The sequence below is a fragment of the Motacilla alba genome, chromosome 3 (assembly GCF_015832195.1).
Source record: "Motacilla alba alba isolate MOTALB_02 chromosome 3, Motacilla_alba_V1.0_pri, whole genome shotgun sequence".
Lineage (NCBI taxonomy): Eukaryota > Metazoa > Chordata > Aves > Passeriformes > Motacillidae > Motacilla > Motacilla alba.
This window is the reverse complement of record NC_052018.1, coordinates 79,039,246-79,111,334: the sequence shown is the minus strand read 5'-3', so window position 1 is coordinate 79,111,334 and position 72,089 is coordinate 79,039,246.

Here is a 72,089-nt window from a genome sequence, read left to right as displayed (position 1 = left end):
ATACAGAAGATGTCAAACACTCTGTATAAAATTATACCGAATAAGTTTCAGCACCCTTACCAGGAAAAACGAGACTTTGCCAAAATACACTGGGGGGGGAAATCCCACTTTAAACCAGTTTAAGTTAAGAAATTACTGTTTTTCTACAGAAAACACAGTACTGTCATGACAGCATTTCTTTCTTTCCATCATTTATTAATTCTTCTTTTATTTTATGGAGGGACCTTATGTTTAGTTTTTGGATTGTTTTTCTGTTATAATTTGTTTGTTATTCCAGGACTAATACAATAGTTCTGCATAATGAGCTTTTCTCAGCAGCAAGTAATGTTATACAATGCTAAAGCATTTTCTTAACACTGAGCACATATCAATATTTCCATTTCTTGTTCATGCCAAAAACCATGACTTTGTGGTAAATGTGAATGTAACTGCAAATATATATCTATTCAAGTGTTACCTGGATGTGTCAGAGCTGATACCATTACTGGATAATGTTTTATTAATTGATAAGATAATGCCGTACTAATTATCAAGCCACAGCTTAGAAAAATAAAGATACATCATATGGGAATATATTGAGACATTACTCTTGTCCTTTGGCATAGAAATCAAAAATGACAGCTATTATTATGGCTGTGTACTAACATTTTTAGTAAGTTTATCTTAAATCAAATGAAATGTGATAAAAAAGAAAGACACAAAGCTAAACTTCAGTGTAGAAAATGGTCTGATGATCAAGATAAAATTTCATCACTGGTTCATCAGTTCTGTAGTTTCAGCTCTTGAGGCCTAAAAGCCTCATCTCTGAATGTACTGTCTCAGTCGTCTGTGGAAGCTGCTATTTCACACACCAGAGGCTGGATTTCCCTCTGGTGAGAGGAAAATCAGTTTAACTGAGAGATCAGTTTAACTGCAAGCAGTTTGTGACTTCATCTGTAAACACAAAATACACTGTAATGGGATACTCACATGAAATTATTTTTACCTTTCCTGTGGCCCATCTAACATCAGAACCTTCAAGTAGCTCTTAGGAAGAGGGTGTAGCAAAGCAAAGACAAAGGTAATGTGGTGATCTGGGCCAGCATTACAAAAGAAAGGTATGCAGATTTAGAGCTTGTTACAGCCTCATCTTGATTTCAGCTGTAAATCCAGCTGGAATCTTTGCACTGACTTTAATATCTGATTAGTGTTTAATTTTTTGATGAAACTCAATTTAAACATATTTTGTTTATATATATATATATATGCATATACACACATTAATATTTATGCTATTTATGCTTTCATACATTTGTATATATATATATATATATGCTGTAGAGGAATAAAAAGACAAATTTATAAATGCACTTTATAAAATAAAATTGTATTATAAACTGCAGGAAGATAATAAATAAGCCTCCCTTTTTCCTACTTGAATTCTATCAGAAAAACACTCTACTTGTACTTATATATATATATATATATATATATATATGTTCAGTGCTTACAGCATGCTGTTTTCATTACAGATTGCCAGTGTGCTGGGAATTAAGGCCATGTTACACACAGACAGATGTTGTTTTATAGAGTGTCATTCAGTGTAATAGTACCAGATTTTAGCACTTAGCCTGCCTCCAATTACCCATTAACAATTTGTGTAATTGGGGAGCAGGAAAATACCTACTCTGCATTGTAAAAATTATTCCAGGTTATCTGCTTTCCAAACTTTGGGAGGTCTTTCCTGTGAGCAGTAACCATTGTTTAAAAGAAAATGTTTTAATCAGGAAAGGAGTGATTGAAAAGCATTTGAGTATTTCTGCTGGGCCAAGCTCCCCTTCCCGCTTTCATTTCAAACCCGTAATGAAGCAGAAGTCTTGCCTAAAATCCTGTGCAAATCTTTCTTATAGAAGGAAACTATCTGCTACAGAATATTCTGATGGCGCAGTTTGCTGGTTGTTTGCATTCACTTCTGCTTTCTTAGTGGGTTAAGGAAAATTTGTGTATGTAGACGACTTTTATTCTATCGTAAAACACCCACACATCTGGAAAGCCCTTGCATTCAGCACATCCTTTGTCAGTGATGCTAAAGCAAGCATCTGCTATGTGCCTCTTCAACAGCACGCAAAATGTTATTGAGTATCAGGCAATGATATGTGGTTATTGTTCTCTTGACACATTTTTTGGATCCCAGTTTGTGATGGTACATATAGAGATGGATGGTGTTTTCTGAGTAGTTTTAACAGATCCATAAGCAAGTTTACAAGAAAAAGCTGTATGTGTTGGGCTGTAATGGCTCTTCTGATACAATTGGGAAAAATCTAATGATGCCAAGCTTGGTAGCCCAGTTTCTGGTGAAGAAAATTCCAGGCTCCCCAAATACACCTTCAGCAACAGGTTCTTATTTTAAGACCATATTCAGAGTGCTGAAGCCATGAATATCTTCTAGAGGAGTGCTTTTCCAGTGGGTCTGAACTGAAAGCAGGTCTGCACATTTATTCCTGTTTGTTGAAATGCCCACCCCAGGACCTGGACAGTGGTTACCTCTAGGACAGCCCAGTACCCAGGGTTAGCTTCTTCCTGGCAGCAACCATCTGCACCACAACTGGACTCTTTACTCTCACTTTTGGCTTGTGAGCAACGACTTTGTTGGAAATTGTCTCTTTCCACAGGTGGAAGGAATAGTTGTGTGTGCATGCATGCGCATATGCTTGTAATCAACTCTGAACCCCATGTGAAGAAAGACATTTGCTGGAGAATAAGTTTATTTTTCCTTGTTGGGTACTCCTACAGTCTCTAAATTTTGGAAAAATGTCAAAAGACAGTGCACAACAGGATCATCCTTCTTCATTAGACATTTTTTGGTTTTTTTCTAGCTTGCTCATGTTTTCCCTTTGTGGAGCATTTTTTGGCATTGAAAAAAAACAGAATTATCCAAGTATGAGCACAGACAAAGCCTATCAAGGGTTGTACTCACCAGCTATTCGTAGAGAGCAACAATGGCATTGTGTGAAGAGTATGAGCCATGCTGGAGAGGCCCACCAGGTATCTAGCTATACTCAACCGCGTTCTTCAAGATCGAGAATCAACAGAACAACTGGCTGAAAGGCTGAGGAAGGGCTGGTACACTGGGGGAATAATTTGAGACACAGAGCCATAGGCAATATGAAGACTGGACCAAGTGATCAGTGCAGTCCCTGCCATGGGCAATACCAAGGACAAAGATGGATATACTTATGGAATGATCAGCTTTAAGGGAACATTGTTTTTTTACATAACATGTCCTGATTCCCAGAATAAAATAATGTTCTGACTTGCTCCAGTTAACAGCACCCAAATATCTCTGGCAATGACAGACTGTTGTCCCTACCTGTGGCTCACACAAGTTCAGTTGCCACATTCAGTGTTCCTTTCTGAACATTGAATATATCCACAAACACAAGAAGGCAGCATTTTGCACCCTCAGGATCTTCTGCCATTTGCACCTCTTGACTACTGATCCTAAGTTAGATTGGGTTAGACAGCTGTACAGCACAACTGAGTGTACATCTGATGCTTTCTGGCACAGACACCAGAGTTTCCTTAATGATAGGGAATCCTTTATAAAAAAGTCAAAAACATACTGGATAAAATGCAGAGGTAAGTTTTCCTCTTCTTTCCCTGTTTTTCGTGATTTGCCTTCCCTGGGTTGTAAGTCAAAAGGGGCAAGGTTTTATAGAGTCTTGTCACTCCCTTGCAGTTACATTTTGAGGACCTGGGTACAGAGCCCAGGTCAGAGCAGCCTTGTAATAGTTCTAGTACCTGTGAGACAGCCTGTTCATTCCCTCTTCAACAACAGCTAAGTGGCTGGGAGAAAACGTGAACCTGAGGCTATAAAAAGAGCTGCACAAAACAAACAGAATCAAACAGACAAGGAACACAATTTATATAACCAACAGACAGTTTATGTTACAGATTCACTTATCTCAGATGCTTTTTTAAGATAGTATTCAAAGAAAACATCTTTGTTGCAATAATATGCAGATCCATGATGTAATGTGTCAAGTCTCAATATACTCCAATAATGCATCTGTAATCTTTACCACTTAATTGTGGTAGATCTCCTGATTCAGCCTTTTGAGACATGTTGACATTTCTAGTGGTAACTTGGCTCAAGAATATTGAGTACTTTGAATTGTGATAAACATCATATTGCATGTGTTGGGTTTTTTGACTATTTTTAGTGTCAGCCAAGTTTGTGGATAAATGTACCAAATAGCCTTGCAAGAATATGCTTCAACTTTACTCAAAAGCCTGGACATTTTTGACATACATTTCTCTAGCTTTTGATTAAGCTTCATAAAATATCATCATTTCTCTCAGGAATAACCATCCTTCTTTTGGAACAAGTATTCTTGTTTTCGTCAAGCTGTTTTGTACAACAGCTCCTAAATCATGAGTCTCTCCAGTCCATTGCCAAATCAAGACAGCATGTCAAATTCCAGTCCCAAGTACAGTGGTGTTAATTTGGGTACTAGACACAGAGGATATTCTCCTCCTGATTTGTGCCTGTGAAAGGCAGAGAAGTCTCTGTAATTCTCTGAAGAGGAATTACAGAAAAGTATGGCTGCATCAGTGGGAAAAAACTAGTTTCATGTGAAAGAACGATTGTTTTGCCCTATCAGAAGTCTAGTCTGCAGGACTTACCAGATAAAATGAACATTAAAAGATTTTTAAACCCCAATAAAACAAATAGGGAATAACCCAGGCATTTCTCTCCCTTTTGTCTTGTCCTCAAAGCCCTGGTTCATCACTGTATTCCTCTCCCTGACTTTGGTGACCATCAAGGTGGTCAGAAGGCAGCAGGCACATGCTGGCATGCTCTCCTGCCATACTCTTACTGAGCACACTCCTCGGGACCTTTATCTCTCAAAAGGGCATGGGAAATGTGCACATCTTGGCATTCATGATGCTCAGGTGACTGCCAAAATGCAGTAGAATCGTCTGATTTGCTAAATAATCTGAACTTCTGTCATGTCTTGAAAGTAAATTTTAATGGTCCTTTGCAAATCTGTTTATTCCACTCTTTAGGTTCTCAGCAAAGCAAAGTAACCATCTTTTCCTTCTTTCCCTCTCTTTTTTAGACTCAAACAATTTGATTCACACATTAGGCTCACCTTTTTTTTTGTGGATCATTTCTATTTTTATCAGTCTATTTCCATTTATTTTTTTTCAGGAAATGGGCACTGCTGATTGTCAATGAAGACCTGTTGATTAAACATCCCAGATCCTTAAAGCATTTATCATATTATGGCAACTCAAATTTCATTATCCACCTTCTTTTTGACAGTATATTATAATTTAAGAAGCATCACATGTTGACATTTATCAAACAGAGATAGAGGTTAGCTGTTGTTTGGCAATACTCTTCTACGCTTGAATTTGTTCTGAACACCCATCTTTTCAATCTTCAGTTTATCTCTTGCAAAGCCATTTTTTGACACTGGAATCCCTTCTTCCCTGAGCAATGGCAGAAAGGATTTAATAAATAAGGTAATTGTGACAATCATATAATTCCCTCCAGCCTCATATTTCAAAGATCTCAGCCTCATGCAAGAAACAGAGTTCTCCATGGACTCACCCTGCAATAACACACACATTGCGCCTTAAATTCCAGTTAGATCATGTCCAGTGATTCAGTTTCAGTTTATGTTAGTACTCCAAGCCATGAAGCAGTGTGTCCAGGGAAGGGCTGCATGCCTTGTTCATCTCCTCTAAATCCAAGGGAAAAGCACATTAAAACTCAGGCAGAAAAATAGGTAAGAAGCTGATAGTAGTTTACATTATCCAGGGTTAAAACAGCCCAGAATGATTAGCTATGTCCTCAGATAGAAAAAAAGCATAGGATAAAAAGGTTTTTGATAAACAGCATTTTTTCCCCCAGATCTTAAGATAGTATCACCATGAGTATAAGGTATTAATACCAATCAGCAATCCTTACTAAAACCAGTAGCTGAAAGTTTGGTTTCTCCTAAGGTAATAGAATAGTGTGTGAAGTATGACATACATGAAAAATAGCACAGCACAGCAGGCTGGACACTGAGCTCTGCACAGCTCACCAGCAGGGTGTTGGGGTCTTTTTTCTTTCATTTGTTCCCAAGCTGTATTTCAGATCAATTGTGATGAATGTAACACAGAACTACCTTATGAGGAGCTGCCGAGGTCGTTTGGTTTGTTCAGCCTGAAGAGGATGAGACTGAAGGGAGACCTCATTGTGCTCTTCAATATTGTCACAAGGGAAAGCAGAGGGGCAGACACTGATCTCTTCCCTCTCATAACCAGCAACAGGGCTCAAGAAAACAGCATGAAGCTGAGTCACAGTAGGTTTAGTTTGGATGTCAGGAAAAAAGTTCTTCACACAGAGGGTGGCTGGACTCTGGAACAGGCTCCCCAGAGATGTGGTCACAGCACCAAACAGCATTGCAGCATTTGAACAACATGGTCAGGCACGTGATAGGTTTTTTGGAATGTCCTGTGCAGGGCCAGGAGTTGGACTCGATGATCCTTGTGGGTCCTATCCAAATCAGGATACGCTATACTGTGCTATGCTATGATTCTATACTATAATCCTGATGGCTCCCTACCAGCTCAGCATATTTCATTCTATAAATTTGGAGGGGAGTTAATTTCATCATATAGAATTTGGTGCAGGAGGTATAATTGCTCAGTTTATCCTGATGATTCAAATAACCCACAGAGAAGCTGTAATTTTGTAAGTGATTTAATAAGTTTTTATGATAGAAAAGATATTAGCAAAGGAAAAATTAACGTAGAATATCAGGAAAAACTTCCAGATGGCAAGATGTATTAGTTGGTGAATAACTTCCCAAGGGATGAGGTGGAAGTTGCATTGTCTGGAACCTTAAAAATAGGCTCTGACAAATATAAGCAAACCTACAATAAGCAATGATCTTGCAACAACAAGAGGAGGAACTGCTCAGTCTTCTCCTTTAACATTTCTTCTTATTTCCAGTTCTCATCCCCTTGTTCAGGGACTGTCCTCTCTATGTGTACTCAAGCAGCTCCAAAAACCAAGAACAGTGGCACTCCCCTTCATCACCACATTAGGCACTTCCAGTGTCAAATCCACAACTAGCAACAGCTTAGATGGCAAAATACTACAGTTGGAACTAAAACCATCATAACCTCTACACTTCAGCAAAGAAGGTATCTAGAATATTAACTGACTTTAGCCTTAAATTACATAGAAAAAAAAGAAGGCTGTGTACAAATTTTTTTAGTACATGTAAATGAACCCTTGAAAGCAGGTGTCAAGGAGGGTGAGGTGTGGAAACAACAATTAGCAAAAAGACAGATGTGCTGTGTGTCCTATAAGAAAAAAAGGTAGTGCAAAAATATGAAGCAGTATAATTGCTTGTTTTTCATGAGTACAAAAGCATCTCGGCTCTCAAATACTGAGAAAAATTGCAAGGAAAAGAGAATGGGTAAGATTATCAAACATCTTGGTGAGACTAGAAAACAGAACAGTTTAGTGCAGCACACAGAGTTAATATTTATTGTTTCACTTGTGAATGACCTAAAACATGATATCTTAGACAATTATTTATTCACTGTCAATACAGATGATGCAAAAATCAAGCTCAATTTTTAAAATTACACCTTATTGCAAGGAAAAAATAGGATCAAATACTTAGGGACTGACTCCCATTCAGACAAAAGAATTCACTATATTTTTTGATGTTGTAGGACCTATGAACGAATGTATTTTCAAGGTATTTTAATATTACCTAACTTAATTTTCAAAACCAATAAAGACATCTAAGAGCTTGCCTTTCAAATACCCCTTAATTAATCCAAACAAAGAGTTTGTGGTGGTACAGGTGCTTTCCTACAGGGGTGCCATCACTTGGATGCTTTGCATAGATTTTGCTGTCAGTCTGAAGAAAATTATGGAATAACCACTTCTTAATGAGCTGGCTGGTCATCCATTTAGTGGATTGTAGTCCTTGATGTATGAATTGGCAGTGGAAAACTGAGCTAGATGGTCACTCTAGAAACTGGCCTTCGCACAACATGCTTGGCTTCCAAACTAGGCTGCCTAAGCAATCCCAGAGCACCTAGGCAGTACACTTGATGAAAATTAGGCTGTTGCTAAACATACAGTGTTTAAGAAAATCAAACCAGAAATACTTTTCTATGAATCCTTTAAAATTTAAAAATGGAAAACCAGCACATGTCCACTGCTTTTTAACGCCAGTTTCCAGAACTCCTATTTCCCACATTATGTCAGTGAGGTAACTGAGGCTGATCCTCTCCTGTACCTGAGAAAGAGAGAGGGGAAGCATTAGCTGGCTCTTGTTTGCTGAATTTTTGAGTCAAACATATCACAGCCAGAGTTAGAGCCATGTTCAGTCAGCTTCAGCTTCTCTTAATGACCTGCAGCCTAAAGGTTGCAGAACTTGCACAAATGGAGGGCTGCTTGGACGCCTCTTCTGAGTTTGCCCTTGTGTAGAAACCTCTCCCTTAGGAAAACCTCTCTCCTAGCCAGCTGTGACCTCTATGACATTAGATGTTTCAGCTTATTCTGCTCCAGGAACTATTCTGCTGCAATGTTGTGCATTGTATTTGAGTTCAGATGAAACATTTCACTTTGTTCTGCATCTGCACCCAACCCACCTTCTTCTAGGGAAGGAACATCTTCAACAGCATATATTGGTTACCAGGTCAAACATATTGGATTTAAATCACAGAATCATTTATGTGATTCTGTGACCTCAGGCATAAGCTGAGGGTACTTCAGAAACCTCATCCTTCCTTGCAGAATGCACCAAATGGGACAGGCTGCAACTCTGAAAGAGCAGATCCCCTGCTAAGGCACTGGGTGACTTGGTGAAAGCAGGTCCTTGTTTAAAGACCATTCATTGAAGGAAGCCAGCCTGCCTCTTCTTCCAGCATAAAGCAGATGTGCTGGACAGCAAGGCATGCACAAAGCTTATCATCCTGCTCTGGGTGTTCCCACAGGATTCTTGATTTGGACTGGGGATAGAAGAGAAAATGTATTATTCTAGAGAATTGCTGCAGTCGGCATATGGGAACGAGTCTTGTGCAACTGAATTTTTATTTTTTTCTTACCGCTCATGCATGGACAACTCAGAGCAACAGATTGTCATTTACATCTGCTGAAGTGCTAAGAAGAGAGACAATTTTGCAGGGCCACAGTCAGTTCATATCCCACATAGCAATGAGCAGCTAAAGCTGAACATTAAATGTCATAACCTCTGTGGAAACCTCAATGAAGTAAAAAATCAATATGCCTCAGTGCTCAGCAGAAAAGTTATCATGCAAAGGAAGCACCTTGTGTGTTTTCTGGAATAACACTGAACAATTACAAAAAGCTGCCAGGGTGATTCAGGGTGATCTATAAGAAATCTTTGTACACAGAAGATGGTGAATTGCATCACATTTCCTAGTCTGTCTGACCCCTCCTTACTGCTTTATGCAGCAAAGAAAAAATTGCTACCCCTATGAATTTTGTGTGAATTTACAGGCTCCTTTCGTAACAGCTGAAGTAGAGAGCAGGCAGTTTCACAAGGATTCACGCTGTTAATGGCTAACATTCTGGCAAACATTAAAGCTCCCTTAGGACTAAGCCATGTTCTTGCTGAAGTTAACAGAGCCAGTTCTCACCCTTCCTGCCAGGGTAGGCAGGAAGGGCAGCTGGTATAAGTATCATGCGAAACTCTGGTTGGGAGCTGGGACACCTGAGGAGCCTGTTTGGCTCTGGCCTCTTGTGTATGTAAGGAAAGGAGAGCTGGAACGGTCTGTATATTATGGATGTTCTCATTCACCACTCCCACAGTCACAAGGTGAGCAGTGCTTTTAGGCCAGTGACACTAAAAGCGGAGTTTTTCAAACTCTTCCTCTCACAGAAAAAATATCTGTAACTCACCTACTATTAAATAGCATCTGAGTCTGCAGCTATTCTGCTTTTCTATCTATAATTCACTATGGATTTAACTGCCATTGTCAATAGGTTTCCACTTGGGAGACTATTTGTGATTTAGGAGTGCACAAGAAACCTCTTCCATTGAAAAGAGCACAGTATTTGTTGACCAAAAAGCACACAACCATTAGAACAAGAGTTAGAAGTTTACATGAACATTTAAAACACTGCACATTCCCATTACCTTCCATATATTTGTTAATTCCAGCTTCAGCTGCTTCACTTTACCCATCCCCTAAAAAATTGCCAAGCTTGGAAAGACTTATTTCATTTCTAGAAATTATGTCTCCTCCAGCTGATATTTTTTTGCTTTCTCCTTTAAAATTCTTCCTCACCATATCTAGGTTTATTTTCTTTTGTGCTCCTACTCAAATTCCTTGGAGGCCGGGAACCTTCAGGTGAACCTCACCAAACTGGTTTGCTCTTCTCTCAGAAGGGGAGATGAGCACTGTTTTAAAGAGGTTTTCCAGATTTTCTGCCTGGAAAGAAATAACTTCAAGTTTGCAGAGTTCTTCAAATAGTTAGATATGCAGCATTCATGGAAACATATGTGGATGTTGCTGGGCATAGGCAAGACAGGCAGTATCCTATGACAGAAGACTGTCAGTAATAGCAAAATGTATGGTTTTAGCCCCAGCTGGAAACAAAGCACCACACATCCTCTCACTCATTTTTCCTTGGACTGGGGAGATAATTAGAAGGGTAATAGTGAGAAAACTTATGGGCTTGATAAAGACAGTTTAATAGGTAAAGCAAAAACTGTACACTGAAGCAAACAATACAAGGAATTCACTCACTACTTCCCATGGGCAGGCAGGTGTTCAGCCATCCCCAGGGAACCCAGGCTTTGTCATGGGACGTGGTTACTTGGGAAGGAAAATGCCATCACCGTGAATATCCCTGCCTCCCTCCTTCTTCCCACATCTTTATATACTGAGCATGACATCACTGTGTGGGATATCCCTTGGGTCAGTTGGGGTCAGCTGCCTTGGCTCCGTCCCCTCCCAACTTCTTGTGCATCGCCAGCTCATTCACTGGTTGGATGGGATGAGAAGCAGGAAAGGCCTTGGCTCTGTGTAAACAGTGTGCAGCAATAACCAAAACATCCCTGTGTTATCAACACTGTCTTCAGCAGAAATCCAAAACACAGCCCCTTACCAGCTACTAGGAAGAAATTTAACTCCGCCATAGCCAAAATCTGTGCAAAGAGGACTGCACTGCTCTCACCGGATGTCTATGACCTGACAGTTTATTGCAAGGGAGCAGAAAAACAGAATAGCTGCAGATACTTTCAAGGGAGAAGTTCTGTGTTTGGGATGGCAAACTTTCCTGAGACAGAGGGTCCTCTCCAGAAGCACCAGTTGCTGCCTTCACTTCACTCACACCTTTAAAAAGGGAGATTCAGCCAGTTGCCCATTCCACACCATAAGAAGTTCAAACATGGCCAGCCCTCATCTCCTCATCCTTAGGGCAGGAAAATTCAGTTCTGTGTCTCTTGAATAATGAACATACACACAGTGACTGGCATTGGTCAGGCCTGCAGCAACAGAAATTTTGTAAATGACTCTTCCAGATAAGCACAGAGGATTTTCCCCACACCAGTTAGTCCTCAAGACATACCACTTATTTCCAGATAACCTCAGGCTTGAACATAAGTTATTTTTTCTCTGAGAGCTACTTGGACTATTGGCATGCACTAATCTTCTAAGAGGAATCCTTAGCAAACAGAGAAACTCCTATTGTTTGTTTTGTTTTTAAGTAATGAATGAAAACTCATTTTTGCTAGACCTGTAGCCAAATGCCTAGACAAGAGCATGCATTTCAAAACCCACTAACACATTAGGGAATCACAGCTTATGTTTGTTTGAGTCTGCATATTTGAAGAGAACTTATAAACATTTAATTCACAATTTTTTGAGAGAAACCTTGTCAAGGGCATATGAAATAGAAACACTGGTCTGATGGTGCTCAAGAATCACTGGCATCAGGCCTAACTCATTATGTTATGAAGGATCTGGCAGTGAATCAATGGGAAATTATCTGTTCTGTATTGACATAAATCATAATTGGTTTCCCTTGAATGCCATGCCAAATCCTTAACAGAATGAGTTACTGTATGCTTTATACAAGTTTTCTTTCTTTATCAGTTCAGTTTAAATCCATCTTTGAATGCAGACGAACAGTGGCAACCCCAGCAGAGCAATCCCTTGGGATTGAAAGAACTGCCATACCTAACCCAGCATCCTGCATCTAACAAGAGATAGTATCTGATGTCTCAGAAGCCAGGGAAGTGAGAAAGAAAATGCATCTGTTCAATCATGCACTGGGATTATAGGAAGCAGGGTTTTAAGAGATTTTAGAGAGTTTCTTCTCTAAATTGGAAATGTGGCTGCATCTCTTTTTTCCCTTTCTGCAACTTCTCATTTGCATATATGTGCCTATCAATATAATATCACATTCACATCCTCAAATTTTGCTCAGAAGCTGATTTCATGCTGAGAATGACTTTTTTTCTTACAGCCTGGAGGATGAGCATGCAAAGCCGTACTTTTATTTTCCCTCTGGTTCTCAGCTGACAGTTTCTTCTGTGGGTACAAGAGTTACTACAGGTCATGGTATCAAACTTTCCTTCCAATGCTGCTTGTCTCACTGTGCCCAGCTGATCAAGTGTCTGAAGGGACCTAGCACAAAATGAAGGTAGCTTTGCCTTGAAGACTTGCCACCTTGCAGCAGTGTTTCCTCCAAGAGCACTGCTAACACAAGGGCTGCCAGACACTTTTTGAAGTCTGCATCTCTGACGATCAATACCAAATGAGGCTAACACCAGCGTCTCCTTCTCTGTGGCCTTGTGTCCCCCAATTAAAGAAGGCTGGAGAAGCAGTGCTGAAGATTAATCTCTGAAGCCCTGCTAACTTCCTGTTCTGGGACAGAAAGAAGGAGAAAATGAGAGAAAAAGAAGGAAAAATGATGGATATGGCAGGGTTTCTCATTCACAACTTTCTGATGAATGGGAATATTTTCCATCACGCTACAGTCAATGGACCAAATTCCATCATACCAACTGGCCTCTGCCTTCCTCTGTGAAGCAAGTCTCAGGGCCTGGAGCAGACCTTGCCTTGCAGAGCTGCTGCTGAAAGGGTCAACTGAGCTGCTGCGGTCACATCAAAGGAAGAGCAGCTTCAGTGAGTTCATGGCAAGTGAGAGCAAACATAGACTAATGAAATACTAACACTGCAGTAAATCTCTCCTCCTGATTGCTCTCTTTCCCCCCCGGTTGTTGTTCCTGTATTCATTATACATATTTTCCCATCACAGACCGGCAACTATTGTACTTTTAAATTCTTGGTGAGTTAATAACCCTTAAACCAGACAAACTGGCATTTAGAAACTTCTTGTGTTTTTTCCTATATATATATATTTTTTTTTTTTTTACTTTTCCTTTTTTTTTTTTTTCATCAAACTGTTCAAAGTTGAAAAACACATTCCAGGATGTACTTCCACCAGCCAAAATAAGCATACTTTGTATCTGTTCAGGCATGAGGCATACATCTTAGATGCACTTGTATTAACTCACTAACCAACACAGACCCAGGACTTAAAATGGCCTGTAATTTCTTGGCACCTGAACTGTGTACTTACAGTAATATCATAGGCTGACAGTTTGTTGATTAAAAGCAAGCCAAGTAAAGCACATGCAGATGTCAGTGCTTGATTTAAATGATTATTCACATGCTCTCCTAGGTTAGATAGGAAAAAAACCCACAAGTCTTTCTGCAGCATAACAAATTAATGCATAATCTTAACAGGAATTTTTTCCCCTCTTTAGTAAAATTGTTTTTGCTATAGGTCTGTACAATACCTACATCAAATTTTATGTGATCTTTTGAATATCTTTCTCCAGTATTGCATTCCCTGGAGCTATTCTCAGCTTTAGAATGACATTCTTGTTTTAAAAGAAAATAAACAAACAAACAGAATTGGGTTTAGATTGCAGTAAGTTAAAAAAATTAAATAGATTATTTTTTCTTTTGTAGACCTGCAGGAAATCTCCAGCCATATAAATGCATACTTTGCAATCATAAGACACAGTGGCCTTGAGCAAGTTAGCAAAACTTTCTGATCCAACAGCATTTCATACAATAAAACCAGAAATTTGAAAATATATTAATTATGTCAATGTATGACAAGAATCACGTATGCTGCAATCAGATGACAAGATAAAAGATAATAGAAAAAGGTAAAGAAATACAGAAAAACATTGTATTTCATGCCAAAAATGCAGTGATCTTTTCCCCATGAAGGGGAACATGAACCTAAAATGCAAAAAAAACCCAAAACATTTAACTTCCCTAGGTAGGTATGAAATAATGTCAGCATAGGAGACATCGAAACTGTCTCAGAAAAATTCCCAGGCACAAGGTGGGAGTGCAAAGAGCTATGAAGAGAAGAAAATGGATAAAGATCATAAAATCACTATGCATTATTGCAAAGTAAGCCTAGGGAGAAAAGCTATGTGAGCAGGTGAGTGGGTGATGTGCTGTGATGACATATACTCCAAAGAACAGTTAGTAATAATTATCTCTCTCTTCCAGATATGCAATCAGAGCAGGTCTTCATTCCAAGATGCTAAAACATTCCCAGAAAATATCTGAAATAATAACAATAGAAGAGGTACTGTAAGCAGCAGTAGGAAATGATACAATACAAAAACATACTTTCAGCACCATTGCCAAAACCTCCATTTTATATCAAAAGGTTAATAACATTTTCTTTGGTTTTTTAATAGCAACATAGACAGAGACATCCTCAGAATAATTTCATGCACAGCTAACTTTGTCAAGAGGGTCTCAGAAGAATGTCTGAGAAGAAAAGGGATCTGTCTCACTCTAAAGAAAAACAGCATCTTGGGACAAAAGCTTGATAGCTGGGAACAAGTGAGAGAAGTAAGTGTAAGCAGTGCTGACTTGGATGGGGGACAAGAGTAACAGAGCAGAGGAAAACAACATCGTAGGAAGAAAAAAAAAAAGGCAGAGAACAGACTGCATTTCTGAACATCTCAGATGCCTGTGTATTAATACAAAAAGCATGAGGAGCTATCTGGCAGAGCTGGATGTCCTTAAACAAGAACAAAATTATGAGTCAACTAGAATAGGGACCTGGTGGGAATAATCACATGGCTGGAATACTTACCAGCTTATTCAGCCAGGGAAAGGCAGGGAAGAGGTACTGCTGAGTGGCAGAATGTGAAAAGATCTATAGAGAAACATCTTGATAATAATGAAGAAAAAAGCAAAGATGTTATCCAGGCAAATGTCAGCCATCAAACCAAGGGATCAAGTGGAAGACACTTCTGTGAGAAATTAGCAGAAAGCCCTCAAGGTACAAGGCTTCGCAATAAGAAGCTTGAAAGCTCCAAGCATCTCTTGGGAAAGAGGAGAGCAGGCTCTCCAGAAACTTCCCAAAGAGGAAGTTCGATAAATTTTTGATGCAGAAAACTGTGCAAGCAACCAGAAGGGAAGTAGGTCTGAATCTCAGAATAGCCTGTAGGGAAAAGTTATTTGAAAATGTCAAAGTAGAAGGGAAAAAATAGGAGGAAAGCTGAGCTGAGGAAATGAGAGTTAAAGAGCCTCCACAAATTAAAAAAAGCAAAGACAAGACAGTGGGTTGCAAAGAGGAACTTGAAGACCTAATAAATAAGATCCCATAGGAAACAGGGAAAAGGAGTTCAGAATTGTTGACCCCTAAGGAGATAATAAAAGAAAAATTGTGGAATATTCTCATCCTCGGGAGGAAATGGGTAGGAAATGCACCAGGAATGCAGTTTGATAAATCATGAGGATGTCTGAGAGAAGAAAGAGATATATCAGAAGTGGAAATAAAGTTTGACTACTCAGAATTCCTACAGTCAGAGAGATCAGTGTATGAAACGAGATACGACTCAAAACAAGTCATAGGGATGAGAAAACAATCCGGAAGTCCACAACAGCAGGTTAAACAGAGAGAGAGAGAGAGAGAGAGAGAGAGAGAAAAAGTTCAGAAAAAAGGACAGAGGAAGCAAAAAGGCTGAAATGCTTGGTATATACCTTTGGTTAAGTCTTCATTAAATTCCACATTAAAAGAAAACCTATCTTACATGAGGAAAAACAATCTAGGTTACTTAAGGGAGAGACAAGCTACTGAGAACTTTAATTTGGGGTCTTTTTTTTTTTTATTTTTTCCAAATTGCTTGGCCTAGTAGAATTCACCTTAGCTGCTGAAATATGGTGAGGAAGTATCAGAGTCATTAGTGATTGCCTTCATTAAGGTTTGGTCTGGAAAACTGGAAAAGATCAAACAAGCCACCTGTTTCAAAAGCTGTAGATAGTTAACATCAGCTCCCAGGAAATGCCAGAAAATTAGACAAAATATTTGTAAAGACTAAGTCTCCAAAGGAGCAAGTAGGAGGCCAGGTTGGTCTGTCAAGCACATATCAACCTGAACCTGTACAATTTCCCTCTTTGATAGGGAACAGGCTTTGTGGACAGAGGAAAACATGTCAAAAGTCTTCATTTCTTAAGGTTCTTGACATTGTCTCAAGTAATATAGCAAAGGAACTAGAGAAACTTGGTTCAGGTGAAACTACTAAAATGTGGAGAGGAAAGGTGATCAGATGGGAAGAGGAAGGTTTATAATCAAAAAGGAAGGCAGTGTCAATCAGAATTTCACCACAGATATATCCTGAGCTCACACTAGTCTTTATTAATGGCCTAGAAACAGTGAAGAAGGTATGGTTATTACATTTTCATATGACACAGTAAATTAGAAAATGGGTAAGAATTCAAAAAGACCTTAGCAAACTGAAAAAATGTTCTGTAGAAATATTCACTTGGCATCAAATCTTCAGGAAAGGAACTCTGAAACCTACAGACAGTCAAAGGTTAAACATAAGTTACCAATCTTATATTGTTGCAAAAACTGTAAACATTGTGCTGGCACATGCAAACAGAAATATTTCATATGAGACACACAGAAAGTTTCTTCCACACGATTTTCTAAAATTATTTGTCCCAAGAAGGTATTCTTTAAGTAATATTAGTTCAGTGGCATAAAATCATATCTAAATCCTCTTTACAAGGAATAATGATACATCAAATGAATTATTCCTGTACTGAATACTAATGTGAATTCACGCTGGCAAGAATACAGAGATGCTATCAAAGTCTGTAACTTGAATACTGTCTATCTCTGTCATGCATAGATTTAGCATTTGGAAGGATACACAAAACTCAGACTTCAATTGATCACCAGGAGAAGGCAGCAAGATTAAAATCAATTAACAGTAAAACAAAAGCAGCTCCTCTCTATCATCTTCTATCCCCTCATTTTGTTACTGCTGCTTTTTACAAAGGCAATGACAACAAATTTATTGCAATTTAGATCTATATTCATAGTCATATTTTGATCATTGTGCACTGTCACATTTTAAACCACAGCAGAACACAATTTCTTGTTTTAATTTCTTGGTTTTCCTTTTTTGAAGATGAAAGCAAGAAGCATTTTGTAGAAATGTGGAGAAAATCCCTTATCACTGTGTTATTAACTGAAATTCAGTATTTTTTTCCTCCAGTCAGTCTGAGATGGCTTCCAGGTCACCCAGCTGCCAACGTGTAACAATGAGAAATAAATCACCCAGCTGCCTCGTTATGGTTTTCCCAGCAATGTTAGAATCTTCTCTGCTGGATTTCAGAAACAGAAACAACCATAAAGGTCCCCAAAAAATCCACAGTCTTGGATGGGTTTTCTGAAGGCTTCACACTCTTTGTTGGCATAAGACACCTTGTTCAAACCTCCAGCTCTGGCAAACACCTTCTAGACCCATGGGTTACAATGACTGGAACATCTTCTCCAGCCTCTTTACTGGATGTTTCTACATTAATGAGTACTCAGGTCTTCAATATAAATGTTAAAATAATGAGACACCATGCAAAAAATACTCATAAAGACAATTATAGGTTCTTATTTTAAAGGACCCTGATCCCAAGGAAGAGAGAATAGAGGTGCCTTTGAGACAATGCCCATATACAGCCACCTCAAATTGAGCAAGACCATAGCTAAGAGTGGTTGACAGTAGGCTGCCATCACTAATGACATGCAGTTGGCATGGTAACACTTTCTTACCTTTTTTTCCTATAGATCTGCATCATTCCCAATACTATGCAGCACAGCAATTCTGGGCTACTGATGAGAACATAGGAATTATTATACAATCTTTAAAAGTATTTGCTGAATTTTGTTAAATAAACTGACCCATAGTTCTGCATGTACACAGTAAGAAAAAATGCGTTATTTTTAAGGTTACACACTGCAAATTGTTATATACAGTATAGAGCTCCCTAAAGTTTTTAAACATTTAGAGAAAACAAAATTTGGCAGAAATATGTTGTAAACAATGTCTATCCATATACTCAATGAATAACTCCTAATAAATATGTCATAGGTAATTTTAAAAGGCCTTTTGAGACATCAAATTATTTTGCTGCAAATAATGAAATATTGGTTTGCAATATTTTAAATAAGTGTGTGACTGATGAGCTGAATTCAAATCCTTGAAATCAGTTTACCTCCATTTTATGTTGAAATATTTTCCAAAGCAGATAAATCTACCTTCCAATCCCTGTATTTTACTCACTCAAATTGTTCTCATTTTTAATGTTGCTCGTATACTCAACAAAACTCCCTCCTTAAGTTGTCATCTGTTCTGTGACAAATGGAAGCCTCCATTTTCATCAGCACCCCGAAGAAGGTAAAACTACTATAAGACCACTTGGAATAAAATAGTAACATTTCACTTTGTCATCTCACAAACTAAAATAAGCTGTTATCCAAACCATCTCAGGTTAGCTGCAGCTGCCAAACTAAATTTATGAGTTTAGATACTGGATACATTGAACTAGTTTCAATAGTTTCTACTTCTCCCTCTTTCCCTTTCTATTTCTTCAGTTCTTCCCAGTTTCTCACTCTTACTGTAATTCCTAATAGCATTCTTTTGCTTGTTCTTATGTGCAGACTGAGTTAAACCTATATGGTTGTTTTAAGCATCCTCTCAGATTACACATTTTGATATCCTTTTAACAATCTGAAATCTGGATTTTTCGACTTTTATAATGCTGAGATTTGTGATAAGGACAATATATCTCGTGAAGTTTTAAAAATACTGCCAAATTCCCAGCTTCAAGAACTAATTTAATGGGTCCTTTTAGGCTTATCATATAGCACCCCATAGAGTTTTAGGAAGCTACCAATGCAGATCAGCCGTAATCACTCCCTTGGAAGTTTTGCATCAAATATGTCATAATAATAAGGTCCAAGAAAGTGAAGCAAGGGATTATAAGTTATCACTGAAGCAATGAGGTTGTTCAGCCAAATTTATTCAGCTATTTATCTATAATAAATACCACAGCTGTTTGCTTTTGGTAAGAGTTTGACTGATAGGGAAGTAGTGCCTTGGAGAATATATCCTATATCCAGGATGGACAGAGGATAGCTGAAAGCCAATAGGCAGCTGCTGGACATGTACAAAGAAGCTGAAGTAACCAGGGAGAGAGGGAATGGGAGGTAGGGCAGCTGTGGAAGGCAACAGCAGCTGAAGCCCCTGAAGGTGTAGAGGAACCAGATCTTGAAGTTAAGAAGTAGCTGAGAAGGGAGCCAGCAGAATGACGGAGTGCTGGGATGAGACCTCCAAGTTCAAGAAAAGCTTATTCCTTCAGAAATGTCCAGCAAAGCAACTTCTAATGAGATCTGTCTCATGTTAGTGACATGCCATGCGTTACATGGCATAAATACTCCAAATACAGATAACAATGTACTAAAGACCATGGGCTTCCTCGAGTATACAGCCTTTTACTGGTATAAACCCTAATAAATGCTACTAGTAACTTCATTATGGACACAACAGCTTACATCATTCACTCAGTAAGATACATGAAAAATAATAAAAAAATCTTTAATGCTTCAGAAATGCATCCAGGTGGAACTCTCATGGTAGCTCCTAGCCAGAGCAAGGAGGAAATTGTCACTATTAAGCATCCAATTAATGTCTATTTCCAGATAGAGCCATCAGTCCTCAAGATTTGGGTATAAACTTCATGTAAAACTGTCCCAAAATGGGTGTCACTGTAGACTCCAGCTGTCTGGGGATGTTGTCTGGGGCTAGGATTGCTGCTGTGGGCAGTGAAGACCAGGACTGCCATCCAGCAGTCAGGATATGTTTTGACTGGATTAAATACACAATGTAATAAGGTACCTGTTGGCTGAGTTTAAGTCAAACTGCATTTTTCTCCATTTTTACTCGGTTCCAGTCTTTCTTATCCTTAAATATTTTAGAGATATCCTTAAAGATTTTAAGACTCTGATTTAAGTATGTCTGTCACTTGTGGAAAGGGATGAACGAGAACAAAAGTGTCCCACTGCAAGTGCTCAGGCTGCAGGGTGTCAGCAAAGCCATTAAAGCTGCATGTGTGGGCAGCCCTGAGAAGGGCCAGGGAAATAAGGGGACAGAGCAAGGAAATGCAGCATATGGGGACAGTTTCATAGCAGCAAAGCAGCACTGCACAGGCTGCCAGAGCCCTGCCTGTAGCCAGGGTGGACAAACCATTCCTCCCACAAGGAGCAGCAGCCTGAGATCATCACCGCTGTTGAGACTGACACACTGGGAAGGTGTTCCCAAAACTGTGTTTCACACAGGTGGACAGGCTTAGAATCCAAGATTTGAGGGACAGTGAGCTTGCAACAACAAGGCAGGAGTCAGTTCTGGCTGACTTATGGCAAAGGAGATCCTGGCACAGAAACTGAGCTGTCTGGGCTCTGTTTGGAGACCAGGAGAGGGGAGGAAGGTAGGAAGAGGTGGGAGGCTCCCTGTTCCCTTGAGTGAGGAAAGTGCAAGTGTTTTGGGTAAAAGATAAGGAACTCTCTTTCTCCTGGAGGCTGTAAAATTGAGTTTGCTAATATGATATGCTGGGACAGAAAAAATACAGATAGTTTACTTGGAACTTTCCCTACAGTTGATAACATTATAGATGACTATGTAAACCTAATGAAAGCCCAAGGTGGACTGAGTTTTCACGGAAAATGGTCTACACAGGGCACCACAAGGTGTTTGTGCCAATAATTCTGATGACTGCATAGGTAGAGACATAAATGACTTTATGCTTTTCACCTATCACAGACACATGCAGTTTCAATAGTTCATGAGAACATTCAAATATATGAGTCATGAATATATTTATTTCAACCAGTATATACACAGACTAAAAATGTATATCAATTTGCAGTACATATAATTTTTCCTACATCCCAATTTCAATTGATATGGAATTGAACATCACTAGCTTTAGCTGTATTTCTCTTTCTACAGTTGAGATGAAGTATTTACAGTATTATCATTTTGCCTATCTTATGCCTCCTCCATTGCACAGTTGAGACCTGGTCCAGGATTTATCATTCAAAAGCCCAAACATTTGTGCTAAGGGTCACCACTGCTACTCCAGGATGAGCTTATAGTATGAAGTTTACTGTCTTCCATGCTGAAAGCTGATCAGATAAGAAAACATAACTAAAGAAAAATATTTACTTTAAAAATCCATCTCTCCCTCTGAAAAAATACTTGCTATGCAGCCTTGAGTCCATAACAGCAAAACCTGCATTGTCTACAAGCAAACACAAAAAGTGATGTTGTTTTATACAAAAGCCATCTTGTAAAGATTCCCTACTACCTAGTAATTTTTTTCTGCATTTTATGGCATTCTTCTATGGGCAGAGACCCCTAACCTATCTTAGAGTACCCAAAGCTGAATAAAATGTGTCTTATCTAGACATTTTTAAAAGGTCATGAAGTACTTATACATTTTGCCTGGCTTCCCAAGTAGAAGAAAGTCATTTTGTGGAGTTGCTGGTCCCGCCAGTGGCAAAAGAAAATGTCACTGCATCTTGGTTTTCCCTGCCTCAGCAGTAGCAAACAAAACTTGTTTTAACATCCTGTGTTTGTTTAAGCACAGAAGCTTTGACAAAATTACTTCTTATTCATGGAAGAGCCTCCCAGGAAGTCTGTCCACCCTTTTAGGGAGGCACTGGGTAAATACCCAGGATTCTGACTTCATTTTGGAGCTCTGCAGTGGGCTGGGATGATAGGAGTTGGTCATTCTGGTTGTGTCCATCTGGTCAAGATGCCAGGAGCTGCCCACTGATTTACCCATGTGTGGCTTCCTAAGTACAGGCTCAATCAGCACTTACACAGACTTCTTTTGGCCTTATGTTCTGTAATGTGTAATATTTCAGGTCTCCATTAGCACCAGACTTTCCCCAAGTCCATCTTCTCCACCTCCTGCCTGTTCTTAAGTTTGGGCTGGAATACTGGGACCATCTCCTTTAGTACCTGTGCATTTCAGCAAACACAGTGGAATACTGCCCCTGTTTGAAGAATCAAACCCAAATGTTGCTGATTTTTTTTTTTCCTTTCAGTTTTTCTTCTGTGTTATCATTTCTTTGCCGTTGTGTCATTGCGTAATTGGTTTCTTTTGTTGTGTTTTTTTTTTTTCCCTTATGTCCCCTCTGCTCTGTATGGAAATATGTTAAAAGCTTAGAGCAGAACTAGAAATGTAAGAGCTGATTTTCAGTCATTTGAGGTTCTGGCCATGAGCAACCAGGAACTGCTAACAACACTTCCACAGGTCAGGAGAATAAATTCTCTTCGGCTTCTCAGAAGTCTGTTTTTTCAGAGGTCTCTTTGGTCCCTGCTGAAGCTCTTGTAGAAAGTATAATGGATGGGAAATGAAAAAACAAACCAGTTTTTCTCATCAGTTACTGATACATCAGGGCACTTCTCCTAAGATTTCTGCAACTAAACACATTAATAGTTGATGTAGCTAAGGTTAGTTGAAAATTGCTTAAGTCAAAGCAAGAGATGATGCTTGGTACAAGAATTAAAAACCAATGCTCCAGAAGTTTCAAATTTGAGTGTGAATTTCTGCTGTTCATGTATTTCAGGAGAATTATCTCTGATGTCAAGAGGCCCAGCTGTAGAGCTGAAGAATGAAAGGCTGTCTCCACACCACAGCCCCTCTGTCAAGTCTTCTGTGTTTAGGCACACAGCAGGCTGTGCCTTAGCAAGGTCTCTAATCTGTGCTGAAAAGAAACCAGCAAGACGACTGATGCTCTGTTTCAGCACCACATTTTTCTATCTGGCTGCTTGTTTTGAACTCTTTTAGAGTAATAAGCAAGATTAATGCTAAGATTATTACTGGTAATAATTTAAAAATACTGGTGAAGTGATAACGTTTTCCACTTGGTGGCAGATATTCCTTTTAAAAATAAGCACAAAGCTCAAATACATATTTAATGCCATTTTTTAGTGAGGAAGAACTCTGTGGTTTCTGATGAGCACAGAACCTGTGGATGCAGGGCTGAGCTGCAGAGATTTGGGGCAAGGACTTGCCCCAAGAGCCAGGTATGTGGCAGGCAGTCGTGCATGGACACATTTCCTCATGTGCTTCTGAATCCACCCATCCCCACGAATGTCCTCAAAGGTAGACAGGAAGATAGTGGCTGTATTATTCCAGGAGTCCATGGCACCCCATGAAACTCACAGGCCTTGAAGAATGTCAAAACATGCAGGTTTTGGGTGTGTCAGCAGAAGTTCACCTTCCTGTAGGCTGTGTAATTGAGAGAAGATGCTCCTTCTGCTCCTGCTTTCTCCCATTTACCTGCAGGCAGACTGCTGCTAAAGGATGCAATTTTTCTCCATTCTCTTATGCAGTGCTGTGCAGAGCACCCAATAAGGACATTAAATGCAAGGACACTATTTCTAGTTTAGGGCACCTGGAATAGAAGCTGCTGGGAGCTGGAGAGAGGTCTAGGAAAGTATTGCCTGGCCCTTGCTTCATGCTCTCTTCAAACTATCCACTGTCATTCCTCTAGGAAACTAGGCACTGGACCAGCTGAAATGTTACCCTGCCCCAGGACAACCAACATTTTTCCTTTTCCTTCTAAGATCCCACCATGGTGGGAAGGTAGAGAACAAATTTTACCCTGATGAGCTAGCAATGAACATCTCAGAATCATGTGAATCCCATCTACCTGAAGGTAGGACGTGTGCATTCAATCAGTTTGCTGACTAGAAACAAGGTCATTATTCTAGCTGGCAAGCCTTTAATCAATTAAGTTCATGAATGTCAATGCATTTTTGCATGAAATCTTTTCTTAAAAAAACACCGCAAAATATTTAGGGTCTCACTCTTCCTTCAATATTCAGCATGATCCTGAAAATACAGCCTTTTTTTTTCTGGTGGAAGTCAATGGTTGTCTTCAAAACAAGGCCACTGCCAACTCAGTAGTCTGAGAATGCTTCTCTATTGCTGTTCTGAGAATGCTTCTTGAAGTAATACTATGCCAGCTAGGGAAAAAAAAAGCAAACATTGCAATGAAACCTCTTTCTTGAGCAGAAGGGCGTGGTGGAAAACCACTCTGTTGCATAGTGCTGTGGACTGTCATGTCCTTTCTGCAGCAGGACCCCTCATTTCCAAGGTCATGCCTTCATCTCTAACATAGTTGCATATTCGTTCAAGAAAGAAAAGGTATCTTGAGGCCATGACGTGCACTTCTGTAGCTGAGATTTATTTTGAACTGTGTTTAACAAGAACACATAGCAGTGCATCCTCCCTTAGCACAAAACAACGCTCTCAAAGTTCCCTTCTCTCGCCACTGAATAGGAAGCTGAGTGCTTCTGTCTAATTATTCTGACCTTTCCACTCTCAGGATTTGACTAAGACTATTCAAGGAGCAGAGAAAGAGGCTCTGTTTTTGCCTCAGTAATGTGTAGCTTGGTGGGATCACAGCCGTCTGACACTGTACTGTCTGTCTTCAGCATTCACTTCCTCTTGAGCCTCTTATTTGATAGCAAAAAAAAAACAAAAAAAAAACAAAAAAAAACCAACCACGAAAAACAAAACAGCAGCAGAATATAAACCATTCCCATCAATCCAGCATCTCTCCTGTGTAAGTGTGGCTCTTTGCCATTGAATTTTAATGCCAATGAATCCCATCCCAGAAAGGGCATGGGCCACTGCTTAGTGATGGTAATGAAACCTCCCTCCCTCTCTATTACAGCCGTATCTGCTTCAATAACTGATGGTAGAAGGAAGGTGGCTTTCTCTCAGCTAAAGGGTCATATGTGGCATGGACAAGCAATAGGTCCCACAGGATCTGTTGGGAGGACCAGGTGCCAGAAATTTCCTAGCTCTGCCTCAAAACAAAAATTACATTTATTTCCACTTTCCAGATAAGTTGGCATGATGCTGCCTTTGTGCTAAATCAACCACATCATGTCTCTACACAGGGAATTTTGTGAGGGCTTGCAGTTATAGCCTCACATTTTCTATCTCATTATTTTGTCTCTTGCTTATCCTGACCTTCTCACAGGGCTTATTTCCCCCTTCCTGTTCACTTTTCCATGTCCCCCTCTCTTCTGCTTATGACAGTGACAAGGTACAAGAGTGGCTATCTAGATTTACTTTTCTTCTTACTAATTACTTTTGCATTCCCAGAGGAAAAATTTTAAGAGTAGGTACCATAGTAATTGAACATGAAATTTCACTCCAAATTTTCCCCCTCCATGCTTTTGGTATCTTATGTTGCATGGGACTAGGCTGGTTATTATCATATAGAAAAATAGTTACAAGTGAAAAATGACCAAGATCAGAAATGTGGAAAATGGCAACTAAGTAATTAGAAGACTTTGCCCACTTATCTGTTTTTTATTATTTATCTGCTGACATTTTTGCACAGCATTGGAAAATTCCCTCTTCCAGCCAGGTGGACTAGTGAATACCCATGCCATCTGCTTAAATGTCTAATTTGCAGTATGCCATCTATATGACCTTCAGTTTTCAAATCATTTTATAACCCATCAATCTGTGCATCTGGCACAATATCCTCTCTGTGTACCTGATAACAGATTAGCACATTTTAACCTCTCTCATTGCAAACAACAAATATTTTCTATACTCATCACAGTTTTCTTCCTTCCCATGCCTTTGTGGGACAACATAATGAATTTGTCAAGATCAAAGTCATTTTCATCTGACGTTTTTCAATAATCCATTTGCTCTCAGCACTCAGATTTTTTTATATATTTTGGCTGGTTTTACCTGTCCTGCAGAGTCTGTGAAAAAATACCAATTCTGCATTTTTAAACTGGAAAAACCGTGCAACTCAGCACAGAAACTGAGACTACAAAGAGCATGTAAGACAAAATGCTGTGGACTGAGAGCATTATTCAGGCAGGTGCTCACAACCTGGTATTCTTTGTAAAAATAGTATCTGGTGCTGTCGTCACTGGAATTGTCCAGAAGGATGAACAAAATCAAACAGCTTGCTACGTGCTCTGTATGGGGTTAAGTGAATGCCTGCCCCTTAAAGCATTTTCTGAAAAGTTTATATGTCATGTCCTTCAGCTGCCTGGCCATCAGTGATTTTTCAAATGCATTCACTGTTTCCTTCCTTGCTCCCAGCCAGCCAGATGCTGCTGATGCGGCAGTACCAGGAATGTGACTTATGTTAGAAGGGGAAATGCTCACCCAGCACATGTTGAACATGTGTTGCAGGGAAGACACAAGCCCAAACAGATAGCAAGAGCCAAAATATGCCTCCTAGTTCTGGTCACTGGCAGAGTGAAGCACAGAAGCTCTCAGGAAAGCTTTTGTGTGCAGAAGGAAATAGGTTCACAGGACAATGCAGGGCAGTTTGATGGGAAAAGGTTTGCACCAAGCAACACAATGGAGCAGAAATGGAGGGAAATGAAGTTTGCTATCTTCTGTGGGGGGAGTAAGGAAATTGTCTTATGGCCTTAGCTAGGACACTAAGTAAAGAAATTTATGCTCCCTTTGTTTAAACTGGAAAGTATGGCTCATATTTCCAGTGGTCCTGTTAGGTTTTGGCATTAAACAGATCAAAACAGTCAGGGTGAATGTGTCTTAGAGATGCCAAAATGATTATTGGTGGGTCTCAAACATAGGCGTGCTTCCCTCATCAAAAGAAAGAAGGAGGACCCTCAAGACCATTTCCCTGCAAATCAAGATGACAGCTGGTAATTGGCATCAGAGCATTTCTTCTGTCACCTCTGATGCCTTGCTTAAGCCTTGTTAAGTCTGCTAGGACTAAAGTAAACATTTTCTAGTCTCAGCAAAATGCTGGCAAACAGGACTTGACACTGTGAGTGGAACTGGCCAGGAATTTTCTGGCTAGTTCCTTTATTGGAAAATATGAATTTGTAAAAACTGACACTTTAGTCCAAATAACGTTTCTAAGTTAAGAGACAGAGAGAGGTGTTTGCCCCCACAGTGATATGAGGATAGCAAGTAGGATATCTTATCCTTGCTTTATCTTACTCAGCTCACAGATTTTGGTCTGCTGGGTCTGCTTATTGAGAGCCTGGTCCATGACTGCAGACACAGGGATCAGTCTGACATCAGCACCTACTTGATACCTGTGCAACTGTTGATGACAACAGCTGATGTAAGAAGAGAGACAGATTTTCTATAAATTAAGGCGCATACCCTGGATGAAAGAAAAGAGCAGAGCTTTTTTCCTCCAACCTGCTGGAATTACACCTATCTCTAATTAATGGTCAAAGTGTGACTTTCTAGAAGAAAATATTCAGTTTCATCCAGTTATAAGAAAGGAGGGATGCTGAAATCTGAGCAGAGTTTGAGCACAGCCCTCACCACATGTGACTCACTGTCTTTGCCAGCCGGCTGAAACCCACCAGTGGTAACCTCACTCATCCCTTCTGCATTTTACTGGTGCAACTCCCACCTTTTATGAAATATCCTCTCTGTTCTCTTAAGCCTTGAAGATTTTAGCAACCTGCTGTCATCTATGAAACCAAGATCAAAGGCAACAAAAATGCCTGTCTAATCTTGAATGTAATCCTCCTTACATGCATTTGTTCCTGAGCTGTGGGTCGGTGCCAGCAGCCTTTCTATCCCTGTCTTGGAGCCCAGGGATTAAGACTGGGGTCACTCACACTGTTGCCACCATGGATCTGACTATTTTCCAGCTGTCCAGTTTTGCTACTATTCATGGTGTGTTGTACATAAAGGCATGAGCAGAGTTTGTCAATAGTCCCACAGCATATGACAAAGCTATCAGAAACTGGCCTGGCATCACACTTGTCATACCTCTTTTCAAAATGAGAGTTCCTGTCATTAAGCAGCCACTGACCCCTTGGCAGCAGGACCAGACAGGTGGGACACTGCAAACAACCTCCCCTATAAATGCCAACACACTGTCCTTATCTGACACTGTACAGCTCCAGGTGATAAAATCACAAAAAGTGGAAGCTGGGAAGCCTGCATTGCCAGACCTGTAGGAAGCTGGAAAAAAAAAAAAAAAGCATCAATTTATTTTTTTATTGTTCCAGATGGATCTTCTTTTAGCTTTCATTCATGCTGTATTTCTCACATCTGCGTGAATTTGTTAGCAGTGAGACAGCACATCCAGCACAGGCCACAGATCTCCCCTTTTGTACATCCTTTCAAAGCCTGGCCTGGCTCTTCCTTCCTTGACAGGGGATTTAACATCACCCTTTTAATATTCCCAAGACTTTCTTGGGCTTAAGTACTCCAAATATTATGTAGTTCTAATTATTCCAGTAAGACTGCAAAATCTCAAGAGCTTTCATTCCCCTAAAAGCTGGCAAGGGATGTGTAAGTTCTCTGTGTTTTTGTTTCACTTACTACACAGTTTGTTTTCTCATTCTCTCCCACTTGCCAGTGCAAAACCAAAATCTGCAAACTTCTCTCTAAACCACCCCATGCCAAATTTTCCAGGAAGTAAGCTGCAGTATCAAGTCCCACAAGGAGTGGTTGTTCCCACTGCAAACATCTGCACCGACAACAGCATAAGGAAATATGATTAAAAGCTACGCAGCTCCTATATTCTTTTCATCTATATGGCTATAACCTATTTAGTAAGCAAATTTCAAAATTTCAGCTGTGATTTTTAATTTCATCTATGATTGTTGCATATAGGAATTATTTTAGCCACTGTCTTAAATAAATAATTTACCATTTTTATCTAAGATTACATTGAAATTAACACATTGATGCTACCTAGCTACAGTGCATTTAGGATAATAATTTTTAATTTAAATAATAATCTTTTCCTAAGCTTTTAAAGAGAAAGAGTTGATTAGCTTTAAAAGGTGTATCTCTTAGGCAAGCAACATTAGTCATTGTTCATTGTGAGAAACATAGCCACATATTTTCTGTAATGCAGATTTCTCTTGATTAATTATGAAAAATAATATCAGTTTTTCTTCCCTGGAGTTAAGAGAAAGACTTCTATTTAAAAGAAGGACTCTTGAGAAAACAAATTTCATTTCAAAGGTTATTAGCAAAAAGAAGCCTTTGTTTTAATCTTAATGGAATCATTCTCTTAGGATGACACAAATATCCATAAAGCACCATGATTTCATTTGGGTTTTAAAAAAACAAAAACAACTTTATTTTCCCTTGACACAAAACAAGATTAGCTGGGGTGGTTTTTTCCTGCATTGGGTAATACAATAATGGCTAGGTTGTTTGTCTCCGGCCATCGCACGGGCATGCAGGGAGCAGGGATGAGGACATTCAAGATTTCCTCTGCAGAGCCGCTGAGGAGCAGGAGGCGGTGTGCCTGGAGCACAGCCTTCTCCTCCTCCACAGCTCCCGGGGCTGCCTGCAGCATCCCACGTGCCTGCCGGGCACAGCTGGCTCCCAGAGCCATGCAGGTTCACCCCTGCACACTAGCAGCACAGTCATGGCCAGGAAGGGAGCCAAGAGGAAGCTGGGCTGGGGTCTCGTATTCTCCCGACCAGCCAACAGACCCCATCTGGCCCCAGCACACGGGATATGAAGCTGCTGCTTCCTCCGCTGAGCGAGGTGCGGATTGTCCTGCGGTTTGCAGCTGTGGGGGAGGCTGTCCTTCCTCCAGCCAGAAACTGCCAAGGGCTCTGTTTACATCAGTGCAGCTGTGAGGTCCCCCAAATGCAGCCCAGCTGTTAAAAGCCAAAATGAGCTCCAAACAGTGTGAACTAAACTGTCCTCCTACATCTGCGCCTTCAATCCCATCCAATAAATTGTCCACTAGGAACAAAACAGAATGGGGCTGTAAGATGCAGAGCGCGTGCTGTAACATTACTGCGATGGTCGGTGGATATATCCTACTGTGCCTCCATGGAAAAAGAGCTATCCCAGCCCCTGGAAAGGCTATGGAGAGGACCCCTCACCTTCACAGAGGGTAAAGTGAGCAAATTGCAAAATATTTGCCTGATTTTTACCCACTCTCATATGAGAAAAATCTCCAAATATAATTAGGCCAAGAAGAGCAACTGAGTTTACTTAATTTGCTTACAAATCCTTTCTGTTAATAAAAAAAAAATCAAAAAAATAGGGGAAAGTAATAGGGGTTTCCTCGAACAAACACTTTGAGGTCTTTAGACTCGAAAATGTGTTCATTAATCAGGGGGCAAGCCCATGAAAATACTGGAAAGGTCCAAGTGCTGAAAAAATATTCTGTCCCCTGCTAATAAATTATCTATAAAAGCAAGACGCCCAACTAAAAAACATTGCAAAGCTGGAGAGGATCAAAATTTGCTCATACCCTGTAGCATGAATCTAGAATCTGGCTGTACCTAGTAAAAATCTCCTCCTTAGTACATATTTCCCTATGAGAGATTGTGATTCATAAGTTCAGGGGGATTTTTCTTTCTTTGAAAGCATCTACAGTGAAAAAAAGACACCATCAAAAATATTTTCGGGCACAGAAAGAAAGAGATAAGTGTGTTTGTAGCAGATACCTGCTAGAAATTCTGCTCCAGTTATCATAACCTCAATGTGTTCTCAAATTAAACTACTAAGAAAGTCCAACAAGCAGTGCAAGGTTTGTTTTCTTCATGGTTCATTGTGAGCTTAGGTACCTTCTACTTCCTCAAGGCAGAGCCAGTGTCACATTTGAAAAACATGTCATGCTCCAGATTTATTTGCACTCACAAGAGTATTTTGTAGCAGAGTTTGATAAACAGTTTTTAAATAGCAAACGTTACAGATAAAAAACAAGAGGGAGGGTATTTTTCAAGACAAAGGTTTTCTTTGTAAACAACTGAAAGGAGGGCATGTAGAAAGCCTTGTACCTCCTGGAGCCCTCCTGGAAGTAAGTAGCACTCTAAACAAAGGCATTATCAAAGGAGTCCTGAGCATCTAGGAAATTAGCTGTGCTACCTTAACCACATTTGTATTCAAATCCATATTAACACAGGCATCAGATCCATGCTACACTTTCATGATTTTGAGGCTACAGCACAGACGTGTGACAATCATTTGCATTGTATGCTTTGGAAAATAGTGCTCAATATAATAATTTTTTTTCAGAATGTACAAGAAAGAAAGGTTTCCTTTCTAAATAAAGAAACCATTTTCTTTATTTAGAAATAAATTTCAGGAAATGCAGAGTTTCTGTCAAGATGTTAGAAAATAATTTTGATAAAGCATTTGCAAAATATTAGAAAATAAAAAAATAGTACAGTAATTTTAATTTCATTATAACAATAGAAATGTTTGCTTTTAATAGGGACTTTCCCCTTTCAAAAGGGCATTTTTTTACCAGTGAGCAGCTGATGTTTTGATCAGCGGGAATAAGAGGAAAAAACGTTGTGAGTAAATGTTTCTAAATGGACAACTAGCTAAATATGCAAATAATCTATGCAATATTCATTTCCTATTATTTCCTAAGGAAAAAAATACGGAACCGTTCCATTGGATTCTTCAACAAGTCCTGAAGGGTTGTTGAAAAATGACCCGTCTATGCCTACATCTGCTTAATTAATGCAAGTGAATGTGTCAAATATCCATCCTGGTAATGGATTAAGAAATTATCTACAAGCAGCTTTGGAAAGCTGTAGGCAAACAGAATTTCTCAGTATCACTATGCAGAACATCCTGCCCTACATCAAGGCATAGCTGAAAAAGTTGAGGTAAAGTGAATGGGCTACAAAAATATGTACAGCTTTAAATTTTCTTGTAGCAGACCAAAGCAGCATTACCATAATAGTTACATCTATCACATATCCTGTCACATAATTTCTGGCTCTCCCACTCCAGGTTTGCCAATCTTGAATGCATATGTCTCTCTTTTTTGCTGGTGTATCTGTAAAGCTTCAGGCAAATTTCCCTCACTAATCCCTTCGCACATGCTCCCTGAATCAAGCCAGAAAGATGCTTCTTATCTCCTTCCTCAAATTCCTCCTCATGACATGCATATTCTGGGATGCTGACAAGGAATGAAAACCTGTAGCAGCTGGGGTGAGCAAAAAACACCTAGGAGCCACTTTGAAAAAATGCCTTTTTTGAAAAAAATGTTAGTTGATAAAGACATGTATGATTTTATTGCCCATGTCTAAATTGTTTCCTCCACTTTGTTGTATCCTGGCCTCTTTTGATGACTTCTCTGTTTGTTGATATGAACAGCATAATTTTTACAGATAAGGAGAGCAGAAGGCGAAGGAAACATGGCAGATGGGCTTTGATAAGAACATTGACCTAGAGCAAATGAAACACTATCATTGAAGGAAGTCACTCTTTCACAGTTACAGAGAGATTGTATAGGACATTTTTCTGCTAAATATTTAGCCAGCAGACATGCAGTTTTAAAACAACTAAAAGCCTTTTCAAAATTGAAGCCTGGTTACACAGAGAACAAATTTTTTTTAAAAATGGACTTGACGAAGCAATTAGTATCAACATTTACCATATGAGGAGCTTCTGTTGTGGGTGTTAAACTCACAAGAGAGTTTGGAAAATCAGTGCATCTGGTTCTGTTATATTGTCACCTCTTGAGAATAGGAGGACACAGTAACTGATGTCCAGACATGTCTGGTGCCCAGGCTTTGAGATGGCCTTGCAAGCAAACCAGCTGAGCCATGCAAGGTACCCAGTCCTGAAGGGATGGGTCAACAGCTGAAGGCCACAGTTCCTTATTTAGCACTCCTCTGAGGTGCTTCCTTGTTCCTCAGGGACCCTGGTCAGTAATGTGGCCCCAGCACTGCACTTCACCGAGAATCAGCTCGAGATATTCTGGCATTTCTAAGAAATTTGTAGCTGTGTAGGTCCTTTGGTGTGAACCTTCCTCTTTTTTACAAGAATAGAGCACAGGCTGCAAGAGCTGGCCAGAGCTCTGACCTGTTTCTAAGGGCTTATCCGTGTCTTTGCTGTAACTGCGCGCACCTGTCTCTCCTCTCTATCATCTGTCCTCTCTAACCTAAGCAATTACAGATTCAAAAGATTGAAATATGAACTTTGACCATAGCAGCCAGAGGGTCTTCAACTACGAATTGAAAAGCAGGATACTCTCTGTGCAGCAGAGTGCCACTGAGCAGGAGATGAAGCAGTCTTCAGAAGGCAACAGGACAGATTGTTTCTCTGCTAGCTTCACCGCCTGGGTAAATGCTGGTTTCTCCTTTGTGTTTTCAAGAGGTGTTGAAAGAGAGGAGCAGATCTTAATTAGCATGGTTGTTTCTCCCAGCCATTAGAGACTGGTACCTTGCTGACTCTGGGACTTTGACTAGGAGAATCTTGCAGCTTTCCAGGGAGAAAAACTTGCTGTAAGTAGCCTAATTTGAAAACTCAGTTAGGAGAGCACCACAGCATGCTGCAAATGGGACAAGAAAGTTCTTCCTGGATGGGAGAATACCACATCATTCTTCCTGCCCACAGGCTGCCTCACCCTTCCCTGTCCTGTAAAAGAAGGAGCCTATGCCTGGATATAAAAACTCGAAACATGGGGCATTAGAAAACTTCAGAGAACTGCCACAATCAGGAAGAAAACATTCCAGCTAACTGAGGAAGGAGACAAGAAGCAACACTCCCTACAAGACCCACAGATTTTCTTTCAGGAAAACTACCTAAAAGTATTGTTCCCTTGCCTTGTTCCAAAAGAGACAGTTTTGGTGCGTAAGCCTTGAGAAAGGATTTATACGATGAATCCCAGTTTACAGATGTACTAAAAGGAGGCAAGAAAGAATGTTTTGGACACATCTGTTGTTCCTTCTACTAATTACCTTTTTGTGTTCCCCTGATGAACATCATGGCTTCTATGCAGTTTCTTCTTAGATATACAAATGTATAATTGATCATAAATGTCTATAGTGCCACTTCACTCTACGAACACACAATAGGAGTCTACAAAGCCTGACACCTGAAAGTTAATTCAATTCCCAGCCTAATATTTAGGCATCATGTTATCCGTACATATTCTGGATCTCACTCCTTGGTCTTGTACATGTTCTGTTTTTCACTTCCCCAGAAAATCACTAGCCTTATCAATATTTAAATATTGGATTAGTCTAGTGTGAATCGCTCTTTGGCAGGTTTTGTTGAATTCTGTCCCCTGTTCTATTCACCTCTATTTTTCATTATTTCAAAATCCTTTCCTCCTCTACTGAATGCTCCTTAAGTTTTGTTTATGGAAGGCTACTAAATGAGCCATTAGCCTGAAAGGCTAGCTATTCATCTGCGGTGCCATCATTTTATACTCACAACACTGGGTAGGCTACACCTTAAATGTATGTAGTTAAAATACAAGAAATTCAGTACTTCTGCTTTCTTTTTTCTGCTGAGTGAGACTAAAAGATTGGCTTTTACTGGCAAATTTCAAATCCTGCCTTTGTTTTTTGGTGCTGATCTTACACAGAAAAATCACAGAATATGTTGAGAGAGCAGAAGAAACTCCAGGACTGTCCTCTAAGGCTCTCTCTCCTGTGACAAATTCTTTGCTCTTGCCTGTGGTGTGTGCCCAGTCTTTGTATTGCATCCTCTCCTTCAGCTTTGGCTCCATCACCTTTCACTCAGCCCTTGGCCCCTGATCTATGTTCAGAAACCAGAGCCCTACAGTGAGAGCCTCAACCACACCTGGGACTGGGGAGCACGCAAGCTCCATCTCTCACCTTTCACCTGCTTCCAGGACCAGGGGTTTCTGCTACTGCTGCAAAGTACAGAGCAGCTCCACAGGAAGCACCTTCTTGAAGCTACACCGTCTGGAAAGGGTCTGAGATTGGATGTTCCAAGACTGAGTTTCCAGCTGCTCTACTGAAACATCCCATAGGGTTCAGGGGCACATGCTCTGCTCCCTCCATGTCTAAAGGAGCAGATGTGCTATTTCAGGGGTATTTCATGAATATGGAAAAAATTCCTACTGCCAGCTGATTTTTTTTTCTCTCTTCTTATGCCTTCTGCTGCCACCCCTGATTCCTAGGAGCCATTTTCCTTCTCTTTCTGGATAAAAAAATAGTTTTGAATTTGAGCTCCTCTTAGTCAACTTGAACTTCTGTTCCATATTGAATATATTCCACCTCTACCACTTTTTTTCAAGCCCATCACTTAAAGGCTTAATAATTTTCTCAATATATCTTAACTTCTTTTTTTTAGAAGGCTTATTTCACCCTAATATTTGGTGGTTTTCACTTTTTCCTGTGCTTTCTGATCTGTATGAAATGACTTCTTTCCCAATATGTCCCCATAATAATTTTTGTTTGCTGCATATGCTCATTCCTACCATCATTCATAGGCAACTGTTGACTCAAATAGCTTTGGGAATATTCTCTTATCATTTTCTCCCTCTGCTCGTTTGGCAAATTCCTTCTAGATTTTGTGATTTTGATTAGAGGAGAGTTCAAGCCTCTAATTCAAACCCCCAGAACACTTCAGTCCAGTTGACTTTATGAACCACTTCATTCAACTTCACAAACTTTGCCTCCTGAAATGACTCTATTTACTTTAAAATTAATCTTAACTTCTGCTCATACAATGCAAGGTAATTTTCTACAATCAACCTCATTAGAAGGTCCTTAAGCCTACACAAAATCTAGCCTGAAATAAGTGCAAATTCTCTTTGCCCTTTTGTGATTGTGACAGAGAAAAATGAACAGTAAGGACTCTGCACTTTTATTATCAAAATGAAGCAATAAGATCTATAAATACAGTTTTCATGTATAATGAGCCTTAAATTTGTACATTTCATAAGGAAAACTTTTGTTTCGCTAATGAACAAAATAACATATTCTGGAGGCAAAAATCTTGGCTTTATGGGAATAAACAAGAAATGGAGTTTAGTAATGTTAGAACTTTGCCCAGGAGTTGTGAAAACACTATCAAGTGTGGGAGCTCTCAGCCCGCTTTTAGAGAAGCTGGCTGAGCATCACATCCAAAGTGTCAGAAAAAACAGGCTGATAAAAGGCATGAGGGAGCAGACTCATTATTTTTCACTTTTGCATGTACCCTGTGTATTTTTGCAAAAGTTCTAGGTAATTGTTAGGAGTCCAATGTGGTCAGAAAATGTTGACCTAAAAGTGAAATGTGAAGCCCAAAATTCAGGCCCAAACTAAATCATAGTCATGTGCACTGGGGCTTAGATGTTATCCTCACATGAGGGGATACAGTTTTTTCTTTTAGCTTAGTCTGATTTTGCTTTATTAGTCTTGTAACTAAAGATGGATAAAAAAATCTAATAAGAAATCATTTGAATTTTCCTTCCACAGGCATAGACTACCCTAATTTGTAGCTTCATGATACTCAATATTCAAGAGGCATTCAGGTGCCTAGGCTGCACTCTAAATATCCTTTCAAGTCTTGGAAATTCAGTGCAACTGTTTACTCCACAAAATATTCCAGGCATTCATTACCCTGTTTTGCACAAGAGTTTCCATAATTTACTGAGGAAACCGTTAGAGCATGCCGCAAGCAACAGACAGAAAAATCCCAAGAGCAGGTAGGCACGAGGCCATCTTCCCTCTAAGACATCTATGTGCTTGGGGGATGGTAAGAATGGAGTGAGGCTGGAGTGCAGGGGGCCACTGTCCAAGCTGGCAGCGGTAATTTCAAGATAGCTTAGATATCCTTACAACATACTTCAGTCCAGCCCTGGTGAGTGGGATGTCACCAAAGGACCGAGGAGGTGTTGGACCCTGTCTCTGTGGCAGCACAGAGTAGACAGCAAGGCAAACCATCCCACCAAGGCAGCTACGTGGGTACCAGTCACACAGCTCCCTGCAGGTGTTGATCGTGTCCCTGCACCAAACTTTCAAAACTTAGGAGCATTGAATGGCATCAAAAAGTACTACGTTCCTATTTTCCAGTAAGGTTCTTTTTGCAATGCAAAATTGTTTTTAACAGTGTTATTATCATTAGGCATTTCAGATTCTGTGTTCAATTAGAAGTGAAATTCAAAAACTGGACTTGAAGTCACTTAGGTTCTTGTGAAATTTTCCTCAGAATAAATTATCCCAGTGTGGGAATTATGTGAGAAATACCTACAAATCCTAATCACTTGTCCCAAGGAACAGGTTCTTAATATTTGTTTTATTTGAAGCACTCATAATATGTTTTTATTTCATTTCCTAAGTTCCTCAGAGAGATGAGCACAGGGTCTGAGACACCTGAAGGAGCAGATCTGTACCCAGCTCAGCAGGTTTTCACATCCCAGGGGTTCCGTTTCGCCCATCCACTCTATACCATGTTGCCTATTCTTCTTTGCTACTTCTCTTGCATCTGAAAACAAATATACATGAGATAGGAAACATGAGCAGGAGGAAAAAATCAGAGTGGACCACATATTGTAATGAAACATACAGCTTTTCTTCTTCTCTTGTATTTACTAGAGAATAGATATCAGATTTCTGACTGACCAAACCAACTGCAGCAGGCTTTGTAGATAAATGAGGTTTTAAAAAGCCTTTTAGATCCAGGTTTCTCATGATTCCTCCTGGCAAAGAATTAATCAGTTCAACATGTGAGGGGGTGTTTTGGTCACTGTTGAGTTGATGTCTGAATTGCATGTAGACAAAACAACCTGTTTGTTTTTCGTTCAAAGAACAAGCTTTGTTGTTTCATGAAGGACTACAATTCATATTTCTTCCTGAAAGGAGAAAAAAAAAAAATCTGTATTTATATTTTTGTTCCGTGAATGTATTATTTTTTACTTGGGTGGTAAGCTAGCATTGTGCTTAATAAATTGTGATCTTTCTAAAACCTGCCCTCAAAAACATAGTAGCTTAAGCCAACTATCAATGCTGTCAATACTTATGTTTTACAATTTCATGGTTCTCGTGTAAGAATTCAGATAAGTAAAACAAGAATGACTAATTGCTGTGGCAAAATGTTACAGACATTTACAAATAATCAGTCGCTGTAATGAATTACACCCATGTACTACAGCTAATTATTAATGCTTGCTTAACTTTGGGGGGAACAAGGTGGTAGTTATTTGATTACTGATTATAATTTTCTACTTACAGCTGACAGCCAAATATTTTTCTTTCATTCCCAAATAACAGCTATTAGGCTAAAATGTGTCTGGGCAAATCTCCTATGTCTTTGCACAGCTCTGCAACAGGAGCCCAGCACAGGGTAAAAGCCAAGGCTCAGGCTGGGACACTGTTCTTTCTCACCATGCAAATGCATGTTTTCCTGAACACATTTCTCTTTCTCCCTCCTCTTACACCACTTGCAGCATTCACTCTTAGATTCTGAGGTGGTTTCTCCTAGGAATGAAACTCAGGGAGGAAGAGTGAATGTCTTTTAGCCAGTGGCAGTCAAGAAGATTCACAACAAGACTGTGCAAAAGCTGTTTGTGGCCACTGCCTGAAACACAGGGAGTGCAGGTGCTGGCAACACCTCTGCCAAAGGCTGCTTAGAGCAATGGACCAAAGACAGAGGTGTGTGCTCCACAGGGAGAACTATTGTTGCGTTAAGGAGAATTGTAGAGAGGCAGGTCTTTAATACACCCTTTTAATTTTGCATCAAAAGTGATGTTAAGGGAGACTGCAAATCTCTTGCCTCCTCATTTGTTGGTTAGAGGTTAACTTCCAAATAAACCTCCAGGTAAATGCAGCATGGCACTGCTCTTTAGTTTTCAATTTTTAACAAATATCTTGCTGTATATCAGAGCCCTCAGTTTTTTTTTTTAATTCTTAACATCCTGTCCAAACAAATCCAGTGCCATTTTGTTTATATGTATGCACCACATTGCTTTGCCAAATCAGCTTTTCATCCTTACATTTAATTCTTGTTGTCAGACTCCAGCTTCATTATCTTTTGATGCACCATTATTTCACCTCTGTCACACAGAATGTTATTTTTTATTTAAAGCAACCCTGGCTTTAGAGGAATCACAGCTTCTACTTCCTCTGATGAACTGGGGAGTTCATATACTCCTTTTAGTCCTCACAGGTATTAATTTTCATAAGGCTTTTTGTCTTCTGTGTGTGGAAACCCCTTTGTCAATTTATTAAGTAGCTGAACAATACATGAAACATAACTGTTCATGTTCTTATTCTTTTGCACCCTGTGTCACTCCAGACCTTCACTAGGGCAGCTGAAACACTTCAAACACAGCCACTGTATACACCATTATATAGATGTATAGATAATCCTCAGCTGTACTACTGAGGATTCCAACAAATCAATACTTACTCAATTCAGTAAAATCAGGACCTTGTTCTGATTTTTTGTGCAAAATGTTTACCCCTCCATTTCAAAAAATAATAATTAAAACTACTGTCCATGGACTTCCACACACTTTGTGGAACTCCGTATAAACCTAAATAATGCTCTATCCTAATGCAGTGAAGAGCAAACTCCCACAGCAGAGGGGCAGGTCCATGGGATGCTCTTTGGCCACTGTGCTGGGTCAGTAGCTCTGGCAGAAAAGTGAGGCCAGCAGCCAGGGGACAACTTTCATCTCCCTAATAAGAAATGTTGGAGCCTTTATATCTGAATGCTTAGTGAACACTCCCCTATCCACTTCAGAGATAGCTGAGGCATGAACAGGAATTATTTGCTCAGTTTTGGAGTGTGATTTAATTACAATTAGAACCAGTGTCAGTTATGTAAATTTCTGAGTTATTAAATTCCTTCAGTAGATAAGCAGACTCCCTTGCTTAGCTCTTTGACACTCTTTTCGTGATTTTAATGTCTCTATTAAATTACAGGACCATTTTCCATCTAAGAGAGGTTCAGCCATGAGCATAAGAACAACTTATTGGATTGAAAAAAACCAAAGTTTAATTTAATGGTGGTATTATCAATCAAATTATTAGCTGCCTTCTCTAGCTTTACCTTGAGTACCAGAGTCCTAGAAACTAGAATTGTAATAATAATAAATAGAAAGCCCAAGAACAATCTGAGTGCTAAGGAAATGTGGCAAACTTTGAACAGAGCCAGAAGGAAAGCAAGATAAAAAGTGTGAATTAATCTTAGCCAGAGAGAAACTTAGAAACTCAAAAAATACTGCCTGCTGTCTCTTCCCATATACCTTCAGCAGTAGGCAGCTACCAACACATCAGTCTGAGTCTATGAATACATGTAAAGATAGCTGATATCCCAAGGCATCTGAAATAGATGCCACCAAACACAGAAGTAGTCCAGAGGATTCAGTAGGGACCCTGGCAATAACAGATAACAGTGAAGGGGAGGGGAAAGGCTGCAATTCACCTGTATTTTCACTCATTTCATACCATTTTTCTCAAGAAGATGACTGTCATCCCCCAACTATTAACCCTTCAGGCTATGCAGATATAGACACTGAAAACTTACAGCAGCGGCAATTCATCTTTACTCTTCAGCAAGTACTTCTAGGCTAAAAGGCAGCTTTTAGCAGACTGATACTGAAATCTGTGCGGCATTTGAAAGTGCTGAAGTATTAATGGGTGTGTGGGGCTGAAAAGGAGCCAGGTGGGCTTCCCGAGGGGCCTCCTACAAAACACTGGCAACTAGCTTCTCACTAAAAGTCATCTTCTGCTGAGCAATGTATCTGAGTGAAATTAAACTCTCAGGAAGTGCCATCTGTAATGCTTACAGAACCAAGAAAACATTAGGAAAACATGCAGAAAATGAACACATCATCTAATTTGTCTCAACTGGATCTCGTTGTGCAGCTGAGCAACAGGAGCATATGGCACCCACCTTCCCATACAGATCCACCTCACACACTGGCAGAGGCCCTGTGCAAAACCTGAGTACCTGGAGCTTTGGTGGATTCTGTAGTTTCTGCAGGGTATCTGTCCATGTTGGTGTTCCTGTCAATCAAGAGAAGACCCACCAGGCAAAAGGCTAGGAGTTTTTGCAGCACTTTAGGCCAAAGGAGAGCCACTAAATAGGGCTTGACTCCAACCTAAGGGGAGGCTGATCCCACTAAAGGCAGCCCTCTGCCAAAAGGATGGAGGTTTTCTTCCAGTTCTGAGTTTTCTCCATAGTTTATACTGTAGCCTGGCCATCTACGAAGCATCAGATTGTAGTTGGCTGTGAGTGTCTTCATCTGACAGGAAGGTGTGAAAGAGGATTTTGAAAGAAGCATGCACTGGAATTTCTGTTATTTATGTTTTTTTCCTATTAAAAGTCAAGGGGTTTTGTAAGTATTTAGTGAATTGATTTTTTTCTTACCTTCTTATCCCTTCACATTTTAATCTGCTCAATGGAAATGCTGAGAGGGAGCCCATGGCCTGTGGGGAGAGGGGGGAAAATCAGAAACACATTCAACATAAGACTCTGTGAGAAATCTTAAGGATTATTTTTTTCCCTGGGAGAAAATATTTCTTTAAAGTCATCCCTAGTTATACATGGAAAGGGGGCTCAGTTATGTCAGGTTGGCCCAGAAATTTTACTTTCATCAAAGCTTAGACTGAGCTAAGCTCTTTAACGTTTCTCTTCTCCTGATCTTTTCCCTAAAGGGGGACCAGGTTGCTAGTGCATTTAAACTTTGCCAAATACATTTTCATACAATTTTCACCAAATTTCTTCCTCCTTTCTACAGGTCCAGTTACTGCCATGATGCAGGGTTTCTTTATAAGAAAAAATGCAAAACCTCACAAAAGACATTTTTGTGCCCACCTTGCGGTCAAACTAGGTCTTTTATGACCAAAACCTCAAAATTTCGAGTATAAAAATTAACATATTTATCTTCTGTTAAATAATTACAATAAAATACCAAATACACACATCATATTGAATTATCTCCATGTCATATAAAAATGAAAAAAGGTTCCCTCATCAAGTTAGGTGTTAAACACTTAAGGATGTAGTGTTCTTTGGAAATATGATAAGCAAAAGAAATCATGTTTTCAAAATGCAAAATTACCATTGCCTAACATTATTACCAGTGCGTCACAGAACAGTTTGGCAGGAATTCATTGTTTTTGTTTACAGAGGTTTCCTTGCTCCCAATGGAAGGAATTCGGTTTTTTCCTAAAAGATAAGTTTTCCATTAAGCACAAAATACTGAAAACTCCATTACAACCCAGAAGATGATGGTGGCTGCTTGTATACTATAAGAGACGTTGTATGGGCTGTGTATTTTGCAATGTCTCCATGTGCAATTGCAATGTTCATGTCTCCATAAATACTGTCAAGTTACACATCAAGCTTCTCTTCAACCTCAGCCTCCCCTTCACAGCACAAGAGTAGAACCCTTTTTACCCAATATGGGCAAGTTCCTAAATCCCTACTGCTCCCTGCTGGGCTGCAGTTCCACTGGCTGTGACCAGGAGAAAGTGACGCTCTTCAGGCAGAATGTGGTAAGATGTGGCCCTCAGAATCCTTAAGGTCAGGAAATATTTAGGAAAAGCCTCTTCCTCTGAGGTTCTCACCTTTATGTTCCTCACCAGGTTTCTCCTGCTGCCTCTCACTCTTAACATGAAAAGGAAGGGAAGAGTTGTTCATGTGATGGTTTGGATAAAAAGAACTCTAAAAAATTGAACAGGAAAAAGGAAATGTAGGAGAAAAAGAGACTTTACACTGAGAATTGTACAATTGTATAAAGGTAGCTGGTGGTACAACCTAAAGCCTCTGTGTAGTTGAGATATCATTTAGGAAATTACATTTTTACTCCACAGACCAGAAATGTCAGCCTTTGGTCTTATCGAAATACCTTACTTTGGGGTATTTGTGATTTTTCCTCATCCTTCTGAGTTTCTCTGAGAAAAAGAAAGTGATGTAGCAACTGATGATCAGCATAAACAAGCTCTAGACTTTAGTGAATTTTCCTGCATAAACAGCAGGAGATCTCTCATAGAAAGAGGCCTTCTTTTCCTGGATGTCAAAAGGCAAATATGCATGCAGGATTTATTTGTAGTACAGTAACACAAAGAGGCTCCAGCTGAGATAACAACATTGCTTTTTTCCAGGTACTCTTTACATAGAAAAATAGAAGTCCTCGTATCTGAAAGTTTGCAATCTGTCTGCAGGAAAAAAAGGAGGTAATATTGCCCCTTTTCTTGCACAGATGGCATTAAGACACTAAGAAATAAAATAATTACTCCAGAAATCACATGGGGAGTCCAGAATCTAAATTTTCTTGGGTAGAGTGACCTAAATTTTTCTTGCCTCCTGCTCTGGCCTGTTGGGTTTGATCAGACCCGGTGAAGAATGTGGCCCTGCAGAGGGTGAATAGAGCAGGCACAGAGCCAGGGGCAAACCCATAGCCACTCATGGACACTCCAGGTCACCGCACAACCCTCCCACTGCAATGTCTCCTACTCAAGGGGAGCCAGAGCTGTAGAAAACAGTGCAAGAGGCCCCTTGAAATGATCCATGTCTGCAAACAGCAAGACTTCTTCCTTGCTCCCAAATCAGAGATTTCCTTCTACTCCAAAACATAAAGTTCCAGGCCTTGTGGGATCCTTTTATTGCCGCTATTAGTATTACTTTGGATGATCTCATCATTCATGTAAAATTCAACTCCTACGTAAGAAATATATACAAATGGAGGGGTCAAAGAAACTCACAGGGATTAGCCCTCTCTGATCTCCTTTGGGAAACTGAAAACTTTTTTATTCATGTCCTGTTTTTCAGACCAATACCTTTCTGTATTTATTGAGTCTTCTGAGAATTTTCTCCCGGCTTTGAGAAATTTAGCCAAACCTCTTTCCTATTCCCTATGGATATCCTGGCTTTTCTTTTGGTCACCTGTACAATATGTTTTTGTTAAACTAGTATTGACTGCCACAAAAGCCCTCAACATTTATTAAAGCACTATTAAAATTTTATCTTGTAGAGTGTTAATTTATTGGAGAGAGATAGAATACTTGAGTTCCTTCATGCCCTCAGTAGACAGCAAAGTTGAATTACCTCCGACTCTACCCAGCAGAGCTGAAAGGCATCAGCAATATTAAACATTTACCACAAAAGGTCGCAACCATGCACACAAAAATGGGCTTATCAACACCTTGCCTCCTTTCCCCTCTTCTTAAATACACATATTATCTTTGTTAATATCCAGCTTTATGATAGGAACACATTTTTATAATTTTCTAGAAGAAATATACAGTTGGACAAGCAAATTCATGCAAATGTTCTGCCAAAATCCTGGGAAAGCATTTATCCCTTGTTGACTACAAGAACCCCTTGCAGTTTTACTTCTGCCTTTAGCATCCATTGCCAGATGTATTCCTGCTATCAGTCTTGTCTTTATCTCCATATGCAGCCTCGGTTCATCTACTGCAAAGAAGTTGCAGTATTTATTTGAGTTTTGAGTAATACCTGCCTATTCTGAATTGGCATCCACTTCACCTTCTCTTTCACTATTTTCATTAAAAATATGCAGCTGAAGAACTTCATGCCTTTTTTTGAGTGTTCTTTCTGAGTTATGAGTCAGCTTGACTTAGCAATTCTCACCTCAGCACTACGATTTTTCACTTATAACACACAGCTCTCTTCACCCACCACAAAATTTTTCTTTCTTAGAGGTTTCTCTGACTGCACAGGCTCAGCATCAATAAGGTAGTTATTTATCTGTTTACATCCAGTGCTTCTTTTCAAAAATCTTTCTGTGTCACTTCTGATACAAACTCTTAATGACATAAACAGCTTCGTGACCCTCCTTTGCACTGAGGCTTTATATTCTCCAGTCCAGTCTCATGAAAATTATCTGCCACATTTAATCAAATTTAAGCTTTTCAATTTATTAGTCTTAGCTGTCCTATTTGTGTCTCAAATGGGATTAATTCATGTTCACTTGGTTCCACGGTTATTTTTTATAATGTCATTTATTCTACAACTTCACTTGCTGCTTACCTAAATCAAGTCTAATAAAATACTCTTGTAGCTTCAGTGATTATTTAGTGAATAGCAGTTAGTTATTATACCTTTGAATATCTGAGCACAATTAGTAGTATTTTTTCTCCTATCAATTAACTTACACATTAAGGCCATTGAAAATTATATTTTCCATGCTCAGATAAGACTTTGGGGTCTAAAAAGAACTGACAGTGCCTTGCTAATAGAACTTTTCTTGCAAGGCATCTCAAAATTTACAGTTACCCAGTTTCTTTTTTAGCCATGCTTATTTCATTTTTCCAAGAAACACACAATGAGGTATCTATATAATATCAGACGAGTTACCTGTTTCAAATTGGTTGACTAGGGATTTTGTTTAAAAATTATTTGGTGCTTTGTGGAATTTTTTCTTTGCTGAGAGGTGCACAATGACATATTTTATTTTCTCCTTAGCCAGATTAAAACCAGATAAAAAGATTTCTGCTCATGCCTTCAAAAATATGCATTTGGGTGGAAGCCAAAAAAAGAAAGAAGGATCTGCACAGATGAATCACTCTTAATAATTTCTTAGTCTAAGAAAACAGAGTTTATAGCAGAAACCCTTCCGTATTTTTAACATTTGGTGATAAGGCTCCATATAAGATAACTATAAACTATACATAAGGTTTCCAAATTAATTATTGTTGAAAAATGTAAATTCAATTTATACCAGTGATAATCCAATACAACTTCACACTTTGGGAAATATTTTTTTTTTCAAATAAAATTTAAACACTTTATTTTTCAGATACTATTTTACAGTAAGACTTGCTACATAAATTTTATGTTCCTATAGAATTTTTTTTACGGGAAAGCCATAAAACATTTGCATTTGCATTTATGTCAAAAATGTGGCTGTCACTGATCAGGGAGTGAATGCATAAATCTTTATTTTAATTAGTAACGTAAAACAAAGGAAGCCTTATTTAAATTGTAGGTGTGCTACTTGGAAAGCTGCACCTGACTGATATCTCACTACTCTGCTCATCAGAAACCGAACTTTTTCACAATAACACACACTTGAACTTACTTTCCCTGAAACTCATAAGCAATGCAAGTGTAAAACCTAGGTCTCAGTATAATAGTTGTGCTGCTTATTTTAACCTCTGGAGAGTTCTGTTCACTCCTGTCTCTCGGGTGCCTTTCTTAAAACCCCAGAAAAGAAAAGAAAATCTGACTTTCTGTGTTCCAAAGGCACTTAACGTTACATCATGTGTCTTTATAATTAACTTTTTTTTATAAAGATGGGATTTTTTCCAAAGGCCTGTTTTCTCTCACTGTTTAAGAGAGTGGCACCCAACTGGGAAGTCACACGGAACGGTCATAGGGTCTTTCAGCTCTCCCATTAAGACCTGCCTATTTGAGTGTTTTCTAATGTGGCTGTTTTTATTCACATCAGGCTAAATCTTGGCAAATGTGTCCCCAGCTCAGGAGTAAATTGTTTGTATGGAACTGAATTGATCTAGCTGTTGCTCAGTGAGAATGACGCCAAAAACCACAGCTTCTGAGGTCAACTTCCACCTCACAGGCAAGCCAGAGGCTAGCTAGGCGTTGAGCAAACTTTGTTTTGGGACACCTATGCCCTCGATCCCTCCCATTTCTGTCTTGTCCTCCCAGTCAGTTCTGTCTTTACACTTTCTGCAGGAGCCTAAGTGAAAGCCCTTTCTTTCCTTATCAGACTATTTGGAGAATATCTATGTTATTGTAAACCAAAATTTTGCCATTTTGCCAGGAACAAGATGGACTCTAAGGATTATCTGCAAGGTTCATCTGGATGTTAGATTCAATATTAGATTCACAAGAAGTGCAGATGAAGGTGTGGAACATCCAGGCATGGATGGTCCTTGAGAGGCCACGGAGCTCATCCCCAGCAAAGCTTGCCTCTGTCTCCAGGACAGTGTTTGGGCATCAGGGAAGGGAGCATCCCAGCCTCAAAAACCCCCCAGAGGTCTCCTGTGACAGGCTGCAAACCACAACCCTCAGAGTAATATCACTTCACTGCTCTCAGGTAGCCTAGATTATATTTCTAAAATTAATGCATTTTAATTTCAACAGTTCTTTTAAATTATTATTTGATGCCTCTCAAAGTGGGAATTATACTGTCTTCTCTTCAGAACATACTGATTGCATTCTAAATACATTGCATTCTATTACAAAGAAAAAGAAATAGTCTACTGTTGCAGTACTTCTTTCCACTGTTGTTTTTATCAATATGAACAGCATATACAGGTCTTAGGGTGGTTCCTCACTGTATTTTCCTGTTTAATTAGGAGGCCCACTTTCATTTCAACTGAAACTGAGATTATTTTCTGAGTACTAAGTAAAAGCTAAGGTGTTACTTAATCCTACTAGCCAGCTCATCTTTTTATTATCTGTAGTTCATCATGGAAATTTCAGATGTTCTCTTGTGTCCTGTTAGACTTGTCAAAAAATAGAATCAGGCCCAGTAGTGCATATTTAACACTAAATTGTGTTGAACAGCTAAGCTGGTATGTTGCTCTGTGTTTGATTATGTTGTTCTTTTGCTGCCTGAATTATAATTTGAAAATTTTAGTTTCCCAGTTCAACACAGTTAATAGACAGATAACGTTTGCATATTTCCTATGTAAGGGAGTATATGAAGCTTAAAGTTTGCTGTCAAATGGCAAGTAAAATCAATTATTTTTTTAAATGCAATGGCTTACAATTGCTTTCTCTACTTCAATGTTTTTAACCTTCATCATTTGGAAATCTTTCTATTACTTGGCACTACATCCTCAACAAAGTAAATTAAATCCTATATTATTTTATGCCACTTCTGTCTGCACAGATATTTTGTTTTTTATGAAGAAGTGGTATAAGAAAAAACTATTGTATTTTTCTTATTATTTTCCTGTTTGATGCAAACTTTTAAAAATGCTTTTGATCAGTGGTGCTCTTTGCTGAGAAACTAACTTTTCCATGTTTGCTCAGTGCAGGTAAGTACCAAATAGCGGTAAGCTTGGTATTATTTATTTTCAAGTGTTACAGTACTGACTGTAACTATCTACAGCATCCCAAAGAGTTCAATAACCACATAGAGCAAAGAACAGCTAGGTCATCTTTTTCACAGACATGGCATTCTAAAATTAATCTAAAATTAAAAGTCTGTACACAATTTTTTTGTTAAATTTAGTTTTAAATTACCAAAGCATTTAAGCTTTTGCAGTTCATGATGGAAAGTGCTCTGCAGAAGGGTGGACCTCAATATCAGAATGTATCTTCCGGAGGCTTTAATCTTCCTCCACTTTTCTCACCCTGTCCCAGCCAATAACTATGTCAGGGAGGCCCTTAGACACGGCCCTCCTTTTGCCTGACCTATTTGCATGCCTGACACAAAAAAGATGAGATACACTGGGATGCAAACACACACCCAGCATCTGCTGCCAAGGCAACAGGAACAGGACGTTTCAGATAAAGAAAGGATGATGTTTTGGTCCTGCCAACACCCGCCGTTCCCTTCAGGAGAGGCCAATTTTGCCAGAAGATCTAGAAGTAATCTAGGATAAACACTTTGCAGTTGGCTTACCTTGAGTTCATCTGACTGAGACAAGTACAAAGCGTGACTTACAGCAATGCTATTTAGAAACTGGAATCTGGGCTCTTCCTTCCACATGTATATATATATCATGAAAACATTTCTCGTGCCTTCTTCTTGCACCATGGCCTGAGAAGACATAATCTGATCCTGAGAGTATGTGTCTTCTGCATAACACAGGCACACATCTTTGGCCACTTGAGATATTACTTCATTTCAGCATTTTGATTAGATTTATGCACTTAGGCAGGTGTTATGCTGAAAGGCAATAGTCTAAATGGAGGTGGCTACTCACAACCTGTCAATGAAAGTATTTTGCATGCAAAATTAGAAAAGGAAAAAAAAAATCTCTAGCTGTGGATAAACACAAGAAAAAAAATTGGGCAAGTTCAGTTAAATTATTTTCTTATCCATTTTTAAAATTTCACTAAATGAAATGGGAGGAAACATTTTATTTCACAGCAAACAATTCTGCTGTGTGATGTTGGGCATGGAAAACTCCTGCTTTTACCTTCCCGCAGGACTACACATTCCAGCAGAGTAGTAGCTGGGAATGTTCTCGGGAACACTAGAACACAGGAAAGAATCTGTTAATTGTCTTTTGGAAGCCTTTTTATGAACACAGGAAGGGAGTGCCGTGTCCATTTAGAGAGAAATGTATGCCTTTGGAGCACAACACTCTCTATGAGAAGTCATTGGAGTCTGGCAGTGCAGAAAGCCTTATGCAGCCAGCTCACACGGTGTCAGACACTGGTGTTTTTCAGCCTCTCAGATGTCCTCACAGTTCATCAGAAAACAAGTAGAAAATCCTCTCTGTGTGCCTCTCTAAATGTACATTAAGTATTGTTGAGGCACGTCTGCTGAAGGACCTCAAACCCTCTGAGCTAAAGCAGTTTCAGAATGCAAGGGGAGCAGTTGCGCACAGGCCCCACTGCCCGAGACAGGAGACCTGCCTTAAATTGTGTCAGGGGAGGTTAAGGTTGGGTGTTTAGGAACATTTCTTCATGGGAAGGGTCGTTAAACACTGGAACAGGCTACCCAGGGAAGTGGTTGACTCACCATCCCTAGAGGCATCTAAAAGACATGTAGATGTGGCACTTGGGGAAGTGGTTTTATGGTGGACTTGGCAGTGCTGGGTTCATGGTTAGACTTGATGATCTTAAAGACTTTTTCCAGCCAAAATTACTATGATTCTAAGAGGCTCTCTTCATAATCTTCTGCCATCTCCAGCGTGCTTAAAGAAGACACAAATTTTTATCTTATGGCCTTAGAAACCACAGTGGTTGAATACACACAGGGTGTATTACGGGACAGGCTACACACTGTCACCACAGGTGATCAAATCTCTGATGGTGAACCAGATTTAGATTGTCTCACACTCCTTAAAACCAGTGGCATACACCATTATAACATCACCATAAATCTTACTCGCATATTTAGAGATATCAGGCAAAAATGCAACTTACTATGATGATGATGATGATGATGATTAGGCAAACTTCTAGTTTGATTTGCAAAATCAGAATTTTTTTCCTTAATTTTTTTATTAATTGGTTCAATAACAGTAGTCAATAACAGTAGTTGATGCACCACAGAAGAAGCATTTGATTATCTGTTTTAGTAAACCACCATGGAACCTATGAAAAGTTGTAGTGGTTTTGGAAAGACTGGGGCAATGCTATAGGAAATATTCATAAAAGCAAAGGAAGTTTGAAAAATTATTTCCAAAATTTAAGTTACAGTTACTTGAGATATTTTAGTGATCCTCTGTCTCTGAAGAGTGTTTAAAAAAAAAGAATATACAAATATACATTGTACCTAACTATAGTAACTGTAAAGTGATTTTAGAAAGTTTTGGTTTTTTAAATGAAGTTATAGTTCCAGGCAATTTTTAAGAGACTGAAATAGGAATTTCTGGTACTACATGCTTACCCTGTTGCATTTTAAAACTACAGAACTATTCAAGCAGCCTATCTAAATGTATTAAATTTAGGAAGATAATTGGCTTTACTGGAAATACAATTATGTATCTGCATATTCAGGTATTTTATGTCCACTGTCAGTTATTTTCCAGCCATGGTGTTTTCATTTTACCTAAGCACTTATTTGGAAGTTTCATTTAGGATAGCAAATAATAAAGGTTGGTGTTAACATTCTTGGCTTTAATGCAAAGGAAATCCTCCTGAAATATATCTCACTGTACCTTGAATCTTCAGGATTTATGTATCCCCATGCCCAAGTTTATATCATCTAAACAGCAAGTGGCTGTTCCACTCCACCCTTTCAAAAGCTTTCCAAAAGCTCTCAGCAAGTGAGAGGGTTTTTCCAATATCTTTCCTTTCTTCTTGTATCCAACAAAAGCATTTTAATACTACAGCAGACAAAGCTTCTCTTGTGAACTGGCCTCACTTCCACAAAACATTAAGCACATGATTAACTTTCAATGCGCTTTTTAAATTTAAGCTCAAAATGTATCCCCATATGACAAATATAGCTGATATATCACATATGTAAAGTAAATGCATGCTGAAGTGCTTTACCAAATATGAATGGCTGTCCTGTGTGCTGAAAGATAAGTATGTGCTTAACTGGTTGGACATTTCTAAATATCAGTAGAGTTTTGTTCCCTGTATTTTTTTATTTCTAAACAAATCCCACTAACAAACCATAAAGAGGCTTTAAAAATGAGAGTTCTGAGGGCTTTATGAAAGGTTTATGTTCATTAAATTCTTAGGATCATGATTTTACAAATACATGTTAGTTCTTATTTTGAGGGGTTTTATACTACTTAAATGAATTACTTGTATGAAGTACAGTACTTTATGTTGCACTATCTTTGATTTAACTGAGCTAAATCACCTTCCCTTTTTCTTGATTTTTTTAATATGGAAAGTGTAATTTAATTTTCTCTCTTTTTTTATTACTGTAGTGCTTTTACTTGTGTCAAATTTACCCTTAAAATGAGGCAAATCATGAAAAGTCCCCTAGAACGTCATGGGATTTTAGTTAACTAAAGCTAATTGTTCCACAGAGAGTAGATGCAAAAAGTTACACTCTAACTTTTTTGCAAGTCCAGGTAGCAATTGAGTATGTTAAAGATGATGTACCTGAGCTCTATAATTATTGTCTACCCTTTCTTTTCCAAAATTTTCTGGTGATTGTGTGCTCCATGACAAAATTGTACTGCTATTTTGTACAACAAATACAGCTAGGGCAGGACTTCAGCTGTGGTGACAGTGCTATTATTATTATTTCTATTACTCTGTTACCATTACAATACTAGCTATATGCTCTCTTCCTAGCCTGAAACAAAGTGTCCCTTCCTAAACAGGTAGAGAGATAATGCAATATTCAACCAGATCCTTTTCCTCCTTCCTCAAATCCCACTTCTTTACAAAAAAAAAAACAAAAAAAAAAACAAAAAACTAGAACTTGAATAGCAGGCAAATAATGAAAAACTGTGCCTAGTGTTTGCATGAAATTTATTAAGAGATTGCCTAGGACTTTTTTTTTGTTTATGAGAGTATTCAAAGCATCTGTATATGGATAAAAGAGCATGCAAAACCAAGCAATAAACATTCGCACCTAGGAGAGATGAAAAACCTACCAAAAACTTGGGGTTTTTCAGTTTAAGTTTTTTATATTGTTGATCTATAGAAACCAAGATCTCATAATACTAGCGGTTGTAAAAAGTTTACACAGGTGTGTTTTCAGAAAGAATAGATCATATTCAAATATCAAAACTTACTCAAAATCTCTTTCCAGTTAACTGTGAGCTTTGCCTGATGCAAGAAATGCAGTCAGTCTCACATCACCTAAAATATTTTCTCATATCCAGAAGAATTTCCCATAAACCAGATTTATTTTTATCACAGCACATTGAGTCTTACAATAGAGATCGTTTTGTATGAAGAATTTGGACCTATAGCTACAATAATCAAAATTATTGATACATTTTCCCTGTCATCTGAATTCCTTCAGGTCAGATCTTGTTTCTGGTGCCACCAAACCAAAAATAATAAAAAGAAACACAGCTGAAAAATCTGTCGCAAAGCTATAGTTTTATACTTGCATTTCCTTAAACACTTTTATCTACATAAGGGGAATTCCCCACACCTCAGTTCTACACATACATTGCCTTTCAGAAGCCTTTGACTGGTTTTTTGGCTGCGAGGCTCACCCGAAGTATTCCACCAATTGCATTGCTCAGTCCTTGCCTTGAAGTAAGACATACACAAGAGTTGCTGGCTTCTTTCATACCATGGAACACTTTTACTGTTGGTGGCTAAAACCATCCCCACTATCTCCCACATCCTCACATCCTCACTGAAGTACCTTCCTTGCTCTATATACAGCAGTCTTTATGAGAAGCCCTTTCCTGAGCACTGGTTTCATGTTTCAAAATAGGAGGAACCTTCTGACCTTTTCCAGTAGCTCCCAGGCACCAGAGGAGCCATAAGTCACCCAAATCTGGCGGTAAACCTGCCTGCATGTCTACTCTTTCTGCTCTCTCTCCTGTGCTTTCATATTTCATTCTGTCTCTTGGTGGTCACAAATGTATATACTTACCTAATAGCAAAGTCCCTCGTGCGCTCTTGATAAAGAGCCTGGGGTCCCACCCGGAAGGTTTCACTGGCACGGGCACAGAGATGTTAAATAACCACAGACAAGCTATAGGTAAAGGCTTCTGGAGCTCACAGGGTTGTGTGATCCCAGATGTGATTATCTTTAACGTGGCAGTGAGCCACACAAAACAGACACTGCTTTAGTCTGGCCTACAGCCTGCACTAACGTGGTGATAAAGCAGGCAGGTATGCAGTCCTGCTCCTGACAGCTTTGGTCCTGCCCACAAGCATCACCCAGAGAGTGCAGAGAGGGAATGACAAAGGAAGTCAAAAGAAGGTGACAAATCCCTGGCATTGTTAAGAGCCAGTTAAAATGTTTTCATTTCCAGTTGTGATTGATGAGGCTAAGGAAAAGGTCAATGTAAGGATCACTGTTTTCCTTCATTCTCTGAAGAGGCACAAGATAAATTGCAACCAGGCTGCATTTTTTTTCTGTACTTTACAACAGTAGTTAGTGACCCTAGTAAACAATACATTTAATAACATTATTTGGAGCAACAGTGTGCACCTGTGTTAATTTACAGATTTTGCAAAAGCAGGGCCAAGGACTGGCTGCTGGAAAAATGGCAATGAGATCCAGCCACATCTCTCCTGGATAAACTCCTTTCTCACCAGTCTCACCTGGCAGCAGCAGAGGTCTACATGCAGAGCATTTTCAAAGGGTTTGCAAATAATTTATTTCTGAGTAAAATCTACTTTTCATAATTATTTGATTCATTCTCAATTTTGCCTGTTGTATTTGTCATAAATAAGCCACCTAAGATTTTTTAAAGCGCATTTCAAATACATCCCCTAGCAAATAACACTGTCAAAAGTCTTGCTGGCTCACCCATGGTCCGCTGCTTCTATTACATTGAAATCAATGGAAAAGGCACAGCAGTGTCTTGAGAGACGCTTTATAAGCTGCACAATAAAGTGAAAGGCTTGGATAAAGATGTGCCATTAAAGATTGTGGACTTAAAGCCTCATATGTGGCAAATGTATGTGATTGTACAGAGAATACACAGCAGCTTCCTATTTCCAGTGACCAGAGTCCTGGCATATTAACATGGAACAAGTTCAATAAATGTCAGATCATCTAATCCCCTAACACAACCAGAGTAAATGATTGTTATTTACAGCAATAGTGTGACAGTGATAAAATAAAACAGGACATAAACTCAGGTAGGTAGGCACTAAGATGGACTGCAAATTTTCTCTTTATCAAGTACAGGTATTTTTAAGTGGTTTTTTTAAATATTTAAGTGAATATTTTTAATATTCCTCAAATATCTAAATTTAGGCTCAGGTGTTTATTACACACAAACACACACCAGCTCCATGCACCTCACTGAGAAAGGTCAATGTAGCACGACCCAAACTGTGCAATGGGTTCTCCCACGGGGAAGTAACTATTGGGATCAGTGGAATGGCCACAATAATCAAGCTCAGGAACTTACAACTGAAACCTGTAAGTACTAAGAAAAATATTTCAATTTACAATGAAGTGAGGGAAAGATTTACAAAGGAAATCTGTATCTGTAGTTCCCTAAGCAAGACATCTCTTTTGCTGAATAGGTCAAGCAGTTTTCACTCTGCTTGGATAACCTGCAATTACTTAATCAGCTGTCCTGTTCATTGAATCTGGACACCTGATTAGGAAAAGGAACTTCCATCCTATGAATTAGATCACAAGCCAGGTTAAAAAAACTACCAAGTTTCAGACTCACTGCATTCAATTTATGAATTTTCAAAAACCAGAGAAGGTTGTTTAAAATCATTTGGCAAACAAATATAAAATAATTATCAGCTTTGGGGAAAGTCACCGACACTCCATGGGAGTCCAAGAACAGCAGAAGGAACTGACAACTATTTTGTCCAAATATAGAGGTCTTCAGCTCTGTATTTTGGTGACTGCAGTGCTTTGAATGGAAGTATAAATTCCAGATGGGTTCTTCTAAAAGTGCCCACCAAGCACACAGTGTGTCTCAAAACCTGGCAACAGTCCATTGCCTTCCTACCTTTTCAAAAACTTCTTTTTTTGGCCAATACTGCTTTTAAAACAAAACCATGAAACTCTCTCAACCATATAAATAGATCCCATGTTCAGCTTGGTTTTTATTCCTTCAAGTAGATCTGTCTTTAACTCCCACCCTTCAGAGAAAGCTAGATGGATGCAGTAGACTATGTAGGTAAGATTTAAGTTGGATTTAATTAAGGAAACTCTTAAATAACTAAGATCCATTCCCTTCCAACGTAAACACAAACTATGTCCTCTCATACAATAGCGCTCGCAGCAGGGACTTCCTGTGGATGTTTTGTTAGCATTTTCACATGTCTGTGTGCCTGCCTGCGATAGTACAGGTTGCTGCAACATGGCAGGACCTCTTTGCTATAGGCAAAGTGCCCTGTGGCAGCCACCGCCCAGAGCAGCACACTATGGAGACTCCCAAGGGGGCAGAGCAGGAATGGCCAGTTGGACTGTCACACCTAAGCAGGTTCATGGCTCTCTAAGGCCAGAAGGGAGTGTTACGATCACACACAAGCATCATGTTTCTCCTTGTGCATGCAAAGGAACATTTAAGCAAGACTGTAACAGGACAGCTCTAGAGAAAACAGATATCCTCATTCTTCAGTATTGAACAGAAACAGAAATGTCAGGTTAGGACCTTGTTTTTCTGACAAAACAAGAGACAATTATCAGTGCTTACATCTCAGTCTATAACTTCCACACAGGTTTTATCCATTTTTCTATGATGAGGGAATAAGCTCTACATTTATAACTAAATCGCTCCTCACTTTAAGAACAGACTTCCTGAAATTTATGAAGATCACTAATAAAAGCTCTCACTTCTTCATTCCCACTGAATATTTAAAAGATAATCACAGGAAAACAGCCTTTCAATAGTTTGGAGCATTAATTTACTGCAACAATTAACTTAAAATGCAAAGTCCTAGAAACCAGAGATACATAAAGGCTGCTGGATGGTCTCTAGACTTCCCAGGAGTCTTGGCACATAAGATTATACTAAGTTGTAAGACAGGCATCATTTATGGGAAGACATAGCCATAATATGAACAAGAAGACTGGGCAAAAAACAACCATGGCGCATGTCTGGGGATCTGCACCGCCAGAGGGCTGGTGGGTGAACTGAAGCCCTTTTGACTCCCCTTTCCTCCTCATCCTGCCCAAAAATCCTTGTGTCCTCAGCTCAGACAGATGCTTAGAAAAAGCTTCACTTCAGGTAGACAAGAAGTCATAGATGGAGAGCATCTCTTCTTCCCTCTATTTTTGGGGCAATGTGGGATAACAGAAAAGAGCATGAATTTTCAATGAATACATCCTCATAGGAAGCTCTATAACAGATTTATATAAATATGTATCTCCCAACCAATATGATCTTTGAGAGGACGTTTTTCCATACCCTCTGAAACACAGTAAGTACATTTATGTGTGCATATATACTCACACAGCCGCACTATTAGATCACATTTAGAGCATAATATACAGTCCCAGACTGGCAGGGGAATTTTTCATCTCTCAATGACAAACTCTGGTATTCTATCAGCACTGTATTTAAAATAAATTGTGTTTGAAGTCTGGCGCATGTCACTGCCACACAACAAAGGATGCAGGGCTGACTCAGCTGCCAAGAGTGAAAGACTACTGCTTGTGGGTATAAAGGAGGAGGTTGATTAAAATATTTTGATGTATGCAAGAAGGGTTAAATTCAGGGAAACACCTAAATCAATAGGCATCAGCTTTCAGCCTCTCTTGGGGAAGGCCAGAAATTACTTTCACCTGTAGGAAAGTAAATTCTGATGAACACTTGCAATATAATGATAAAACTTCAATTCACGTAAATGGAAGTACCTGACTATAAAAAGTAATTGATTACATACTATAAAAGAGAAAAGGCAATTACAGGCACAGAATACAGGAAAATTCTATTATATACAGGATGAAAATTGCTGTACTGTAAATAAGATAAACTCTCATTTATGTATTTATCTAGAGAAGCTCTGGTCTATGATGGCTACCTCAGAAAACCATTGTGCCCTGTGAAGTTGTTGAGTAAGTAAAATGGAATTTACATCCCAGTGAACCAGAGAATATAATTTTATCAGTATAAATGCTTTATTTTTTTCCTTGGTTATAGTATTATTTTTTCAAATTATAAACCTGATCCTGCAAACATTATCTCTTCTGCCCACAAGCAAATCTGATGTTTAAACATTTCTAATTTGTGCTTGCTCTTAAATAGGCCAAGATCTTAGGACTTTGATCTGAACATGAGGATTCACCAAATAATTTGAGTAAAACAATTTTTAATTTTTGGGTGATTATCAAAAAATTTAAATTGGACTCCACAATTTTGGGAGAGTCATTGGACATCACAAATGATACTGTGCATGATTCCTCCCTCCTTGAAACCTTTAAACTGGCAGACAACAAAGTAGAGACCAGTGAATTACAGTCTGTCCTCCTGACCTTTAGGTTAAGCCAAGTCTGCTTTGCAGTACCATCAGTGAAGCAGCCACAGTTTTATTGCCCTCCTTCCAAAAGGCTTCTGAGCACTAAAGCCATACAATGGTGCTGTATTCAATGGGCAAATCTGAACACATTAAGCAGGTTTCAAATGTATGTCCTTACTGCTCATAACAGGACTGATCCAATGCCCACTGAAGTCACTTGGGATGGTATTACCCTCTTTTAACCTTGCACAGTTAAAGCAAACATATCTACACCTCAGCCAAATCTTTGTCTTTATAGTCAATGGAAGAAAATAGATCCTTTAGGGTGTGTTTCATCTGACCAGTTTTTGACTTCTACACAAGGATGGAATAAATTTCCTGGAGCTCCTCTATTTTTCTGTTGATTATAAAGTGATCACAGCATGACTCAGACGACTTTATTAACATCTAAAGTTAGGTAAGAGAAACTGGAACCTCTGGCTTACAAAAGTATTTGCTTTCGGCTTTTTTGGCTCCTTATAAAGTAGCGCCATGGTGCAAGTGTGAATCAGGACATGAAAGTTCTTAATCTCTACAGCTGCATCTGTGATGAGGAAGACTTCAAAATAGCCTGGGCAAAGAAAGGAGTCTCCAGTTCCTTTCTGAGAAACCCTGAGTGCCTTAGTGTGCATCTTCAGGGTCACACAGGTCTCTGGAGATGAACAGCCGAGTATTTATTAACATGAATTCAGATGTATTAAATGCAAGCTCTGAATTGCCCTACACTAGGTCAGAAAACACAGTGACCTCATTTTACACAGAAGGCACCTTATATGGTCTCATGCAAGCCCCACACACAAGGTCTTCAGCCAGCTGTCACAGTGTTTGGGGAAATCTCAAGCAATTGCAGAGTTGTGCCCTAACCCTGTGCCAGGGGGTGTCCAACTTGTCCCTACATGTGGACATTTCTGTGTTTTCACTGCTCCCCAATGGTACTGTCTGGCAGATTGGATTGATGGGCAGCAGCCAGGATGAGCGTGGCAAGCACAGGGCAAAGAAGGGTACACAGCAATCGCTCAGGGACATGACCGTTTCATGAACTTGATCCAAAGACTGTGAGTGTATAAAAGTCACTCTGGTGTAAACTTGCAAAGTGTCTCTTCTGTATAAACAGCTTTCACCACCCCTGCATTTTCTACTTGCAACATTTCAGATGCAATTCTAAGTTGTCATCAGTGTATCAAATATAATTCAAAGTCGGAGCACTGAAGAAGGCAGGTTAAAGCCTATTCCTTTTATTCTAATTCTGCTTCTGCTTAAAGTAACTGAAAAACCGTATTAAAATGTTTGAGAACAGAGTTAATAATCTTCTGCTTTTTTCTATGAATTTCCAGGCGACACTAAATACAAATTTAACACTCTAATGTGAGGCAGCCTTTCTCTTCCTTAGTATTTTAAGAGTTAATTTGCTTTTATACTAATTATTTTATTTATTATATTTATTATTTAAATTTACATATTATGAGAGAAGGATTCTAAGCCAGAAGTTTTGCCTGAGTAAAAAGTACAAGTCTGTAGCTTCTGTAAATGTAAAGTTGGCTTGTTTTTTCATAGACATATGTAACATTCTGAATGCAACAAAAACAGTTTTAGAAAAAGAAAATATTATGAAAAGGAAAAGAAAGAGATTGAATTCCAGTGATGTACTTTCAGGCATTTGCATTAATACTTAATGCTTCCAGCTCTGCTCTCTCAAGAATCCATAAACAAGATAACTGGCTCCTTTATGAAAGAATAACATGGGTCTAAAAGATTATATAATGAGATGCAGCTTCTTTTGCAAAAATTACTGAAACAATAATTGCTTACATAGTACCTGCCCTTAAGAAATGCACATATTTAAATGCATTAATTATAATATGTTGACTGTATTATCTAAGAAATTTATTTATTTTTATTTCTTCTGAAGATGCTAATCAGGTCCTGTGGCAGATTTGTTTTAGTGTACAATTCCAAAGCTTTTATGCTTTAATTTAAAATAAATTCTGAGGCACAAATTTCATTTTGTTGTTTTCCTTTTTTTCTTGTTACTATATTTCCTCCTGTGCTCCTCAATACATTCTGGAGATGAACTTCCCAAATTTTTAAGTCCTGTTCTGAGATTTTAGACACAAACTCTTCTCTAAGGAAACACGATGACAAACCTTATATTAATTACTTTTATGATGGCAAGATTCTTAATTAATTACTCAAGTACACTGGTGAGCAGGCTTGAATTTTAACATTGATAATATGAATGAATTTTCTTTTTGTACTTGGGAAAGCTGTCTCTTGACTTAAAGCTTCATACAGCTCTGCACAGCATCGAGAGGTCAGCTCTGAACCCCAAGGACAGATTCATGTGAACATAAAGGCTTCGTTGCTGCATGTGTTTGCAATTGGTCCCCGTATTTTTTAACTGCAAAAAATGCAAATTAAATAGAACATGATCTCTGCTTATTTTAGTCATTTTGTTAGATTGATCTAAGATTTATCATTATTTATTTCTGACCCAGTGCATGGGAATGGCCTTCCAGTCACACCTGACACATGTAGACAGATGAGAAAGAATTCTGGTATCTGAACCACTAAGGCACAGATTGTTGCTGTAAAATAGGAAACAAACTAATTCATTTAGCTCGTAACACTTATTGAAGCTATATTGTGATTGGCTTCATTTCATCTCATGACAATTGCCTTAGACTTACTCTGAATTCTGCACAAAATTTCAGCATCCAAGAGCAAGCGGAAATAACATAGAAATCCAATGCTTAGTAATGTTCATTTTCATTGTGTTAATTATCTGAAAAGCATTATCTAAGTTCATTCAATAACTTCAACAGCTTTCCATTCTCCCCAGGAATGGCCTTGAAAAGATAAATGTGTCCTCAATCCCATGGAGAATTCAGAGAAAGAGTGGGGTAGCTGGACTACAGGATTGAGCAATTATCTTACATGAGTAATACTGGACAAAGAGGCAGACTGGGACTTGGCAGACTGGGACAAGCAACTCCATGCTTGAATGTTGGAGACCCTGCTAATGGGAAGGGACTTTGGGAGATTTGCCACAGAAAGGGAAGTTTGCTTCTGTCTTTTTTCCACTCCCTGATATTTTGTTTAACTCATTTTTTTTCTTTCCAAAGGTGAAACAGGTCAGTCCAAAAATCTGGCTGAGTTCAGCACATGAGAGAACTGGTTAATAATGATTTTGCACCCTTCCCATTCATCCAGATCAGGTCAGTATTTTGACGTCTTGATTTGAACGGGAACCTCAGTCTCAGGTTTCCATTTACAGCCCTGAAGCAGGTACTTCCTTTCAGGTGCAATTGTGAGGAGAATGCCTCTTCAGATGGGTTTAGTTTCTGACAAAATACTGTTACATGCATCTGAAATAAAGTAGAGCCAGGCTGGGCCTCCTTTCCTTTCTGTTTATTGTTTTTCCTGCTGTTTTTTTAATTGTTAAGTAAAGTGTGACTTTTGGTCAAGACAGACTAGGCCCTCCTAAAAGAAGAAAAGCTGACTTGGTCCCAGCACTGGTATGAGGCAGCATCTTGGGTTTACCTTGCTTACCCTGTACCTCGTACCTCTTTCTGCAGAGCAGCATGGCCAAAATGGGATTGAAGTAAATGGAATTATTCCAGCTTCAGAGCCCCATGTGTGGCAATAATCCAGCTTTCCTCTGCATTTAATGTGGCCCTAGCAGACCACCCTGAGCAGCAGCGTGTACAGACAGGACTTTCTGTGGAAGCTCTCCACTAGCACTGCCTGCTCCCCCTCCAGCCACAGCAGCATCAGCCTCTGATTCTGGGGTTGGTTTTGTTTACTGCAGGGAAAAGAGAAGGAAAAAAAAAAAACAAAAAAGGCCAAAATTTTTCTCAGTGAATCACACTGAACATGCATTGCTGAGGGAAAGGATGGGAGACAGCTGATGATTGTCAATTAAATTCAAGGTGCTCACTACTCAACAAAAGCACTGTAGGAATCCCAAAGGTGACTCTGTGGTATTTCAGAGTGGTTCTGCTGCTGTTGTTGCTCTCGGGTTTTTTTCTCAAATCCTGAACTGAGATTTTTCTTCCAGAAATGAAAAAGAATTCCTGAGCTAATGTGTTATTGAAGCGCTGCAAAACAATACATTCTCTTTATTTCCAGGGCATATTTTGTGTTCAAAATAAAACAGTAACAAAAATAAAATTACTTTTATGCTATTCAGAAGAGGACTTTGTTAGGCAGCCAAGAATTTTCCCTCATTATTTCAGGCTGTCATTGAGCCTTACTTTCATAATAATAATATTTTTATTACTTTGCATTAATAGGAAACACGAGCCAACACTGTCCAGATATAGCTGAGATGAGTGATCACATCTCCCAGGACTGCACACATAGCTCACAGCACTGGGGACACCCTTGTCTTCCTCAGCACAGAGCACACCACTAGCACTGCAAAGAAATCCTACCACCAGCCCCTGCCACTTCTCGGCAGGAGAGTCCTCAGGGAAGCACACAGGAGCTCCCATCCCTGAGAAAAATGAAGCGGATCTTCAAAGGGAGCCTCAGGGAAAAGGAGCAGATTTAAGAATTTGAGGTATCCAGGAGATGTGCATGTGCCAACAATCCCTTGAGAGGCTTTGGGCATACCTGTAGTGATCTCCTCATTTGTCAGTGCTGAACCTCCTATGTTTTTAGGATATCCTATTCATTCAGAGCCCTCTGTCCTCAGCTTGCACAGCCCTATATCCTTCTCTCTCTCATCACTTGTTACAAAGTCCCCATCTGTAGCCGGGTGTGCATGCTTGCTCCAAAGGTTTACCACCCTTCCACTTTAACCCCATCTCGATTTGGTCTGGCCATTATTTCAGCACCTGCTTACAGGAATAGAACTGATGCCATTGGCTCTTCTAATGAGTTGAAGGATCTGGCAGAAGTTTCCTATTTTTTCTTCCCTTAGTCAGTCTATCAGATAAGAAGTTCATGACACTTTCCTGTCTCAGATCTCTATTTTTGAATTACTACAGAACAAAGCATTCCTCAAGTTATTTCAGGAAGTTTCTGTGAGCTGAGAGTAGATTTTCTGCATTTTCTTTTTTATTATATCTAAACTACGGATATACACACTCTGTGAATGTTTCCTTCTTTTAAGGAAATACAGGGTGGATGGGGGTGTTTCTCTGATCTGACAACACCATGCTACATGCTTCATGACTGTGCTCATATTTCTTCCACCCGCACCACTGTGTTTATTGTCACTCACCCCACCCCCTGCACTCAACTCTATCAGACTCTACAGAAAGCAGTCCTTCATTTCTCTCAATAAGACAAAAATTCCTACAAATACTTGGCCCAGGTTTTAAACTAGTTACAAACAGAGCCAGAACCAATTATCACCATATCCATTAAATGATCATTTTAGCAGTAGAAAATCAGGAGGAATCATGCTTTCTCTAGAAAACAAAATAGCCTATCCATCTGCAATCCCTTTTCCAAAGCATGTCTACATCACCATTAGCTAAAGGAAGCTACTACCTCACCATAGCCTCCATGTCTTCTCCAATAAAAATGTTAAAGGTATTTGAAAGCAGTTATGACCCCATGTGTGTAAGGTCTCTGATTTCTAACCTTTGGTATACAGAGAGCACTTTATGCTCTTTGTCCCCTTGTAACATTATCCTGCTCTCTGAACACCCAGACCGAAGGTTGCATTTCTCATGTCATGCTTCCACAAGATGAGTCAGTGTCCCTATAACTACTCACTGCCACACCATCTACCTGTTCTCTCCATCTCATCCACTAAAATTAACTAAGCTGAATCAAATATTTTCCTTAAAAGAGATTCTAAAAAATGTCCATTGCCCCATTAAAAGTGGGGACAACTGAGCTACTTGAAACAACTATTAACTTTTGGTATGATTAATGTCTTGTGGTTGCCTGATTTCCAAGCCTCTTTTAAGAGTAAATAGTTCATATAGAAAGAGCCAACAAATTGTTGGGATGTTTTTACAGTAAGTATGAGGTTCTGAGCTGACACAGATGTCCTGCTAACTAGCCAGAAAATGTGAGTGCCCTGACTACTGTAGTGCTATGCCAGTGAAAGAATCTGCCTCTACATCTAGTCCTTTGAGGATAATTTGAGACCAAAATCTATTCCTAACTGAAGGAACAAGCTGTGTTCAACCCAGAAATTACAAACAGCTATTCCTTCAGTTTAGGCAATCCATAGGAAATAAGCACTTTGCCTTCTGGCTGAGTGCTGTTTGCTCAATACTCTGCTGTCTACCCAAATGGCAAAAATAGATATTCCAGTACCATCTGATAAATTTTCTAGGTTACATGCAAAGATGTAGCTTTATCAGCAATTTGGTTTGTAGGTACAAAAACTCTCTCCACGAAGGCTTCTATTAAATACCATCAAGCACAAAGAGATTTGTCACAAGCACCTCAACTTCCTACAGATTTTATGAACCAAATTAGTGCACCTAAAATCTAATACTCCAGTCCTGATTAAGATTCTCTTTCTTGAACTTTGCCAGCATATGTTCATTTCCACACAAGCCCAAAAACTCAGATTCTTATGCCCATCCTTTCCCCCAAACAATTAGAGAGAAAAGATGCATTCTCCTTGTGTTACTTCTTCTACAGCCTGTGGACATGCTAAGACAACTACCCTTGGCTACCACTTGTTTCAGACAAGGACTTTGATAAGAACTTCATGGCAACTTCAGAATTTACAGTAATCTGACACACAGATTATTATCATTTTCCCAGTTTTTAATGCCTTGGGTTCTTAGGCTGTTAGACATCTTTGCCCATTAACTGGCTTAAAAAGCTCAGTGATTAACTGGCTTAAAAAGCTCAGATATTAGGAACTTTCATAATAGTGAGACTATTCTGTAACTCTCACCACAGGGAAATAAAAACTCTCACCACAGGGAAAATAAACTCTTCATTGTGTCAGTACCCTATATTTTCTTAAATGAATACACTGACTGAACATGTGATGTACACAATGTTTTTTCTGTAGATGGTTTAACAGTCAAAGACAGGGTAAGTCTTAGGGGGTTTTTGTTTGAAAACTCTGGTTTCAAGCATATATTTTTGCTTTCTTCAAAGTTATGTTGAGATAACATCTTGCATTTAGTAAATAAGAAAATCCCACTCCATCTCCATCTTATCTTTACATTCTTTGTCACACTTGTGGCTGGAGTCCACTTAATTGTGTGCATAGTGTGCATGTGCTCTGATTCCTGCTCCCCCATCTTGTACCACTCAGCACGAAGAAAGGAGTCACTGGAGGGATGTCCACTTATCAGTCATTGTCAGGAGCTGGCAGTGACAGCAGGCAAGCTAACATCCCAGAAATCTCTTAAACAACTGAACTGCAAGAGCATAAAAGAATCAAAATAAAATAAGGTTGCAGACAGTGGAAGAGCAAAGACTGGTATTAAAAGTATATGGCCACTTTATTGGCACAAAAAATAGATGTTGTAGGAGTGCCATGTGTTTGCATGCATAGAAGTAATTAATTGATAAATTGGAATTGTTCTGTGTTCAAAAACATTTTTTCAAAGTTTTACAAACTAAAAAGTCAAATAGTATGCATTGAAAATATTTTGTATTTTCTGTCTGTGTATTTCTTCATGTCACTGTCTACTAGGATTTCTTTCAGGCATATGCGCTGGCTTACAAATTATTCTAACTTCTGTTGAAAATGTTATCATGAAACATTGAATCTCAGCAGTGCTTTAAAAGAATATGCAAATACATCTGTCTTCACTCTCCTGAATATTGAGCAACTAGTTAGCTAATCTTCCACTTCCTTAAAGTAAACTGAATGATACCCTTTAAAGAGAATTAAATTAAGTTTTCTGCTGAGAATTGAGGTGTTCAATAGTGGCAGAGCTAGATATAGATGTCTTTCAAATAGTATGAGAAGGAAGATACTACTCCCATAGTATTTCAGCATTATGCTATTAATAAAAAAATCCCTTGCACAGTTTTAAGCAAATTTAAGGTTCCTTAAAGGTGGGGAAGTCACCACAAAGTAGCTAAGAATCATGCAGTGAATCTCTGTTCCACACCCCAGGGCACTAACTAAATTATTTGTCTTAGTGGCAGCAGATTGTGAGGACAATGGGACGAGCTGAGCAGTCCCCTCCAGGAGAGGATGTTAAAGAGCAAGTTAGGCTGTACCCATAAGCAGTGAGAGTTTGTACATGCTGTTTCCCTGCAGGGAGGTGCAAGACACTGCCTGAGGGCCTTTTTGCAGCTTCAGACTTGTTTCCACCACCCTGATGTGTCAGAGATGGGAAGCAGTAAACCATCAACCCCACCCCTGGAGCAGGTCGTCGTATTTATAACCTCTATATGTGCACACACTGACCCACCTCAATTCCTATTTTTGATCTTCTGCAGTGCCATGTGTCTTTGCCTGATAAAACAACATAAAAGAAAATCCCACAACTGCATATACATTTTTCTTTAAACAAGTCCAAACCTGTCTTCAACCCCTAACTCACCCTAACTCACACAAGTCATGGGATAGTCCTTGCTTGGGGTGAGCTTTTGAGATCCTGGAGCTCAGCAAGGGGGAAACCCTATACACAACCCCTGGGGGATCATTCCATGTACTGGTGCCTTGAAAGTAGCAGATAGAGTTGTTCCCACCACCACCTCATCCTGGCTTTATCAGTAGCTGGATATGCACAGCATTTTGCAGCCCCATCTGGCCAGCTTTAGCCAGAGGTTTCATGCTTAGCTGAGGGGCACCCCACACTGCAGCAAGGTGCTACTTGCTGCAGTGCAAGGAGGTGCAGCAAGGAGAAGAAAGAGAGTGAGGAGGAGCCAGCAGAAGGTTGGCAGGACAGACCCAGCTCTTCAAATGGCTCTCTGTTCAGCCAAGGGGAGCCCCCTGCACTTGGGGTGCAAAGCCACTTGCCTTCGGGACTTCATGACTGCCTGGAACAATGCAGCCATTCTTCAGAGAAGCCCACCTCCAGGAGCTGAGCAGCTGCAGGGCAGGATTTATTCCTCCACAATCAGGGATAAAGCAGCACATTTTGCAGTCTTTCCATTCTTTTGACTGTTAAGGATTTGTCTTAAATCCTTACACAGTGTCAGCCATGTAAAACTTCACTGTAGCATCTCTTGTTAAATCTTCGTTGTTATGTTGGGAGGGACAACTAAACTCCAAATGGATTTTGAAGCATTTCATTTAGCTGAGAGTGGCTTACTGCAGTCCTAATATATTAATTTCATATGCTGAGCTTTATGTCAGACTGACAAGAAAAATAGTTTCAGAAAAACATTTTTCAGTAATTCATAAACAAAAACCCTAGAATTGGTCCAGGTGAGAAATCTTTTTCTCGTAAAAAAGTGTGATGCAACTAAAATATGTGTTGACCATCAATGCAATCTGTAGATAAACAAAAAATCAGAGTATTTCATTATTCGCACTTGTCTGTGCTTGGTATTAACATTACATAGAGTAAACGAGAACAGACAGTCAATTTGTTTTATACATAAACAATATTTGAAAATATAGATGCATTACCAGCAAGTCTTAGCTTATTATTCTAAAAGGATTTTCTAAATCACTCTCTTTAATATACTACCACAATTTTTATAAATTGCTCTATTAGCACAATTTATGGAGATTGTGTCATGCAGATTGTTAGTAAATTGAGTCTGTTTTTCTCATTTATTTCCATTTTTTCTTTGCAAGGGCACAATTCAGCAGAAATACAAGGATCAGATTCTTCTCTCTATTACACCAGACATTGTCTGAGTTACTACAGTGGTCTCATTTTAAGGAAGTGAAACCTAGATCCTGATTTTCCATGTTCTAAATTCCATGAAAGAAAAAGAAATTCTTCAAAATGTTTCTGTAGCTGAGATGAAATTAGTTTATCCATTACTAACAGGATGCTCAAGTATTTATTTTTTTTTTATCTTACCACAGTATTAGGCTAGACAGTAAATTCTAATTTCATCTAAAATAATGTGGTTAAATTGCACATAGAATTATTATCATTTAACCAAGTTTTGAGCAAATTATCAATGCTGGGGTGGGGGGGGTGGGGGGGGAAGCAGATGCAAGAAATTAGCAAAGTGTATAGAAAAGAGAAAGAGAAATAACAAAAATGTTGAAATTATCCTCAATTTAGGCTGACTTCCAATGACTCTGGTAGCAATTCCCCTTTCACACAAACCTGAATGAAGCTCCTTTAATGAGACTTTTTTTCTGTCATAAGCAATATGGGCCAGCTTTCTGAAGACATGCACTCCAGAGGCTACACTATCACATTGCAAACAACTTAATCCCAAATATTTGGAAAATGTGGGGCTAGATCTTGCAGGCTTTCAAAGAACAAAAGGAATCCCATGGGGTTTTCAATAAGTTTTGTGCAAAATCTTCAGTATTTCCATTCTAAGAACAATATCCTGGGATCTCCCAAGAAACACTGCCAATTACTTTAATGCTTAGAGGACCTAAGGAGTAAGGATCGTAGATAAACTGAAAGAATGCGAAGGGGAGCCAGTCACCCCAAAGAAGATGGGGATGATTCTACCTCTCTGATCTCCAAAGGCTCAGAAAGGCAGCAACAGGCTTGACAGCAGAGGGAAATAAATGTCCCCATCCCTTCTCTCCATGAGAATCATTTCGTGAAGGCGAGGCACAGGAAGCCAATCTTGCCAGAAAAGGTTAATAGAGGTGCTGGAGGTTGGAGCACTGGGGAGTGGGGTGTTACATAAGGAGACAGCCCAGAAATGCTTCCAAAAGCACCCTGTCCTGCCAGCAGCAGGACAGAGGAAAGTAAGAAGCACCTGAGAGGTCAGAAGGGAGACAACAGAGACAGGCACAAAAAGTAGAATGCGTTAGACCAGGTGAGGTATAGAGGAAATGCATCTGATTGTTGGACAGGGATGAGAAACAACATACACTGGAGATACATTAAAGGACAACTAATGAGCAGAGCAGGACCAGGTAGGGCAGAAAAGTGAGACTGCTGCAACGTGTGGTTTTTCATCAGACCAAGAGACTTTGGCATGTTTTCACCATCCTGAGTGCTAAGAGGCATAGAAATGAGCCTCAAGGGTTTGGGGTAGGAGAACCTTTGCAATGTTGAGTTTCTGCAATTTTGCTCACCTGCACCTCCTGCTTTTTGCCTCTCTTTTTGCTGCTCTAGAGACAGAAATTGCTTCTTAAAATGTGATTGTGTATTACTTAATATTGAGCTCAAACTCAGCATTAGTCTTACTTTAAAGAGCATAATAATATAACTTGTGTTCTTTCATCTGATGGCAAGCACAGGTAAGACAACGGGGGTCCTGAGTAAGATGGAGAAATTTACTCTTATTGTTATAGAAGCAATTTGTAGATTTTTTTTTTCAATAATTTTGATAAAAGCTTAGAGAAAAAAAAGTAAATACATCCTGATCAAGATACAAACATATTTTAAAAGGAAAAAAATCAAATAAAAAGCTCAAGAATTGAAATCAAAATTTACTTTTTTAATGTTTTACATTATTTTTTCCTTTAAATATACATTATAAAATTAGTTTTATGGTTTCATGATTTTAATAAACATTTCCAGAGAAATATATAAATGCAAATGTTATAAGAAACCATGTAACAAGGGTCCCTCAAGAACAGTCATGTCACTGTAATACAAGCATGAACTGAAGTCACATAACCTCTTGGTATATAGCCCCTGAGAAAAGAAACAAAAGTTTCATTATTTTCCTTTCATCTTCTGACTTTAGCCAAGAATAATCAGATCACCAGTGTGTTATCAGGTAGCAGTCTCCTTGTCCACTTTCCCCCTACTCTAATTTTCTTTTTAGACAGATTTATTGTCAGACAAGAATGACACGAATAGAATCATCATGAATACAGTAATAGAATGGTTTGCATTGGAAAGGACATTAATGATCAAAAATTTTTAACCCCCTTGCAATGGGCAGGGACCATGACTCCACCAGGGACCACCTTCCACTAGATGAGGTTGTTCACAGCCCCATCCAACTTGCCTTGAACACTTCGAGGGTTGTGGAACCCACAACTTCCCTGGGCAACCTGTGCCAGTGCCTGAACCACTCACATGGTAAAGAATTTCTTCCTAACACCTAATCTGAACCTTCCTTTTTTCAGTTTGAAGTCATGCCCTTTTGTCCTGTAACTACATGCCTTTGTAAAATGTCCTCCTCTGACTTTCTTGTAGGTCCCTTCCTCAGGTACTGAAAGGCTGCTATAAGGATACCACCATCATAATTTTGTAAATGAATGTACAGCAGACTGCAGGTCTCCACAACCATCTGTGCTTTATACAAATATCACACACATTCACATACTTGCAGGCATCTAATAATGAGCAAGAAATGAGGTGTTTGAAAGAGCAGGAGAGGGTGCATTTCAGGGAAGCCTTTGCCCTAACTCAAATCACTGTTATGTTTTCAGGGTGTGTGACTCATCTGATGAGCGTTTTCTTCCCTTCCCCACATAGGTAGAACAGTGAACAAGAAATAAATGACAGGGCTTTAACACATACTACTACAGAGAAATAATTAGCAACTCTGAAGACTTAAAAAAGGGAAATGCAACACTCAGCTTGCACTTGCAGGCATTTTTTAAATTCTCTTGTTAAAATAAAAAACAGGATAAGGACTCTTGATCACAGCTTTAACTTCATTTTCATTGCCATTGATGTGACAATAATTCAAAATTTTCTCAGTCCCCAGATTCTTCAAATATCATGAATAGATTGTTTTACACAGACACCAAAAAAATGACTAAAAATTTCGTGGAATACGCATTCCACCCAGAACACTGAAAAAAAAAATATGTTTTGGTAATGGATATAGCAGGAAAGATTTTGAAACATCATTAGTGACTAGGACACAAGTCTCTGCTGACTTCAAATACATGTGCATGAAGTGAGAACCTGCCCTATTACCAAGCAATGAAGGATATAAGGAACCCGCTGAAGTTCTCCCACTAAAAAGCTGACTGCATAGCCACACCTGGTAAGAATCAATCCTCTCTTCACAGGGTCTGAACTTTAGCTACTGAACATTACCTGCTAAGAACCTACTTAGAGGGAAAGAACACTAAACTATACCTAAGGTGAAGGATGAAAGAATAAAATATGTAATTCTAAGAGAAGAAGCATCTAGGAGAGACCAATCCAGGCAATTCAAAGACAAAAAAAAATGAGCAGGCACAGCACAGAGACAGTCATTACAGCAGGAAGGGGGTGAAGGCAAGTCTGGAGAGATAAAGATGCAGTAGAGGGTTAAGCAAAAGTAAGATAACCAGAGAGCATTTGAAACTACAAAGGAGGTCACAGATAATAGGTAGGAAATCCCAAGACCTGCTTTTAGGGAAGATTAAACTCAGGTGGAATTGGATTTCTTTACAGCTTGGGTGATGGAACTGTTCACTCAGATGACTGGGCAATAGGGTTAAGAAACCCTGGTATTTGCTCAGGGGTCAACTCCAGCTGAGACAGAAGTCTCTTGGAGCATATTTTTCCCATCCCTTCTCTCATGTATTTACCTTGGGAGCACATTTAAGGGTGGGGGGGGGGGGTTGTCTGTCCCAGGCTTTTGCTGCAGCAGGGAGGTTTAAGCTGTTCAGATATGTCTGCATGTCAGGTTCTCTCTTTGCTCTGGCAAATTTGGAAATTTTGTAAGAGCACAATGCGCATTTCACCCCTACAGAGGGTACATTATAAGGGAGCCCTGCTTTTGCAAGTAGTTTTTAATTTAAATCACCCCATTTTTTCTGAGATTTTAAACTAAGAATTCTGTGTTTTTCTCACTGTTTTTCTCATTTTTGGATTCTGTTTCCCTCTTCATTGTAGCAAAGTCAGTCCTGTTGTTCCAAAACTAATACAGTAATATGACAGGAAATGTTCCTATTTTTAAAAGGGGCAGGGATATGAGAAGGTAAAAAATAAGTTCAGTAAATACTCCAGAACAGCAGAAAAAATAATCAAGAGACAGGGTGAGGCAAGTACAATAATTTTCTTTCTGGTGTGGTTTATACACATCCTTTTTTTGCTCATTTTCAAAGCAATCTTTGTAACCATCAAAAAATATGGCAGAGCCCTCTTATTTTGTCTGTAATAACTTTTTATACTCGTGCTAATCTAAGTCAACCTAATTTCCAATTTCTGTACAAATGTTTCTTGGGCTTGGGTAAGTGAGAAGATGATGATTCAGCCAGTGGATCTCTCACTACTCTTCTGCACTGTCCTAGCACAGGGAGGGTTTGTAGCTGTGCTCTTCATACTGTTTCTGTCAGCAACACA